This window comes from Anser brachyrhynchus (assembly GCF_964034855.1).
Source record: "Anser brachyrhynchus genome assembly, chromosome: 5".
NCBI classification, from domain to species: Eukaryota; Metazoa; Chordata; class Aves; order Anseriformes; family Anatidae; genus Anser; species Anser brachyrhynchus.
This window is the reverse complement of record NC_137699.1, coordinates 65,819,120-65,890,507: the sequence shown is the minus strand read 5'-3', so window position 1 is coordinate 65,890,507 and position 71,388 is coordinate 65,819,120. Positions and strand designations below refer to the sequence as shown.

The window sequence follows — 71,388 nt, the reverse complement described above, 5'->3', positions numbered from 1 at the left end:
CTTACTGAGGGGAAAAAATAAAAAAGAAAAAAAAAGAATAGATATGGACAGAAAGGATTGCAAAGAGACCTAAACAAAAGAGCTAACAAGGAAGCCAGTTGCTGAATTCATTAGCGAGAGGTGCAGTACAGCACACAGTGACCAGAAGCTCTTAAGCCTTTCTTACATACAGGCAAAGCTCTGTAAATAATACGTCCACTCAAGCAAGAGCTAAGGGCTTGCTCAGCTAGGATTATCCCATATTAGCCCATTGCCATGGTTACTTGCTCTTTCCTGAGGTGCCTGCTGCAGGCCACTGCATCCTCAGGTGCCTGCGGCATCGGTCGGAGGCTGCTGGGGCAGTTTCATACACCTGTACTTCTGTGTCACTTGGCTGCTCTTTAGGATCAGAACAGCTCCTGGCCTGGATCAGCATGCGAGCTCCATCGTGTGAGAGTGCCGTGCCTCCCGGGTGGCTCCAGCAGCCCGTGTGTGCGTTGAGACTTCTGTACACACCTGGAGGCGGGCGCGTGCTCCTGAGGGCTGCGAGCAGCATCCCCCTGGGCAATGAGCCACGAGGAGCATCCCACTGGGCGACATGCCACGAGGAGCACCCCGCTGGGCGCTGGTCATTATTCCAGTGTGAGGCACTGTCACTTCTGTTACTCTGGCTGGTGGAAAGAAACCTCAGGTCTAAATTACTTTATCACCACCGAATCCAGCTCTTTCACTCTGGTGCTCTTGATAAGCCTTTTGCCTTGGCTTAGCACTCATCAAAGTTTTTTTTCTTTCCTTCTTTTTTTTTCTTTCTTTCTTTCTTTCTTTTTTGGTTTTCTTTTTTAACAATCACATTCAAACCTGCCCTTCTGAGCTTTCTGCACAGAGTGTTGTAGGATAACATTTTAGTTGAAGAGGAAGAATACTACTAACTGTGGCATAGGTAGTCTGCTAAAGAAAAAGCTGACTCCGTATGTCATTGCTAAAAACTGCTGGGTTTACCTGTTGATTAAGAAGTAGGGAATATGTGAAGTATTTACAGAGCTCTGAGATTCCTTGCTGTTTCCCCTTAAATTCATCAGTACTAATTTTCCTGAGGTAGATCCTTCTAATGATACATGGCTACCTTAAAGCTCTCTGGTTTGCTAAGAAAATGGATTGATGCTCACCGGTAATATCAGTCTATGTGGCACAATGCTTGCTGGAGGCAGCTTCCAGCAGCAGCAGCTTCTCAGTGTGACCTGGCTGGGCTCAGACTGAACTGCAGCACAGAGGCAGCGCGGGCTCCAGTCCAACGCGTGGCTCTGGCTCACAGCAGGGCACAATTTCCAGCCCCAGGAACCCCCTCCAGCCCTATAGAGTTCCTCTCCCAGTGGTTTTGCTGATCTTGCACCTTCACTTGGTAGTTTCAGCCTCACTCAGAGTCACCAACATGCCCCAGTTACTCTCTGTCTGTAGACACTAAGGTTCCTTAAAAATGATCGGTGCTCAAAGTGAGGAAAGGTGTAAAATTCAGTCTCCAGACAGAATTGAATTGATGCAAGGATAGTCAAATAGATGCTAAACTTAACAAATATTAAACTGATGGTGCCTGTATCAAAATGTGCACATTGCTTGCAATCTCTAGATGTATGCTTGGCTAACGAGGGTTTTAGCACACCCAGCACTTTGCTGTGTTTTGTCACTATTTTAATCTGTGCATTATTTCTCACTGGCATGGATGTTTATGCATAACTTTCAGCCACTGTGGCTGTAGGTGATATCTCTTCCCCTTCTTTTTGATGTGTCAGCCCCACCACACCAACTGGCACTTACAAAAATATATCTGTGGGAGCGGCAGAACGTGGCTGAACCGGAGACACGAGCCTTGCCAGGCGCGGGCGCACGCCGCGTACCTGCTCCTGCAGGAGCCTTCTGTTCCCCAAGCTGCTGCTCCTCACAGGCAGAAATGTTGAGCAGCAATGAGAAAAATGGGTGTCCTCCCACCACATCTATATTTATCTCGTGGCGATGTTGTGGTTTAATGTGTCTTGACATCCACTATTCTTCTGTTGAAAGGAAATACCCCTGTGGAAAGAGGCAAGGTCTGTTCTGTTCAAGGAATGGACCAAGGTCACTGGAAGAGCTGTAGACCCCTCTGGTGTCCCTTGCCTCCAGGGTTTTTACCACCCACAGTATAAAACAAATCAGACCACGGTCACGTTCCTTTTCCCCCTGGAAGCTCTGCAGTTTGCTCACATTCGGAGCTATGAGTGAAGTTCAGCTTCTGAGGGAACACGACCAATGAGACCACTTTCACAAAGCACTTCTGAGAGCTTCAAAGCATCAGCAGGCGAGCATGGTTTTATCATTTAATTTTATTTTCTTCTCTTTTCTTCTTTCTGTTAAATCTCTGAATTCATCTCTGCATCGCGTATCAGAGCAGTACACAGTGCCAGCAGATTGCTTTTGTTGCTGCCTTGCGCTTCCCCTCAGAAGCATGGGCTCTTGAAAATCCACCTCCCCTAGAGTGCAGCAGCCAAGTGACATAAAGCTCAGCGTGAGATCTCACCGAAGGGGAAGTGACTTTTACTTACAAAATCTTCAAGCAAGGTGATTTTATACATTCCCTCCAACACAAAGTGCCCCACAGGCGCCAGATGTGCATGTCCCAGTGTCTGGGCCAGGATCTGCAGTGTGACTCTGGGGACACTGCCTGTTTTCACTGCTTCTTTGGGGTTCCTCGTGAGCAGCAGCAAGCTTGGTTTTGGACGAACCTTTATCCCCTTAGGAAGTCAGCAGCTTTGTCTGCTGGTCCTCCAAGGCTCACCTGCATTTCAGGCTGCAGTCAAACCAACCTCGGGATTTCTGATAGGGACCTCAGCAAGCGCTGCTGCAGCAGCTGGGAAGGGGAGGCGTGAGCCTGCCATGGCCATGGCACCGGTGTCCCCATGCCCATCTGCCCTGGCACTGCCTCCGTGCATTTCCACCATGTCTTGAAGCCCACCTGCAGCACTCCGGGTGAGGACAGCTTCATGGCTGTGAAGCTTAGAAAGGCAGCCTGGTCCCAGACGTGGCAGCGGTGGAGCGGGCGGTGCGAGCAGGGTCTGTGCTCTGCCACCAGCCCCAGCCCCCCCAGCGACCCGTCACCAACTTGGCCAGGCCAGGGTTAATTTCTGAACTGCTGTTGTAAAACCCTGCCAGCCCAAGCACCAGAAAAGATGTATAAATACTGCTGGGACTCGATGGTGCGGAGGGAGTGGAGCTGCCCGTGGAGAGGATCACGTCCGTGGCTGGAGCTGCGGCATGGCAGGAGCCAGGGGAAATGCTCCAGGGGGTGTTCTGGGAGGTGTCAGCAATAACAGAGAGCATAAAGTGGAGCAGGTGCAAGCTTCCTTTAGTTTTATTCTTCTAAAATTCAATTCTCATGGAAATATTGCTATTTTAAAGTGGCATATGGGCAGATAATCCTGTTTGTGGTTCCCCCTGTGTAATTCTGAAATGGAGAGAAAGTAACACTTGATTCGAGAGCCTGAAGTGTCCTGAATTTTCTGGAGTTACAAAAGGATGGTGCAGAAATGCAACGGCTGAGATGCTTTCCCTGGAAGTAATTCAGAGATTCTGTGATTTACCCATCTCTTTCTATTCACAAACAAAACATTATTTCACAGCAGTCTGATTTTGGTACTGTCTATACCAACTGTGAGTTTCGCTATGCCACCAAGGGAAAAAATACTAAAACTTCATTTGTCACTCACATCACTTTCTGTCTTTCCTTCATGTAGAAAATAGTCATTAATTCTCTTTTAAAAAAGATTTTCTGAAAGACAGTTACATTTTCTTGAAAGAACAGAAACCACTAAATTTTGGAAAATGAATGAAGAATGCAGGGATTAAAGTGAACAATCAACTCAAATAAGAACCGAGCCAACAACTCTTTTTTTAAAGGTGGGAGGCAGGAGGTTTAGTCCTGGATTATGGTCAAAACCACCCGGGGCTTGGTAAGGTCTCGTCCCCGCTGAGAGGCTTGCTCTCAGGCACTGGCTGTGTGTTTGGGCTTGGTCTGGGACTACTAATTGACACTTACATTAGCATTCCCTGCAGCAGGTGGAGGAAAGGAAGCAACCAGCAGCCAAGATTCGGTGATGACCTCGGGCTGGTGATGTTAACTCGGTATGAGCGATGGTACGGTGTTACACCAACGGGTTGGTAAATCTCCCGTGGTCCTCTTGTGGTCATGCTCGTCATTTCTGCGGTGTATGTGCGAACACTTCTGTTCGGATGTACAGCAAGAATTGGCATCCCACCTTGCTCAGCTCTTGGCGTCTCTCTGGAGAAAGCATCGGCAGGAAAGCGATCCCCCACAACAGCTTATTGACTTGATTAGAAAATATTAGCTCCACTTAATCTCTTCTAAAGTGTTTTCCAAACAGCTTGTGATACTTACGTACTTTTTGTTGAGAGTTAGGTTCAGAAGTTTGGGTTTTGTTCGGTTTACTGGCTTGGCTGAGTGCTGAAGGTTGGTGGCAGGGCAGGATGGGAAGGATGGTTCTTTGGGAGGGATGCTCAGCTGAGTGTCGGGCTCCTGCCCTCTGCGTACAAATGCGCGGCGGAGGAGACCCCTCTGCGTGCCGCGCAGGGTGGCAGGAACCAGCCAGCACACGTCCCTAGCACACATCACAGCCAAAGCAACATTTTGATCCTGCTGTATAAAAATAATTAAGGAAGTGGTGAAAGGCAGAGATGTAAAGGAGGTCAAGATACCAAGCGAGGTAAAAGAGTATTTTTCTGAGGGAAGAAACTAGCAAAAGATAAAGGGGCGGTGTTAAGGGTCAGCACGTAACGGTGTCTGAAGGGCTGGCAGGTCGTCCGGCTTGTCCTCTCCTCCGATGCAAGGCCAGGAGTGGCCTCCAGCCACTGCTCTGCACGCAGGGACTTCTGCCGTGACATTACAGACTGGGGCTGTCAGGAGAAGGGAAGGCTTCCTCTGATGAATCACCTGCACGGTGACAAAGCTTGCTTCAAGTCTTAACTGCCGGATGTTTCTTCTCATTATGCCTTCCCAGCGAGGTTAAGGATTGGGTCAGTAAATAGGATTTTTCTTCTTTGATGGCATGCCACTGTGATCAGGTCACACCATGGTCTTTTTGTGATACTTTTAGTATATTGAGCTCTTTAGATATATACTGTCAGGCGTTTCATTCAGCTCCAAATGATTTTTGTGGGTCTTTTCTGTAACTTTCCAATTTTTCAGTTTCACTTACAGAGGGAGATGTAAGATTGGTCATGGCCCTGCTCTCGCTAGTGCCACATGTCACTGCTGAGACACCACTTGCTGCTTGCTTATCCAACAGGCATCGCCCATTTAGCTGGGGTCTTGCCTGGGAGCCACAAGAGTTTTCTGGTGGAGGATCCTCATTAACTGAAAGTTGAAAATCCAGGCTCGCCGCATTGAGCGGATCATATTTATTTGTTGGTTTTCTCTTTGGGAAGCAAGGCTTCTCTCTCCAGAAGGCATTCTGACTCCTACCAAGCTGTAGTATTTACCTGTGTGTTTAATAATGCTTCCGTCAGTTACAGGAGACAGCACTGTGCTGCCTACCTGTGATCTGCCTGCCGTCATCAGATATTCCAGGCACATTGCGCAGTGCCCTGTGATGTAGAGCTCAAAGGAATTGCGAGGAATAGGGGAAGGGAATACTGCAAGAAAAGGTAACAAGGGCCTTTTAATGCAAGTTTGAAGGTGTGAGGTCTCACCAGGTTTGTTCTTTCAAGGATAATAAACCAGGAATGGGGCTCATTTGTGCAGCGAACATGTTTGTAGAGATGTGTCCTGTGTTACCTGGATAATCCTGGTTACAGATCCTCCTTTATTCGAATTTTTCCTCTAAGTATGATCATCTTCAAGGGAAGGTGAATGAGATATCTTCAACAATAAAACGTTTCATGTCCTACAAAGTGCTAACCTGACATATTTAGCATCTTCAGTCCCCTGGAGAGCTGATGAATAATAAATAATACAATAGAAAGAGCTGGTTATGCACAGTTTTACACCACCTCTATTGAGAATTCAAAGAGAATCGTGCATTCAATAAACAGCTAGCTTGAGCAGCTCCACACTTTCTCTTTTGCCTGGCTCCATGCCCTGGTCCAGTTTGCTGTCAGTCCCGGTTGGCCCTCAGGGTGCAGGAGGAAAAGGAGCAACTTCTCCTCTAACCACTTTCCTGGGCACATGCAAGCAAAGCGCTGTGCAGCCTCACAAACCAGGACGGGCTGGACAAGCAGGCAGGCTGCTCTGCAGGCTGCTCTATGAAATACCCAAGCAGGGAGGAGTGCATAGCTGCAGGAGGCAGAGCCAGCTGCCAGCGGTGCGTCCCTGCCCCTTTTCCATGCTGCTCCTCAGCAGCCAACAGCTCCCTGCCAGCCACACGCAGCTCACACCGCTCTCGGGGGACCAGCTCCATCCGCAGGTGAACCCTCAGCTGAGACCAAAACACAGTTGTTAACTTCCTGGGTTTAATGGGCTCCATTAGTTTTGTCACTTTTCACATTTTCATGTTTTTACTTCCAGCAGCAGTTGGTCCTCCAGACAGCTTCAGGAAGCAGAGCAGCAGGCGGCACAGCCGGGGGCCACCCAGGAGAGCGGAGTGGCACCAGGCACCGAGCCCACGGCGCTCAGCGACCCTCAGTGCCGGGGTGACACTCGGGGGGGGTTCAGGTGGGATGTGAGGGCTTTGTTTCTGCTTGTGATAAATGCTTCACTAACAAATTGGCAACAATAGGATAGGATAGCATAGCATAGGATATCCAGAGGGATAGGGTGGGACTGGGTAGGATAGTATGGGATGGGATGGGATGGGATGGGATGGGATGGGATGGGATGGGATGGGATGGGATGGGATGGGATGGGATGGGATAGCAGCGCTGTGCACAGAAGTACACAGAAGAGCTGATACACTAAAAAAGGGTGTCTAGACAAAGGCAGATCTTTATTAATGACACCTCAGCTCCTGAACTACTGACTTGCCCCACATGTGACTCTAAACAAGAACTAAATGTTCTAACACAGTTGAAGAGCAGCCCATTGCTATTTTCCAGATCTTTTGGAAAAATCCCAGAGGTAAAAGCCTGAGGAGAGTGAGAAGGATAATGCTAATGCCCATACCTCCTTGGAGCTGCTGCTTCTCTGGCTGCTCATTATTTCTCTTTCACCTGTCGTGTTCTCAGATGGTGGGTAATGGGAAGGCTGTAGAGAGGCTATTAACAAATGACAGGTGAGTCTTCACATAACCTTTAAACGAAAAAGCCTGAAAGAAAAGAACTTATAAGAAAAAGGTGGGGAGTGGTGTGCACATTCTTCAGGAATAGCTGCCGAATGAAGCAGTTCTGCTTTGCAGGATCAGTCTGCATCCCCTGGCATATTCCTTCCTACAGAGAGCTGGGAGAAACTTAAAATCCAAGGAAGGGGAGAGCTATCTTCATCTGGAGGGATGTCATCTGTGTCAATAGCCTGCACTCCTGCTGCCAGGATCACAGGGCATCCACACAACCGCCTGCTGCTTAGCTCCACGATGGGGTCCCAATGCGTGTGGCCGCTGCGCCTGCTCACGGTGCGTCGCAGCCCATGGTGGTAGCACGACCTTTGTGAGGATGGCCATTTCTCCGGTACCATTGTTTACCTTTCCATGGTAAACCTGGCTTTGCAAAGCACTTTAACAGGTTCCACCACAGAGAAGTGATTGCACAACTCCAGCAGGGCATTTGGGATATGGATTTAGGGAAAATTACAAGGGCAGGTTCATATGAAAGCAGATTTTCTGCACTTAAGAATGCCGTGGAAAAGATTCAATTAAGCAATCTCTGGGAAGTCCATGGAAAGTCTATTTATGAGTCAATTATCTCTCAAAGAGAAAATTATTTCTATCTTGTGGAAGTTGAAGGAGATAGATCACTGCTGTTAGCAGACCATTCATAGAAGAACACATTTTCATTATAGTGTGCATTACAGGACATTTTAGTTATGTGTGTTTGTATAAAGCTGCACATCCTTCTCATTATGACCATTAAAAAGCAGACATTTAAAGTAAAAATAACATAGAACATTCATATGACTTGAAAATATGCAAGTGAATACAAAAAAAAAATAATTATTGATTCAAAAATCAGTGTATAGCAATGAGAGTTTGAAAGATAAGAATATGTCTTGTTATCCTGAGAAGGGTGTGAGTTCTTATAAAATAATGACCCACCATTATAAAAGTGGACCTTTTAAACGGAACAGAACAGAACAGAACAAAATAAAATGTTTAAACTTTTAGGTGAAAATAAAGAAAAAAAAAAACAGACAACAAAAACTTATTACAGATCACTTAAAATTCATACCCAATTACTCATTTAGAGAATCTTTCCAGTTCAGTCAAAAGAAATCACAGGTAATAAATCTGAATTATTAAACAGTCCTTAATTTGGCAGTTGCAGCAACAGTACCACAGACCGATGACTACGGAAATACTGCACACAATGCAGTAAGAAACATTAATGATTGTTAAGAAGAGAAAATTCAGCCCAGCACTTTGATACTTGAAAATACAATGCTTTCCTCATAAAAAATAAGAATAATTCTACAATACAGTAACCTGGCAAAGTGACACTCTAATTGGGACTGGGGTCTTTGAAACATGACACTTCCCAGTGGAACTACAATTAACTTCTAAGTTGCCGAGATTCAAATATCTGTCTGAAGAGTGAAGGATTACTGACGTGGTTGCAGATGCTCTGTCCATTGCTGGTCAGGCAATTTTCAGAAATGCTTATGGTGTTTTGAGCCTGTGCCTTAAAGCACCTCTGACCTGCAAGGGAGGCTTGTCAGATGAGGGTGTGAGGATGGGCTTGCTCATTTCGTAATCTGAACATTGGGATTTTTAAAAATGAGATCATATGAATTTATAGTTGTGAAAGTGGACTTGCTTACCCCACACGGGAGGGGACGTGACACCGATGCACTAAGCCGTCTCACTCATCTGCCAGTTTCTTTCTTTCTTTTACACCTAGTCTGTTCTGACGTTTATGATGCCAAGCTTCACTGCGGGCACTGGGAGTCAGTGCTAGACACAGCGGGACGAGTCCCGCAGCGACCTGTGCTGACTGCCTCTGGCGGCGGCGCTGCAGGCGGGTTCCTGGAGCTGACAAAACGCCCTCCTGTGTTGTATGGCACGTGTCATGAGACCCTCATTCCTCTTGCTTCCTTCTTATGATATGATCCATTGACTGAAACACAGTGATGATGAAGTATTTTTATTGTTGTTTTTATGTGTATTGAGTATTTACGCTTAATAATTCCCAACAGGTGAAATCTCAATTGTCTCCTTAGAAAAGGAGATTGATGGTCTGTTTTGGGGAGGGGGGGGGTGGAATTTGAGGCAGAAATGTGTCAATGGCAGATCAGACAGAACCTATGAAACATTCTGTTTCTTGTTTGGCTCTAACTGTTTCATCTCTGCAAGGACCCAGAGCCTCCCCATGCTCTGCAAGCATGGGAGTGCAGGGTCCAGAGCGGGTGCGGAGGCAGTCTGCCAATATTTTGATCACTTCTTTTTCTTCACAACGTATACCAAAAGAGAATAGGTTAGCCAGAGCCCAGGGGCCAAGGGCCACTAGCACCCTGCAGACAGGGGCCAAAGATGGGCTTCATCAGCTCTGTAGCCTGTTTCCTGAAATACCTGAAGCGTATGAAGAAGCTTTGGCATTTATTTATGTTCATCTTGTGTTAGGTACTGTTCACGGTTCTGTGTGTGAAAGTTCACATGGACAGGGGTGCACATATGCTGCAAATATACCTTGGAATATTGTGTAGTTGGAAGGGACCCATGAGGGTCATCAAGTCCAATGCCTAGCTCCACACAGGACCACCCAAAACCCACACCCTATGTCTGAAAGTGTTGTCCAAACACTTGCTGAACTCCAGCAGGCTCAGTGCGGTGACCACTGCCCTGGGCAGCCTGTCCCAGTGCCCGACCACCTCTGGGTGCAGAACCTTTCCCTAGCACCCAGCCTGACCCTCCCCTCCCATCCCCTCCCCTCCTGCCCCCCCTCCAACGCAGCTTCTGGCTGTTCCCTCAGGTCTTATCACTGAAGAGTTACCAAAGAGATCAGTGAGTTCCTCTCCACTCCATTGTGATAAAATTTATGCAAAGACAAAATAATAGAGAAAATTATTAGTTGATAATGTGCTTGTAATGCCTCACCATACTTGTCTCATTTCCCTTTTCCGTTCTTTCTTTTAATTTTAATTTTAATTTTTAATTTTTATTTTTTTATTTGGCTAAGTGTTCAAATGAGGTACCTAAAGCAGCTGAGTGGCCCATTTTCCTGATTACCTACTGACTGCCCATTTCAGACGCTTCAGAAAATCAGGATGCAAGAGACTGCAACCGTGGACTGTTATGCTTGAAAGCACGGTGGCATGGCAGCTAGAGCTGCCCTGAGCTGGGTTGCTGCAGTGGTTGGAGGGGTCGGCGAGTGCCGAAGGTGACTGGAGCAGACGGTCCTACCCAAAAATGTGGTGAGCTTCTGGGCTTCTCACTGGGCCTCTGGGCTGAGTTCAGCCTCATCACCAAGCCTGCAGAGCCCAAGCACGGGGAGGGACAGGGCTGTAGGGGGGTGCAGGACCGTGGTGGTCTGGCCTTGAGTGAGTTCACATCGCTGTGGCGCTGAACCCAGCACAGTCCCCACTGCTTGTGCTCATTTGGCTGAGCTCATTAGAGCCCAGTATCCCCCGTCCTGCTCCACCCGGTGCAGCCAGCACATCCCTGCTGCCTGCCCGTTCAGCCACAGGGCGCCTGGGCACTGCCGCCGACACGGGGTGGAAATGCTCACTTGCTCCACGCTGCACCAGGCCTTGGGCTCGTCAGGATGCCATCCCCAAACTCCTGAAGTGCTCTAAAACCTTCCTGGCGTCTTTCCAGCCAGGTGCTGCTAAATGGCAGCTACAGAGCGCTTTGACATCTTGAGAAAGGAGCAGAACATCGACAACAAACCAGCAAAGCCCTGAAAAGGCATTGCATGGATTCGGTTCAGCAGCTGGGTGTGAGCTAAACATCTGAGGGCAGCTGCAGATTACTGGAGCTAAATCGGTCCTTGGAGCCAGGAGGGAGCAAGATTTCCCCATGCCCCCTGAATCCCCCGGCCCTGCGCCGACACAGCACAGGAGGGGCGGCCCCAACCCGGGGATTTTCCCGGAGTTTCAGGTCCAAATGGGAAAAATCACCTTCTTGTGATGAGAAGCCCTCATCCCGAGCCGGGGCCGGGGCTCTCGGTGCCGCGGGACGCTGCTGCGGGACGCCGCGCTGCTCCGTTCCCCGCTCCCTGCCTGTGGCCATTCCCAGCACTGGCTGCCGGCCAGGGCAGGAGGGCGAGCAGGAGACGGCCACCAGATGAAAGCAGTTCTCTGCCAAGCACAGGAGCTTCCAGCAGTTTGTGTTGGAAAGAAGAGCGTGTTTTCCCTGCCTGCCCTTACACGCCACTGATGAAGCATTCCCCACCACCCAAACCTTCTGAACTGTCTTTTTTTCGACAATTCTTTGCACCTCAGTGGACTTCGCCCAAGTTTTATTTCACCTCAGGGAACTGCACAGCAGACGCCAGCTGTGCTGTTTGTAGGGACTGTTTGGGGATTTTGCAGATTTGGTATATATACACGGCATTATCTGAAATTCAAGATCTGCCACTGCTGAGAGTGCGAGGTAGGCACAGCCAGGCACGGTGCTTTAATATCGATAGCTTCTCTGGCGCGTGTTTGCATCTGGAAGCACGCTCAGCTTAGGCAAAGAAGGTAGCAGAAGAGATGCATCCCAGGAGATAACAGCCCTTACCCGTTTCCATTTCTGCAGCTAGAGACACAAGTGTTCATAAAGCAAGCATTATAGAAATGGCTCTGAGGTATTTTCTGCAAACGCCATAGTAAAAAGACTGTTTTATGCTCATGGCCCATACGCAGAGGGAGCCACAGGCAGCAGCTGGCAGGCCGAGGCTTACCAGAGGGCAGCAGCAAGCACGGGGCGCATTGCTCTCTTGCAGGCTGCTGGGAGCGTGGGGCTGGAAGAACAGCGCTTGTACAAACTCGTCTGAAGACTGCTGTGACAGGTTTGTGGGGTTCCCTTCAGGGCCAATGGAGTTGCTCTTCTCAACTTCAGCTACAGAGAAAGATGAGGTCTTGGTTAACGATATGCATTTTGCTTTTGCATCTTAAAATCCAGAAAATGAAGGGGGGACATCAGCATTTCCTGATTGAGCTGCTCTACGTTCTCTAGAGAGGAAAAATGCACAGCAATTTCTACCTGCTTAGCACCACAGGTGACTTTAATTCTGACAATCAATCAACTGGTAGATAGACACAGAAAATAAATATGCACAGAGATCACACTGAACTTTAATAATTGCTCTTTATGTTGTTTTGACTTCCTTAACTCCTGCAGCCTCCACGGTGTGAAACTGCTTAGCCTGGGACTCCCTGGGGCCCGGCGCTGTGCCACCAGAGCAGGGGGATGCTCGGATGCTGGCCCTGCTGGGATGGTTTCCATCTCCCCCTGCAGGGCAGGAGGCAGCAGCTGGGTGAGGGCACAGAGCGATGCGCGGCGGGGGCAGAGTCCTGCCTGGGGACGCCTCGGCTCCCCTGCTGCTGCTGGAGAGGGGTGAGGGGACCTGCAGGGAGCGAGCAGGGACGGGCAAGCTGGGGGGAAGCCCCTGCAGATTCAAGGCTGAAGGCTCCTCCATCCCATCCCTGGAGGTGTGGGCTGGGGGCAGACCTCATCCTGTCTGCCTGGAGCCCACCTGTCCCGCAGCCACCCCACGTCCATCCCGCAGCCACCCCACGTCCATCCCGCAGCCGCCCTGCATGGGCACGGTGCCCGCCTGGGGATGCGCAGCTGCTGGCCGGCTCTCCTGGAGGCGATGCCAGGACGCTGCCGGGACCTCCCCAGCTTTCTCAGCTCCAGATGGCTGACAATTAAAGGAAGCCTTCCTCTCTTGAGCTAAGTCCCTTTCCCATATGTAATCTCTTCGACAACAATAAACCAAAACTACCAAATCAGTATGTAAGAACCATCCTATTTGCATAGAGGGATGCTGGACATGGCTGTGCTGCACTGTTCTGTAGATGAAGGAAATTACTGAGTGTTGATCACTCCCGAGAAAAACAATGGGTGTATTTCCTTCATATTTTTCAATATGGTTTGAGAAGCCTTTGCCAGACGGTTGCAGGCACTGCGTATATCAGAACAATTGGTGGATTACGATGCAGAGAGGACTGGTATCCCACACACTCCCATTTAAATCATTATCAGAAGAATGGTTTCTTATCATCCGTTCTTATTATTATAGTCCTTGTGAACGGGAGGGCATAAATTGTCTGAATAACAATGAGGCTGGATTTGGAACAAAATTACTCCCCAAACATTTGGCTAATGCTGGAGGCAGCAGTGAAAATGGAAGAAGAACCTAGGCATGCAGGAAAGACATTACTGCTTTTATGGTTACAGATCTTTGGAGAAGAATAAAATATGATGGCCCTGACCAGCACTAGCCAAGTTTCTCTTCACTTTCTCCACTTTTTACTGCACTTAGACTTCCTCCCATCGATAAGAGAGCAAAGCAAACTGGTCCTATCCTGCCATCCCAGCCTGAGCCTGATTTTACCATCGGTCAGGACAACCAGGGACAGTTTCCTTTCACCAGGGATGAAGTTCATGTCCCTGCTTCATATTTGCGTGTCAGCATATCGTGTGACAAATGAAGACCTCACGGGAAAACATTTTTATATCATGTGTGACATCTTTTTTTTCTTACTGGGCTTCCATTTCTTTGGCTGGGGCTGTGTTTGGGCGTGCAGGCAGGCAACCCGCTGCTGCTGCCGGGTGCCTCCCACAAGCTGCAGGAGCCTGGGGCTGACCTGTCTGCAGCAACCTGGGTTCTCCCTCTGATCTTACCTGAAGAAGGGCACGGGCTTTGCCTTTTCCACCACACCAGGATCTCCCCAGGTCTCCACGGCCTTTCAGAGAGGACTGAGGCCTCGCTGTGACATGGGACAGCCGGCTCAGCACTCGAGGGCAACAGCTGCTGGAGTTGCTGTGCCTAAAATTACTGTTGGGAGCTGCACGTGGAAGTAATATTGTGGCCAGAATGTTTTCCATGTCTGCCCCAACACCTCTGGAGCACTCTCCTTTAAATAGGGAATCACTGCACGGAGGGACCAAAGCATATTGGGCTGCCAGGTGCCTGTTCTCGCTCCGCTTCCTGCCTGCATCCCCAAACCGTGCGGCTGTGTGTCACCCTGGGGGGCTGTCCCTGCCCCTCCGCCTGCTCATTGTCTGCCAAGGGCTTTATGGTACGTGATAGTCTCGAAGACTGAGGAATCACGGCTGTGTTCCCCTGCTGCCTTTTTGCGTCACATATGCTCTCAAGACAATTTCTTTAACACCAAAGAAACAGAATCTCCTTGGGAAAGTGGATGTGGTCATCTCAACGGAAGGCAGATTTCCCCGTGTAAACGAGGCACTCCTCTTGTGACCCTCGCCCTCGGCTCTCCCCTAGAAACAAGGCCCGAGCACCTGCTGGCCCCAAGGGGCTCTGGACCTCCTGCAGCCATCCCCAGGCACACGCGTGTGGCACCCGGCACAAGGCAGAGGCGAGCGGCACCGGCTGCCCGGGCTGCTTGACACCTAACCGAGGTAACAGGACGCTTTGGAAGATGGCCCTTGTGTGAGGAGCAGTGAGAAGTGGGTAACAGCTCCTTCACAACTCTATGGCTTCCAGAGCAAGAATACAGATCTCATGTGGAATCAAATATTTATTCAGAACCATGCACAATAAAGCATTTATGAGCCTTTAAAAGAAGGTAAATTGTCTCAATACAAGATAAACCTCTGATGTTTAATAACCTGTATTATAATAAGTATCTGCTTTGAAAAATAAGAAACGAAAATTGAAGTCTTTCAAGCAGAGCAATCACTCACTGCTGCAAATTGGTTTACAAGACATTTTAATATATCACCAAAATACTGCAGTTACTGACCAGCACACTTAGCACCCTGGGAAGGCAGCACTGTACCTGCCAGACCTCTGCAGAAACCAGAAGAAGATTTTAAAACTGTCCCAGGGATAACATCAGGACACAACTTCAAGCCAAGAATGTATTTTAAAGCATGTAGCGATGGACATACTAACAGGCAGAGAACACAGATCAGCTGAGAGACTGGCCCATGCAAACTGAAGCAAAACATGTCGTTTCTTTCTCCTGTCCCCAACCTAAAAGTGCAGCTGGCTTTTCACAACACAGTTATTTGCTCTGTAAAACATGTATTTTGCAGATGCGCAGAAAGCAAACAAGGAAGCGGCTCCTGCTTTGGAGAAATCATTTAGGAAGAAGAAAAAACGCACTGTAAAAGAACAGGATTTTTGACACCACAAGGTCTGTGGTGTCAGCAATTGGTGTATTGGTGTTTTCAGCAGGAGGCAAGCAGACTCCTGGCAGACGTCATGGTGATGTGGGTGAGCCCCAGAATTGGCAGAGGCTCTTGCCAGTGCAGGAAGCTTTGGGTAGAAGTCTACAGGTGACAATGAAGTCCAAAGAGGCAGCGTGCATGCGAGCACACACTTGCTCATGTGATGAAACCCCAAGAAATTGTTTCATATCAAATTAGAAAGAGAAGAACTCACAGTAGGGGAAACAAACCTAATGAGGAAATTTAAGAAAACTGAGAGACTATTGCATGATAATGGGCAAAAATGAAGCTGTCAATGTATCCCAAAATACAATGCTTGCAAAAGCAGGAATATTAAAGCTATGGAGACCTGGTAATGAAAGCATAGAAAGAGAATCACTTATATGATTGGAAACAATTCCTTGGCAGTAATGATTTGTAATGAGTTGCTCTTATTATACATTATCATATGCTTCTGTATAGTGGTTGAACTCTGTGTAAAAGAGCCAGCGTTTTCATCTGCTGTTCTCTCTGCTTAGCACATTGCTGTCCAATTACTTACATAATCCAATTAAAATGGATGGATTGTATAGTAATGTATAAGTAAGGATAATTACCTCATTTATCCATGTAAATAAAATATCTAATTATATAGCTTCTGTGGCAACATTGAAGGGAAATACTTCAAAACAAAGTAAGAGGAGCAAGCAGAGACGCAGCACGCGGCTGGAGTGTGCTCGTGCAGAGGAGCACGTCCCTGGCAGGAGGTGGTGGCTGGCTCCTGGCCAGGGCACGGGGACGAAGGACAGCCTGGGCACTCTGCACGGCTCCTGCACCGCATGGGAGCTCCTCGCAAGCCTGCCCTTCTGCTCTCACCTCCCTAAACGTGGTCCTTCAGATCCCAAAGTGTGGCCTTTCCACCCCGTTCTTCTTTTGCTTGTTTGTCATGTTTATTTTAAGTGCAGAAATAAAAAGATTTAATCTGTTGAAGGAAAAAATGGAAGTTCATTGACATCCGTAGATCGAAGTCTTCACATTTTATAGAACGCTGTATAAATAACAAACAAAACAAAAGCACAAATTAGGAGAAAATGTGCATGATGTCAATCATGTTTTACTGTAATAAAATGAATTAACTTCTCCAAGTAAGTTTGTCATATTTGGAAGAAGCTTCTTTCTTTCACACTGTCATATCATTACTCATTGTTTCAGCCTGATTTTTCTGGCTACATATGTAAGTTTTCTGAGTGTTTATATGCAGGTTTGCCAGCTCGTTTTCTCATGGGCATGCAGCAGTTCTCTGACAGGTAACATTTTGTATACCCTGTGCTGTGAAAGAGTATTAACTCATCCAAAATGCATATTCTCAGATGAAGTTATCCACCATTTGATAGAAAAAAACTGAATGTTTTCAGTTGTACCAGTTGAAGTAAAAACTAAAGTACATACCACCAGGCAATAAGCATCTTTTTTTTTGTTTGTTTGTTTTTCTTCTTTTGAGCAAACTTAAATGTGAATGTTTAGAATCCTTGTAAATTGATCAAGTTGCCCCGTACCTGGGCAGCCACGGCACACGGCGGCACAAGGCCAGCCCCTGGAGGCAGCCGTGGGGGCACCGCTTCTGACCCCCCCCCCCCCCCCCCCGCCGAGCGCAGCTCCTCACCTGTGGCCTCGGGATAAGTGACAAAAATAACCCCGCTTTCATTACTTCTGGCGAAGGTGTGCGCAGACCTCCTGGCAGCTGACAGAGGTGATGACTGAGCTAACAGATTATCTTTACACGCTCCCATCCATTTCAAGGTCCCTTCAAACACCTCCTACTTAATAGCGATGACAGGCGGGCTGAACTGCAGGACTTTGCCTGCTATTCCTGTTAACTTTCTGAGTTGCACTCACATTTTCATCACCTTATTAGAGCTTCCTGAGGCTCCTCCAGTGGCATTTGCTGGGATGGTTATTGTCATTTGACTGCCAGTGTGGAGCAGTAGCACAAATGGTCCCTGGTATCAAAGTTACCTTTGCTGTTTGATTTTTAAACCGCCTTTTACAACTGGACACTGATCAATTATATTTTAATCACCAAAGTAAGGTATTTTTTAGGCTCAACGTGCAGGACTCGGGGATCCAGGGCAGCCTGCTGGCGGTGCTGTGCGTGGCACTGCGCTCTGCTCCTCGGTGGGGTTTTGGGCAAAAAGCATCCCCACGGCCAGTGCGTGGCCTCCGCGCTGCCCAAGGCAAGCCGCGTGGCACGCGTTGAGGGGTACTGCTGCTGGCCGCAGTGCCAGCGTGCCTGCTGTTTATTTGTGGTGATGCTCTTCAGTCTGGAAGCTAGTACATGCCTCTCAGCAAACACCAGAAAGCAAATATTTACATTCAGAAAGTGAAAAAAGAACATTTACAGCTTCCTTGTGAGTAAATAATCCTTTCCTTATCGGCTTGCTGTTTTCGTGTACCAGATACAACCTTATAAAAATAAATAAATAAATAAATAAATAAATAAAAGCATGAAAGCAAAACATAACTGATGTATTGAAAATGTTTTCATTTTCAAGAGAGTTTTTTGTGGCAACTTTAGCTTTAAAAATAACAGAATCAGTGTTACGGTGCAGCAAAACATTCATTTAGTGCAAATGTTACTTTAAATGTGAGCTCAGCTGTTTACTGAGCATTTCCAAGACAAACTGCACTGCTTGTGTGAGAAAACCCAAACCGCCTAAAATGTATGCTTGTGGTTTCTAACTTTCACATTTTCATTTGGATATTCCAGTTGTGAGTCCTGAAGGGAAATAAATACAAGAAATGAATGCAATAAAAGAATGAATAAAGCCCAGCAAGGGTAATTAACCCACAGCAGGAGTCACCCTGTGGGCAGCGCTCCCGGCACGGCAGCAGGCTGCGAGGCAGAGGACGTGGCTGCCGCTCCAAGCAGGGCTGGCTGCGCCAGCTCCCAGCTCCGCACCGCGGCTGCGCCCCGCCAGGATGAGGCCATCTCCTGCCCTGCCTCCGGGAGCAGTGGAGACACAAAGAAAAAGAGAAGAGCTTAGATCGGGACAGGAGAAGAGGTAATAAACAGTCCCAAAAGTGGATGGAAGAGGTGGCAGTAGTTGCACGAGGCTGGGCAGCTCTGCCAGAGGGGCACGTGATGGTGCAAAGCGGTTTTGCTGGGGGGGGGGAAGCCCCCCAGGCCCTTCGGCACACTCTGCAGGCCACCAGGCAGCCGGAGGTGCAGGCAGAAGACCAACAGAGCAGCGCAGCATTTGCTGGGGCAGTGCACACCTTGCCTGACACACCATGCTCTGAGCGTATCCAGGTGAACCGAGAAATTCAGGCAAAGCAGACCGATAGCAGCACCTTCCAGAGAAGTTCAAACACAACCGAGGAGCGTTTTCTGGAGGTCAGCACCGCTGCCTCCCGGCTCTCAAGGAGGCCGCTCTCCTTCAGCCCCTGCAAATTGAAGCTGCCGGCAGAGCTTCGCCTGGTGTGGGTGGCTCGGCTCGGCTCTGCCCATGGGCAAAGGGGCGAGGCGGGTGTCCTGGCACAGGCTTCATCTCCCCAGGGCAGCGGGCTCCTCCCCGCTCAGCACCGCTGAAACCACGCGCAGGGGCATGGGAAGCTGCGGGCTCCTGCCCTCTGCCTTGCACGCGTTGTGGGCTAAAGGCCTGCGAAGGGGCGATGCAGCGTAGCTCAGGCATTGCTTCATGGCAGTTCAATCACTGCCTCACATGATGTTGTTGTTTAAAAACATTAGGCAAAAGTTGTGCTAGCGTACTTCTATTAAACAGCGGCAGAAATGTATAGCCACAAATGGATGATGGCTGGGTTGGCAGGATACGGCCTGGCTGAGTGTCAGGGCCTGTGTCTGGTTCCAGCCCATGCTGTGCTGGCAGGCTGGAAGCCTGCTCTGGGAATAGAGGGTAAGTAGAAGCTAATGCACTCAGCGAGGCTGAGCTTGCTAATGCAGGACAAGGAACAGCTGCCAGCCCTTCGTCAGAGGATTCTGGGCTTACTGGGCATCCCAAGATAAATACATCTTAGTCATGTCCTGCTGTGATGGGAAAAGTAGTGACTTGTGGATGAGGGGGCACAAACATGAATGAGCCCTGCAAGAAACACGACATTGTGCTTTTGTGCTGCTAGAGCCCACAGCTGGCCCAGGACGCCTTGTCTGAGCGTGTGGTGCCAGCAGGAGGCAGCCCCAAGAAGAGCCGTGGCGATCATCAGATGGCCCTGGGGGAGAGCTGCTTCCACCTGCAGCCAGAGAGGCCGAAAAGGGCCGTGTCGAGGAGGGCTTTAAAACGAGCTGTGGGTAAAGGCTGGGCTGGGCTTTGTCGTGATCCAGTAAGAAGAGTTCATGCTGAGCTTGGAGGAGAGGTCTCTGGCAGTGAGGGTAGGAGGAACAAGCTGCTGAGTGAGGCTGCTCAGCCCCAGACAGGAGGGGTGGGAAGGGCGTGTGGGGTGCTGTGGGAGGAGGTGGATGGGGTGCGGGGAGGGGTGGCCCCGGGGTGTTCTCTGTCGCCGGGTGCTGGAGGTGACATCGCTGGGTGCGGGAGGATTAGCCCTCGGCAGCGCCTGGGCAGCTTATGCTGAATGTATCAGAAAACTGATTTAGTTAACAGGTCTGGAAAATAAGTGGTAGGTAAAGGAGGTGTGATTTCATATAAGTGGTTCTTAGCGGGGTCCCGCAGGGATATTTTCTTACTCTGCTGCAGGTGCGCTTTGTTACACGCCCTGGTGGCGTGTGTTGAGTTGGCGAATACAAATTGCAGGCTGTGAAATAATGGATGAGGGCAGGTTACATATAGTGGGTGAACTGAGCTCTGTGGTAAAATAATCGCATTTCCTCCAGCCCAGTGGCTTTGTGGGAATAAAAACAGAGCTCCCAAGGGGGTCGATGGGAGAGCTGTTCTTTGGAAAGCGGTAACTGCAAGGGACCCTGCAGATCGTGACCCGCAGGATTTGCACAGACCTGTGATATTGTGTTCAGCTTTCTCTATAGCACAATGGTGATATTTAGCCTGTAGCCTTGTCTGGGTGCTACAGCTTAAAAAGCTTTGCCTGTGTGTCAGTGGAAAAATCCAGGTTAGCACACCTCCCTGATAGGGCAGATGCTCGCTCTGGAAGTATGAGCTTTTTGCTTATGTGCACTTAACTTTTGCCTGTTAGCATGTAAAAGGTTTTACGTGTCAGGGTAGCAGAGCGATTAGATTCCCTGCCCTGAATAGGGGTTCACTGTGTCCCAAACTTGTGCTGTATGCAAGGTGACAACGCTGTGTAAGGGGTGAGGAGCGGCACGCACGCCTTGTCCTGGGCCTCGCCTGGGAGCTGCGGGCACGTCCTGGGCAGCGCTGGTGGCACAGACGGGGCGGGCTCGTCCTTGACGTGGCGGGTGGTGGCAAAGCCCTCAGCTAGGTCTGGAGTGCGCTCGCTTCTCAGCCCGGAGCTGAGGTTGCTGTAGGTGAAAAGGTGCACGGGGAGGAACACGGCTGGCAGCAGCTCTCCCTGCTCTGTGTGTTGGGCTGCTGCTGTTCCCGGCTGAGAGGGGTCACTGCAACAGGGTGACGGAGCTGGTACTTTGTCCATTGCTTCCATCGTAAGCATTATGCATGTGTCAAAAGTCAAATGTTCCTCTAATCAAAAGGCATCATTTATCTAACAATATTCAAGGCTGTTTTTAGTGCAAATGCATTAGGTAACAGGTGGATAAAGCTTATGCTTTATGTTCAGTTGACCAGTTTTCTTCACACCGAAAGGAAATAATCTCTCTTGTGGAGGAGAGGTTTCTAGTGCAGATTTGTACATCAACTAGCAGTATGGAAGGCAACATTCAACTGAATATTTGTTGATATAAATATTTAATTCATATTATTCTGTTGACTTTAAAATAGCTCTGTGTAGGCAGGCATCAGTATGGGATATAAAGGAGAAGTAAGTATAGCTTGAGAGAAGCTTTGGAGGAGCTTCAGAAAAGCTGGGCCAGTTCAGCATTAATTGCAGCTGTAGGATCTAAATAAACTATTTTCTTAATAAAAAGCCTGTTTGGACCTAGAGTCATGTAATTACTCAATTCATAGCAAATGAAATGCTTTGACTGGCTTTAGCTCTCTCAGCAACTTGTCACATACGTCACCATCTGAAGGCTTATTCTCATCACCCAGCTCTGCCTCCTCGTGAGTGAAAATCTCCTCTGTACAGATGGGCAATCCTTGGGCTGCACCGTGCACTGGATCCCTGGTGTGACCCCAAATTATATAACCTTGGAATGTGAATGATGAAAATGTATCTGAAGAGGAGACAGATGAGCTAACATATGCAACTGAGTCACTGTGCTTTTGGAACATATCAGAGTGGATTTAGATGCTTTTAGCTGCTATATAAAATGGTCCCACTGTACCAAAGCATGCATTATTTGGGAGACAATGCATCAACACAACTCTTCTGGATTTTTTTTTCCTGCTGTACTTCTTGTGCCTGTAAGGTTGCTACCTCTCCATCGTAAATATGCTCTTCACCACATTCCACAGGGTGTTCTGTGGGTGCTCCAGGTGCAGGTCATGCCCTGAGTTTCTTCTGTACCTGCTTCCACAGCTGAGGCGCTGAGAGGATGCAGCTGCTGCAGCTGTCCTGTGCCTCAGGGTGCTCTGGACAGGCTCAGCACTCTCAGGTGGGGTGCTTGCAAGTGAGAAGAGTGTCAAATGCCTGAGTTCTTACAAAGAGGAAGAGGTCCAAACTGGAAAGTCCATGGGTTCAGAGTCCCTGAAGGAACACGAATTGAGCTGATTTCTTCTCTAAGACAAGTCCTTGACTTCCACATTTGCAAAGAAACTCTGTCCTTTTTCAATTTTCTCTGCAACCGAGTAGTTCAGACAGGGTGAAGAAAACTAGGTCAAAGCCACAAAGTCAAACTGCAGAAGAAGGATTTCTGGTGAACGTCAACTGTTTTATTCTTCTCTAGCTTAATACCTAGCTGCTATTTGTAGGTCATGCCTGCAAACAAAAGGAAGAGTGTGAGAGGAAGAGAGCATAATTTCTTTATGAAAAATGTTCCTACAGCCTGCAGCAGTCAGAAAACCAGGAGATTTCCTAGCATTAAGCACAGACTGCATTGTGGCAGAAGAGCTGCAGAGACAGACATCCTGCAAGTCAGCTACCCACGAGTGGTCATGTCCACATATGCAGTAAATGATGGCATTTTACAGATGATGGAGACAAGGTGGGCAGCAAAGCATACTCCAAACAGGTTTTGCAGTGAAAGAAATGAGCTTGGCCACATACCTAGTTTCCATGTTCTTCTGGTTTAGGGGCAGCCTGTGTTAGTTTCCACGTGGTGGAGACAGTGGGTCGGAGGGGGTGTGTGTGTGTTCAGTGCAAAAACTGGGGAGTTCTGGCATGATGATCATAACAGTTAAATATAATCAGCAGCAGAAACAATTCATTTTCAGAGCAGTGATTAGTGAGGTTTCCTTCCTAGATCTAATGAGGTATCACTACCAGAACAGCCAAGTGTGTTGCATGAGCAGCAGTTTGCAGCCCTATCTAGGGCACTGGTCTGGAAGTAACCAGCAAAGAAAAGGTGGTGTTTGCTGCTTCCTTTGCAGAGTAGGGACAAAGAGCAGGGTAAGGCTGAGATCTGATTTGCTTTCTTAATGTCATAAAGCTGTTTCTGCTGAGGTTGCTTTTTCAGATGCAGAATTTCCTTGGGATCTTTAGCCTCAGAACCAGGTGTTGGAGAGGAGTGCTTACTGTTGTCAGTGTCAATGAGAAAATGAGTAAATTCGGCAGTGAGATTTCTCCTGGGGTTGTAAATGCACTGAACTGATCTACAAATAGTAGCATATCCATAATTTTGGCAGAGATCAACAGCATTGATCTTTTTCAAAACAACAAATTAGGCGGTAGAGGGGGACCCATGAATCAGGACTCTGTCACTGCTTCTTCTGTGATATTTTGTCACTGTTTTTGTTTCAACCTGTTTTAGCATGCAGAATCAATGCAGAGTCAAGCATCTCCTGAGTGCTGAGTCTTGGTGTGACAGGGATGCAGCTGGCCCTGTCTCCCACCTCCCATCCTGTCACCCTGCTGCTCGCAGTGTTTTGCCTTTGCTGCTCAGCTGTGTGCAGCGCCGTGGTGCGGTGCTGCTCCTGGGAGCCCCCTTCTGCAGTCGGTGCCAGAGCCCACTCGGTGCAGCCGTGTGCCTGCACAGCACTGCAGGACTGGTGCCCTGCTGCCCAGCTGAGCTATCTGCCCTGCCCCATGGGGCTGGTAACAGCTTTACTTCTTTTTATTCTTCCACCACAGCTGGACAGCTGAGTGTGCGAATGGCGTGAGTGGCAGCATAACCCTGGTGGCACCAGGGGCAATGAAAGTATGGGCCAAATCGTGTGTGTGTGAGAAACTCAGGAAAGATTAAATGAAAGTGGCGTTCCTATTTACATTTCTTAGGCTGGGAGTTTTATGGGTAAGATCACTGGCAGAAGCTGTTCAGATATTATTCATAGTTTCTCGATGCCAGTACAGCACCTGGTCGCTGGATCTGGAAAGCACTGGCTTGGGAAGGTCCCGCTGATGAGCGCAGTAGCAGGTCCAGTGCTGCATGGTGTGGTGGAAGTGCCAGGGTCCCACCCCAGATCTCGTGGGTATTTGCAGCAATTCAGGAAAAATACAAAAGGCAACTGCTGATAAAGCAGCAAAGATCATAACTGCTCTCAAACAGTGATGGCCAGCATGGATGGAAGACAGGGACTGCCAACTGCTGCAGTGCACGGTTCTGACCCCACACTGCCATGGTCCACGGTGACTCCATCTGCCTGAGCCTCGCTGGGGAGCGTGACAAAGCACCGTGCTCCGGGCTGGGCTACGCACTGCCCTGCTGCTGGGGAGGGCTGCCTCCCCCAGTGCAGCTGGGTCACTGGGTAGGACCTGCGTGCACAGCATTACTCTTGGGACAGATGTGGGACGCATCAGGCCAAGCAGCTCGGTCACATAAGCACACAAAGTGCTTTGATGCTGACCCAGGTACTGGCACATGTGAAGGAGCAGGGATCAGCCTGCAGAGCGGCCTTCTCTTCATTTGGTCACGTATGTGGAGAGGATGTGGGGCTTGTTATCTGTGGACGGTGATGGAGTTGTTATTCTAGGTATAAAGGTACTAGAACACTCCTTTTAACGGGCTGTTCCTGTGACGTATTCCCTGCTCGCTGTTCCCTCACATGATTTTCAGCTGTACTTAAAACTCAGACCTCTCCCCTGCCCTCTCAAAACCAACCAATCAATGCCACAATAACAGGGCTGGTCCCCAGCTGATGTGCAACAATAGGAGCATTGTGTTCATATTGAAGACAAATGACTTCCCTGCTGCTGAACAATACCAGCTGATCAGTATCTTCTTGATCTACGCTAGACCAATCCACAGACATAGAGTTTAATAGCCTGTCTGCTCATCTGGGATATTCCTATGGAGCTATTTGTACAGCTGTCTCAGATGTTTTGATAGTAGACCATCTTAATCTTTGCCTTTTTTGTAGTATGTGTAAGGGGGAAAGAAAGGAAAAAAAGCTATAATTAAGTATCTCTCAAAGAGAAGCTGGGAAAATTGAATTGTGCCCCCTCCACTCAAAACAAAACAACAAAAGAAGATTAGAAAAAATGAAGCTGGAGCATGGGAATGTGTGAGGAGAGGCTGAGAAGTGGGTTTGTGCAGCCCGGAGGAGGGCTGGAGGATCCCTCTACCTCCTCCAGCTCCCCATGGAGAAGACAGAGCCGGGTGCTTCCTGAGGAACGCTGGAAGGATGAGAGGCAGCGGCAGGAACAGCAGCAAGGAACGTGCCAGGTAGATGTAGGGAAAAGCCTTTCATCCTGAGGTGGTCAAAAACAGGAAGAGAGGCTCAGAGAGGCTGGGGGCTGCATTCTTGGAGGTGTTCAGAGCTCAACCAGGCAAGACCCCTGTCAGCCTCGTGTAGCTTTGATGTTATTCCTCTGTAAGTTAGGTGCTCAACTGGAGACGTTTTGAATCTCTTGAAAACTGAATTTGTCCACAAGCTAAAGGTGAAAGAGTGTGACGTTGTGACTAAAAGTGCATGTGTGATCTAGGATCGTGCAGACAGAGATGCCTCATAAAAGCTACCTGTACAGAGACTGGAAGTCTGTCACTAGAGCCATGCCCATGCTTGATACCTGCAGGCGCTTCCATGTGAAGGTCAAACAATAAGGGGAGATTTTGTAACATTCGATAAAGAAAGGCTTAAGGAGTTCAGCTACTTTTTTTTTTTTAATCAAAGCACCTTAAAGCTTCTTGTCTATAGGTATCTACATGGTGATGTGGAATAGATGGATCTTCAGAGAAAAAGATAAAGGTATGAGTGTGCAATGACTTCATCTGAAGATGAACAAATTCAGGAAAGAAATGCATCCCTTCCGGCAGTGAGGATACTCAGCTGTTGGAACATCCTCCTCCAAGTCACTGCGCCTGCTTGGGTGGGCTCAACTGTGCTTTTCGTGAAGGAGCTCGTCCCATTCAGGAAGGAAATGCCACCAGGAGGCCCAGTGCCAGGGCTGTGCAGGACAGATCGTGTAATCATAAAGATACCTTCTGACTGTAAAAGTCTCCAGGTGAGTGGTGAGGAATCCTTTTGTATTTGCTCCTTTATAACTGTGTTATTTACCAGTGACTAAATCTAGTGTTTTTCTATGATCATAGATGTTCTACTGTGACTCATTCATTTCTCTGAGAAAAATATATTTTTTTTGGCTCCCTACTTTGGAAGCAGTTACATCAGTTGCCTTTTTTTCTTGAACAATTTGTTGTTATTACAGCTCTTTTATAGTTTTAAAATATCTGTAGTTAATGGTGCAGGCTATTAAAAAGCCATTTTATCGCAACTAACTGTGAACATCTGATTTTTTTAAATTATTTTTTTTAGTAGTGATGCAACTATAACTCTGCAACTCTTAAGTTAAGGAAAGAGTTTTATGTACCATGTTAGAAACTAGAACTGAAGAACGCATTAAACCCAAAATATGAAAGGAGTGCACTTTTTTCCTCTGTAAAAAGCACTTCTGTTAGAAAGGAGTGGCATTGTAGAAATCTTTCCTGCAGGTCTTACCATACTGAAAGCAATGAAAGCAAACTCATTGTTTGTTTTTTAATGTTTTTTCAGAAAACACTTCCAATTGCAAAACTGTCAGCAGAATTTCTCTTCACCTATACTGAGTCAATGAAAGTTCCCTAAGAGTAAAGCTGGTGTAGAGAGGCTGAAAAATTTACTGCCTTCAGTGCAGAGTCAATTATTCTTTTGCATTTGTATAGCAAATGTGGGAGATGGCTTGAATCAGTGCTGAGACTGAAAGAGCTTTAGACAGTTTGTCCCTGAGGTTCTGCAAGATTTCAGTGCCAGGGAAGTCAGGCCTCTGGGCTGAAGTAACTCTCCTGCGACACGTCCAGGATGCATAAAACAAGCATGAGACAGATGTCAATGACATGCAGGTGGGCAGTCAGAATTCTTCAATCCCAGCTCGATGATCAGTCATTAAATATTAGTTAGGTAACTTTATTTGTGACAAGTAATAGCAGAGACAACAGTTTTAAAATAACATTCTTGGAGCTTCACTTCCTTTAAGTTGAGCAACAGTGCATAAACAAAGGTACTTGAGCTTGTGGTGGGAGGACAGAGCTCTGAAAGGTGACTTTGAGTTCTGCCAGACGATGGAGAAGGCTATTCTTTGCTTCTCCTAATAGAAGGCATGTTGTGATCTGGCAGTGCATCTAAGGACTATCTCATAGTCCTTTATTACCCTCTAATCCTTTATTATTTGGAGGGCAAAACACTTAAAGAAATCAAATTAGATTAGGCAACATTGTGAAGTATAAAACCTGATATATGTGAAGTCTAGGCAGAACTTCCAAATGGAAGTTGGAACATCCGTCTGTCTGTACATCTTAGATGTCCTGCGCAGCGGTAGTGGCTGCACGAAAGTCTTTGGATAGGGTCTGAGTGTGCAACTTTTACCCCAGGAATTGTGGATAACTAATTAGTGGGTGCATCAGAGTGTTTCTTTGCTCTAGTATTTCAATTTTCTGACTGTGTCAATCAGATTGTGCTTCCACTGTGTTACAGTGGTTATTAGAAATTTCTACTGTGATCTTTAAATATCAGCTGTGTCATAAATATTTTATGACACTTTCAGTGACAAATGATGAGTTTAATCAGACTCCAGAGAAATCTGTTGGAGCTAGGAGAGCACTCCAGGGCAGAGGCTCTTCAGAGAACCTAAGTGTGAGGTTCCTGGGAGCTTTCATACTCTTCTGAGCTAATGACAAATGCTTTCTACTTACGCCCTGGAAAAGAGGAGATGTGCACTCCTGCTGCGTGAGTATCCCTCTCCCACAGTCACAGCATGCGCCCATCTCTGCTTCAGCTGCCATCGCAGACCATGCCTGCTGCTGTGGCAGAGTCTGGAGAAATCATCTCCTTTGCTTTGTCTAGCCCAAGCTCGGGCAAGCTAAGCGAGGTGGCACCGCTGTGCAGTGAAAGCTCCCAGTGAACCAAAGCACCGGGGCTGGGACCTGCTCGGCCTTGCGAGCCCGCAGTGCCGCTGTCCGGGGGCAGCAGGACCACCGGTGTCCCGGGCGGTGCATGGTGTCCCGGGCGGTGCATGGTGTCCCTGGCGGCACCCACGGGGCCCAGCAGCCCCTAATCCCCTGCTTCTTGCTGAGCTGGAGGGGGTCTGTTGGCAGCCCTGTAACTTGATCTTTTTTTTCATTTCTTCACCTGGAGAGCTTTGCCTGAGAGTTGCAAAACACTTCAGACACTATTTCTAGTAGTGAAAGGTACTAAAAATGCAATTGTCAACAAGTCATATTGCAGAGACTGTTCCCATGTATTTCTCAGGTGATCCACCCTCCAGGCCTGATGTTAAATATACCCCTGTAATACTGAACACCAGGGTGGCAGGTGTCTGTCTTGCAACTTGCTGTAATGAGTGAGGAAAATGCTTCAAAAGGTGTGTTCACAATTTTGTAGCCAATAATTCTTCGTACTATGTAATCTGCACCATTTTTCTTCTAAACTTTAGCTTACCAGCTAAGGGCAGAGCAGCAAACGTCACCCAGTCAGGCCGCAGACACCCGCTGCGGTCTCCAGCAGCATCCCCGCAGGGAGCTGCAGGCGGGTGGGGGGCTGGTGGAGGGTGAGGGCTGGGAGGGTCTTGGGGCTTGGAAGGCTGTGCTCAGCATTAGGAAACCCAGAGAGTTACGGGTAGCATCCCTTGGGGGCAGTTCTTCTTAATGTCTTCACCCAAGACTAGGGGAAGGCTGACAGTCGGATGGGGACCACCAGCGCCCGGCACAGAGAACGGGGGTCGCCCCTCACCGCGTTGTTCTGTGAGCTGCAGCACCTTCCCTTCTGACTCAGCACATATTTGAGACTTTCCTTCAGAGTAAAAAGTCTGAAAGGTCTACGTAAAAACTGAGAGGGGAGGAAGAACCTGACTGAATTGGGATCTTTCTGCATAATGAAGTACTTTGCACAGAACTATAAATGTTAAAACAGAAAAATGACTACCTGCACTTTGGAACAAATGCCTAAAGATAATTAATGTACAGAGCCAATTTTACTTGTGATTATTCCTTCAAGGTGTATGGCTGTTACTCTCAGGAAGAGAAGTTCTGCATTATAAAATCCCTGAGTGGTGGTAGAGCTTGAAGATGTGCTGGTGGCAGTGGAGAGATGCTGACGCTTACTCTGAAAATCCCATGGATAAGCAGAGGTCGCACGGCTGGGACGTTACTTCTTGTGAGCAGAGGCCAGACGCGGCCGGTCCCCTCGGACCCGGGGGCTGCTGGCCGGGCAGGGCTGGCACAGCACGCCGCCATCGCCAGCAGCAACTGCGGCTGGTGCTCCGTGCCAGGCAGTGGGACTCCAGTGCCAGCACTGACATGAGAAGTAATCTAACCTACCTCAGGCCGGAGAGAAGCCCAGGAGATAAGCCGTATACCGCAATGATTTCACATGATGGAAGTGCCCAGATCTGAAAAGAAGACTTGAAATCAGTCAATTCTTTTTTCCCAGTGAAAGAGAGTCCACTGCCTTTTGATAGTGTTCCCAGGTGTTGGCTTTTTCTTTCTTATTTATTTATTTTTCCTTATAGCCACTTTATTTTGAAGACTGCTTGGGGGGAAACAAGTTTGCCTTGGCAAGCCCAGCTTGTTTGCTTGGGCGACTCTGGCAATGCAGTCTCGTAACTCACGGTGAGATGCGTGGCTGGAAGCCTGCTGCCTCCTGGAGCCCCGGGTCCCAGCACTGAGGCAGTGTACCCTGGGGTGTCCGGCTGAGCCCCCTGCCCCTGTGCTGGAGGGGGGCTCGGGGTCACGCAGGCGGCTGTGGGCTGGCTGCGGGGAACTGCTCGCAGCCAGGGCTGGGGGGCACAGGGCAGCAGACCCTGCGCTGCGGCACCCAGTGCCCTGCGGGAGGGGTGGGAGGGGGCGGTATTTCCTAATGATGCTTATTGCAAGGGCAAAACCTATAGAAAAGGAATACGTTCCCCTGTGTAAATAGAGGAGATGTTTACTGTGACAGAGCTAATTAGGCTCCTGGGAGAATTTATGCAGAGCTAATAAGAAGCAGAACTAAACGTTGTCTTAATTTACCCTCAAGCTCACAAAAATGTTGTTCATTCATGTTGCACTAATTAAGCCAGCAGCCATTAACCCTTTCTTCCAGAGGTGGAGACCCTTGGCACTGAAGAGGAGCTAAACCACATCCTTTCCAGTGGGTGCTTTGGTGTTTCTGTGGGTCTTCAAGCACGTACCTGGACCCTGCGGCGAGCATTGGAGGTGCTCTCGGTACCGAGCAGCAATCCTGCCCTCCCCAGCTCAGCGCAGACCGATGCCTGGTGCCTGCTGAGCTGCTGCTCGACGCCCCGGGCTGCAGCTGGGACGGGCTTGGAGCTTCAGCCCCATGTCACAGGGCCTTTTTGTGCTGAGGAGCTAATAGCACTAGGAGCCCTTGTGCAAGCCTGGTGGTTGCATTCAGCTCCTCTGAAATTGCATTTTTCACACCTAGGTTGCTGCAAGAGACAGCAGAGTTGATGAGAACTTGGGCAAGTTCAGAGAACTTGGAGTTCCCTTGAAGCTCATCCAACAGCCAGCTGCCCTGACTTGGCTGTGTGAAGAGCACAGCAGCTCCTGCGCTGCACCTGAGGTACGCTACAAGAGCTCAGTCGTCAGGGGGGTGAAAAGGGCACAAAATGGTATTTACGGATCATGTGCTTTATAAAGCAGCGATGAGCCTGGTGACTGAAGCACCACACGGAGAGCCTTCCATGTCTTATCTTACAGAACAAGAGCATTGTGCATCCATACCGTGTAAGCAGGATGAGAATGAAATACAAAACGTGGTGCGTTCCTCATTATCTTGCTTGCATGTGACCATTTGGAACCGTGAATGGCAGTGAACAGTTCCTCAGTGAGAGGGGCACCACTGGCTCCCTCACCACAAATCCCACTCTGTTAACAGAGGTCTTTTAACTTGCATGTAATGTCTTGCATGAGCTTCGTGTTTTGTCATGCAGGTCTCCCTCCTCTGTTGTTATGAGGAAGGAATATTCCTTGTTCCCTTGTCAGGCACTGCAGTGCTCTCAAGCTTTTTTTTTTGTGTGTGTGCTGGTTGGTTTTGGTCGATTTGTTTATTTTGTTTGTTCCTAGTGACAGCACTATCTAAACGTTTTCCAGGGTGTTTAGTTACTTCGTGAAAATGTTATGAATCATGCTAGTAAGTTGTGCTGCCTTGCCCAGCTTTCCTGTTGGGAAGTGGCTGGAAGTGTAATGGAAATGTAGGCAGCACAAGGGAAGCAGGCAGCATCTGTCCCAGCGGAGAGCAGAGCCCCTGCTTCCGTCCTCTGCTTTGGCCAAAGCCTGGTGGGGCCAGGCTGCCAAACGGCCGGCAGCAGTAATGACAAGGGAGTGTAAGCAGAGTTTTATTATAATGTCTTTTACTTTGTAATTTTAACTGCAACAACTACCAAAATGATCGATAGTTCAGTTCTTTAGTGTTAATGCTTTTTTTATAAACCACTGGAAGACTCCAAGCAAATGACAAAAAATAAAGCTTTTATGAATGTTTAAGCTACTTTTCCATCGTTAACAATTCAAAATGCTTTTTATTACTTTGATCATCTTAATGTAAGAACTTGCACTCATAAAATGCCAACTAACCCTGTGACAGAATGCAAAGCTGACTTCGTGTTTGTGTGTACGTGTGCTGAGCCCTTGGTGTCTGCGGACATGACACTGCCAGGAGTACTTTGTGATGTATGTTTAAATCATATTTGTAACTATCGCTGCTGCTTTAAGGTAAGAACAGAAATAAGTCCTTTTTTTTTGTTTGCTTTGTTTTTTCTTTTTGGTATATAACAATGTGTTCGCTACTTGATGTGAGTAAGATGACTGAATGGGAATGTAGGAGACAGTACGGGCGATGTTCATTGTGTCATTCTGCAGACTTCTTAGAGTAGTGATCAAAACTCTGCAGATATATATATATGTGAATTAGTTCCAAAATTACTTATTCTGAATATGAGCCCTGGTGAGGCCACACCTGAAGTAAATCAGCTGGGGAACACAAACTCTAGCAATTTAGATGAAAGTTTTATTCATTTTAAGTGTTTCTAATACAGTTTTGATATCATATTGTGGTGTTATCCATATTTGCATTCAGAATTTATCAGATCACTGGTAGCTGATAATTTTTTATGATATTTTTCAGATGTAGATCTTCTCTCTTTTTTGAAATTGGAATATATTTGTAATAATAGTAAGATGGCTGGGTAAGATCATCTTAACGGGGCTTTCCCTCTCGCTAGGTTTCCTACCATACCTCTTGACATGAAACCGTCCTTGCAGGAGTGCTGTGCTAGACGGGGGGTGTGGGAGAGGAGATGCTGAGTTCGGAGTTAATGGAGGCACCTCTCCAGTGATTTTTTCATGTGTTCACGTATGTCAGGGCCCTTTGCTGTTCAGATACTGTGATTACAATGAAGTCAAGGGAGTCATCAGACCATTATAATATTGTAACAAGCTGTATTATCTCTATTGACAGAATCGTTGTTCACTGTAGCAGGTGCCAATTTACTTAAGTGTTCCAGCACTTCTCAATGCCTGCTAATTCTTCCTACAAGGAAACAGCTGGTGTGCAGAAGTCCTCTTTTAGGAGAATGTTGTGGTTTAATGTGGCAGGACAGAAAAGGAAGAGAAACAATAAAGATAATAATAATAGGAATTACAAAGCAGGTGATGCACAGAGCAATTTGTCACTACCTGCTGACCCACTCCCAGCCTGTCCCTGAGCAGCAGTCTCCCCGCCACCCCAGCCAGCTACCCCCTAGGAATTGCTCAGTGTGACGCCATATGGGATGGAGAGGAATATCCCTTCGGCCAGTTTGGGTCAGCTGTCCTGGCTCTGTCCCCTCCCAGTTCCTTGCACACCCCCAGCCCCCTTGCTGGCAGGGCAGAATAAGAAACTGAAAAGTCCTCGACTTAGAGCAAGCAGTGCTCAGCAACAACTGAGCCGTCAGTGTGTTATCAGTACTATTCTCACCCTAAATCCGAAGCGCAGCACCATACAGAATCGCAGAAGGGTTGAGGTTGGAAAGGACCTCTGAAGGTCACCCAGTCCAAGCCCCTGCCAAAGCAGGTTCCCTAGAGCAGGCTGCCCAGGTAGGCGTCCAGGCGGGGTTTACCCTCCCAGTAAAGAAAAAGAGATCCAATCTGTAATTAGATCACGTTGTAGAAATAGGAAAAAGTCGGGCAAATTTTAGATGCGCATTTTCTTCCTAAGATCTGAAGGGGGGGGGGGGAGGACAGGCAAGCCCTAAGCTTGTTAAAAAGCTAAGTTAAGTTGACAACAGTGTTTTGAGTCTGAGATATGTATCTGATTAATGTATAAGCCTTGTAAATGACTGATGACTTGTGTTTGCTTAAATCTGTTTTCCAAATTTCCACCTGCAAATTTAAAATAAATAAATAAAGGGAGCGCTTAGGTCAGGAAAAAATGCAAAAATGGTAACTCAAAATGAGAGAGATATTTACCTAATAATTGAACGTGGAGCCAATAGGAAAAAAAAATATATACTCTTTGTTGGTGAGGGCTCATATTTAGGCAATGACATGGGAGGTGGCAAATTCTTTGTTGAAGACCGTATTGATTTTTGTGTATCATTACAGTGTAGGATTGCCTACCTGCTCAGGCCTAACTGCCTTGTTTTCATCCTTTTTGTGCATAGATTTTATTTTCAGCTCAAGTGTTATTGAAGTCAATGAGTTCCTGTAAGCATGGCTGGACAGATAGTTTGGATTTTCTGGTCATATGAAAGCTGGATGAAAATATCATTTGGTCAAGGGCATCTTGTGATTATTTAGCAGCCTTAGAGATGGTCAGTAATTTCAGTGGAGACACAGAAGCCGTCAGCTCTTTGCAGACCTAATCTGATGGCACTACATTTCCTTAAGTGCAGTGACAGGCCGGGTGTTGAGCATTTATCACAGTACCGCCCTGTACAATCTGCGTCACTTCATTTCTGTACCCACCTGTTAAAATAAATAAACATCTTCATCTTCGAACATTAGGAATAGATACAAGGCATAATTTTAAACTGTGCGGTCTGTGACAAGGCCACGTGGAGCTCCTCTGCCCACGTGTGGTGTGAGCTGGCCCTGGGGACAAACCAAGACCCCCGGGGTGCTGCTCTGGGGTGCTTGTGCCTGCCCCCCCCCCCCCCCCCCCCCCCCCCGCTGCTGCTGATCCCCCGGCACCCAGCCTGTGGCCACCACCATCATCAGGCTCCCCAGAGGTGGAGGAGATGGAGGATATCTGCATGAGGTGCTGCTGTTTGCTCGGCTGCTGACGGTGGCTCCTTGGGCTGGTGCAGCTCATTTCCTCGTGGATCACGTCGAGGTAAATGGGGATGTTGAGGGTGCCTAGCAAAGGAAAGCCAAAGCAAAGGGAAGATGTATTTCCTCTCTATAAACACAGCATTGGAAAAAACATTAAAAAGGGAGAAGAATTAATTAAACTAAGGGATGATGTTGTCCTAAAAGCAGATCTGTGTAATGTGCCTGTGAATATATTTAGTAAGCGAGAATTAAAAGGCGTTAGCGTCAGAGCAATGAGGGTTTATGAGAGCTCTGCAAGTGAAGAGTAGGAGAAAAATTTACTTCTCTTATGACAAAGCTGGGTCATTTGTAGTTGTGTTGTAGGTGGGAGAACTACAGCTGGAATGTGAATCTCCAGTCCACATTTTCATGGACAAAAGTAACTGTTCAGGAGATTATTTTTCTGTTTACATGTCGTGAGGTCAGGCTGAAAGAACTGGGCCTGTTTAGCCTGGAAAAGAGGAGACTGAGGGGAGACCTCATTAATGTGTATAAATACCTGAGGGGAGGGTGTCGAGAGGATGGAGCCGGTCTCTTTTCAGTTGTGCCCAGCAACAGGATGAGAGGTAATGGGCACAGACTGAAGTACAGGAGGTTCCTGCTCAGTATGAGGGGGCACTTCTGTACTGGGAGGTGACAGAGCACTGGGGCAGGCTGCCCAGGGAGGCTGTGCAGTCTCCTTCTCTGGAGATATCCAAACCCCGCCTGAATGCCATCCTGTGCAAGGTGCTCTAAGTGATCCTGCTCGGCAGGGGGATTGGACTGGGTGATTTCAGAGGTCCCTTCCAATCTCAGCCATTCTGTGAGTTGTTTTTTTTTTCTTTTTCACCTTGTAATCAAGTTAATCCTTTAAAAATGCAAAGACAGGTCTGCAGCTTATTCCTTTAAAAATGAAAGCTAAATTTTAGAACAACCTATTCATAGCATATCCCCTTAATGAGACGCTTGTAATCAAGCACCTGGTGTGTGCTGATGCTCAGCTGGTGGTCGAAATGACAGGTGCCCAGTGTCACATCTGTAACCGTCCATTTGCTTTGCATCCTGCCCTGGTAGCATCCGTTCCCTGAACAACACTGCTGCTGAACGCAGAGCAGGATTAAAAATGCAGCATTTTGTTAGCGTTTGGCTGCACCGGGATTCACAGGGGGTGAAATGTGCAGCACGTTCTTTTGTTCCAGCGCTGGGGATCAGGAGAGCCTAGGTATGGATGAGGGAGAATTTCTTGCTGCTTCCTCCAGATCATCAGTGGTAAACATAATAAAACCTTGCCAAACCAACACAACGTGCCAGAACATCGCTGAGGTGGCTGCCTGTGCATCGCTGCCGCTCTCCCCCTGCCTGCAGCTGGGTGCTCGGAGCCCTTCTCAGGGCAGCGCCAGCAGCCTGCCTGTGCTGCAGGAGTGGGGTGGGTGGGCTGCAGGACAGCCTTCTGCTCTGGAAAGAGGAAGAAGAGGAGCCTGGAGCCAGGCTTACATGCTCGACTGTTATTACTCTGATGGGAAAGAAGAAAATGTTTTCCCTCTTTTGAGCTCTGACTAGCCACAGATTTCCATTTTATTTTAGCAAGGAAATGAAAGCCAGCAGCTTAATAGCTTAAATGTGAAGCTTGCTGTCAAATCCAATCCTTTGGAAGAATAGAAAGGAAGTCTGCTGAGATACATCGCAAATTTTACATGTGGGCAATTTCTTGCTCAGTGTCTATTATCCTTCAATGAGTTGCTTTAGTTGACTTTATATCTGCCTACTACTCTTTCTACTTCCTGAAGCAGGAATTAATTTACAAGGCAGAAGAGCCAGCAATATGCTGAGGCTGCTCTGTGACTGCCGGAATGCTTTCCCCTGGGGCAACCGGAGCGGGCAGAGGGACCTGTCAGTATGGGAACGTGGAAGATGTTGCTTTCTTGCTGAGAAGGCAAGATATCCAATAGACATGGTTAAATAATGCATGTAAGTCAATCATGTTCTTGCAATTACCACTCAGGAGATGTGGAAGATCATCTACGCAGGCAATAGTCTAAGCCTCACAAGTCCTAGGAGGAGTGGTTGAGGGAGCTGGGGTTGTTTAGCTTGGAGAAAAGGAGGTTCAGGGGAGACCTTATTGTACAATTACCTAAAGGAGGTTGTAATGAGACGGAGATCAGCCTCTTCTCCCAAGCACCAAGTGGTAAGACGAGGGGAAATGGCCTCAAGGTGCACCAGGGGAGGTTTAGGTTGGGTATTAGGAGAAATTTCTTTACTGACAAGGTTGCGTGGCACTGGGACAGGCTGTTTGGGGAAGAGGTTGAGTCACCATCCCTGGAAGTCTTCAAGAAACACGTAGATGGACACTTAGTTGCAGGGGTTAGTGGTAGACTAAAGTCCACCACCGTGGCTTGTTCTCCCTCAGCCACAAGGTGCTAAGGCCGAACGCAGCCGCGCTGCTCAGCGGCAGTGAGGCAGCAGCCCCCGAGACATGGGCACCTCGGCGGGGCTGGGGGTGTGGGGGGCAAGTGCACCTTCCCAGCAAGGTGAAACAGTGCCCATCAGCATGTTCGATCTGCTGTAGCTCACCCTGCTCTCAGGCAGAAATCCAGACAACGACCTCAATAATCTCTGTGAAACCTGCAGCTATTTGTGTGATTTGTGTGTGTGTGATGGAGCTACCTGGCCGGGCATTTAGTTATAGTATTTGACTCCTTGCTTCACCAAACCAAACATGAGGTGATGTCTGCTTCATAGCCAGAACAGCAAATATTTTCTGTAAAGAAAGTCTATTAGCTACAGAGGTTACATTTCAAATATAGACAACAGAATCCCCGCATGGCCCAGGATCTGGACAAAATAACTGATTTCTCTATGCAAAATTGTCCTTTTTTTTTTAATCTGTCACAGGTATCTAGAGCATTTTTGTCTCTTATCAATTAACTTCAAGCTAAAAAAGATGAAAGAAATAAAATGAATATTACAGATTTGAAAAGAATAAAAGGACCATCTCCAGAGTGTTGTGAGCTTTATCTGATTTTTTTCTAAATAATTCCAGCTCTCTATATATCATGTTATTTTCCTTTGTAGCCCACTTTTCTAATGCTAAGAAAAATGTAACACCACCACCCCCAACTACTCATCATTAGGTTTGTTATCTAAACCAGCATAAATAATTCAAATACATTTTTCATAAACTTTTTTTGTTTGTTTAGGGGAAAAAAAAAACATTGTTTTTCTCCTGATATCGACCCAAAACCTCAGCCACTCAGCTGTTTTCTTCAAAAAGCAAGTGCAGGAGTTATCACCTGTGGTGCGCTCGCTGCCCACCCCCCCCACTTCAGGGTCCTGCCTGGCTCCTGCGAGCCCCAGCGGCTGCTGCTGTTGGTGTGGCTGCAGGGAGCTGCCACGCGTTCCCTTTGCTTGTGTGCTTTCAGGGGGCAGGCTGCTCTGCGGGAAGCTCGTTCTCTTCTTTTGCTGCGGGTGTGATTGAGCTCAGTCTGATACTGGACAACCAGCTGGTGATCTGCAGAGGCAGCTGGGCTGATGGTCCCGCACCACTGCAAGAAGCAGCATTGCATTGCTCTAATACAGCTATTTTTAGATATATATATATATTTTTTCAGAGATGTGGTTTTGGCCTTTCTTTTCCCAAGGAAAGGCTTTGCTTCCCAGGCAGAGACCCCATTTCTCACCGCAGGCCCAGGTCTCAGACCCGGCTGTGGGGCAGTTGGGTCCCCAAGCAGCACGGTGACGCAGCCAGGCCAGGCTCTGCTAACAGCTAACCGGCTTCCTCCCGGTCTGTAATCACTTTCCATCTCTCTTACCTCTAACCTTTTCTTAAATGACAATGTTTCTTTAGCCAAGGTATTAATTTCCAGCTCCCGAAAAGCCTCGTCTGTGTGACTTGTATGTGTCCCACCGCTCCTGACAATCTTCTGCCATTCTGTTGGAGAAAAATGCTGCTTTTTAATCTGACAGTCCATAAACGAAGCAGTTATGTGTCAAATAGCATCTTTTGACAAACTCGCTGGATGAAAGACTTCTTCCTTTTGTGTGACATTTCACTATGTTTTTTTCTTCAATATTTCTGACATTTTTTCCATTACTATGATGAAGTTCTACAGCAAAAGTAAAGAAAAAAAACATCTTAAGAGTGTGCTCTTCTGATGAAAAGAAGGGAAAGGGAATGCAATGAAAATTACAGTAAAAATAGCTAACTTTGTAATAGGCAGGTGGAAGATGTGGGGCTGAGAATTAGTGCATATGCAAATGCGATAAATATGAATGCTGGAAGTTTAAGGTTAGCTATACAATGGGATAGTCTGAAAAACTAGCATACTAAAATCACAATACTTACAATATTTTCTGAAAGGGGATCTGTGTGGTATTATGCGGCTCACTGCCTGACGTTTTTCAACAGAAGGCCAACTCTGGGCTATAGCATGGCATTTAGAAATGCAGATATTTAAACAGTCTATGTATAACATATATGTGTACAGACACGTTATGCAAGTATAACAGGACTGCGTAACAGGTAGGTTTAGATCAGACATTAGGAAGAAATCCTTCCCTCTGCGGGCGGTGAGGCCCTGGCGCAGGCTGCCCCGAGGAGCTGTGGCTGCCCCGTCCCTGGGGGTGCCCAAGGCCAGGCTGGATGGGGCTGGGGGCAGGGGCCCTGCCTATGGCAGGGGGCTGGAACTAGGGGGATCTCTAGTTCCAACCCAAACCATTCTATAAAAAAGTATCTACAAAAGACTGGTGGAAAACTCCTGTTTGCTTTCGTTGCTCACAATCTTGCCGTTGCCCAGCACACTCTGTGAGTTTGCATTCTACCTGCGGGTCGCTTTGCTTCTGTGCTATGGCCAGTGCAGGGCAAACCTTGCTCCTGTCGGCTCTGACCAGGCTGCTAGAGCTCTCAGCTCCTCTGCCTTTACACGTGTTCTCCTTGGAGGTAGGAGAACTTCTTTTTGGTTTACCTTTATTTTTTTTAACAATGTGCCTGGTGAATGTGAATTAAAAAATGTCTGCTGGGACTTTGCTCTGTGGTGCCAGTTGTTTGCCTGGGGACTCACCCGCAGCAGGGTACCTGGAGTGGGCAGCAGCCGCACCGTGGCCCTGTCCGGCACGCAGGATTACCTACCTTATATCTGGAGCAGGGCAGGCAAAAACGCCAGAGGAAAAACTGGGTCAGTCCTACCAAGTTAGTATACAAAAATGAAAGGAGTCCCACACCACTGCAGAGGCAAGTGACTATCTATTGATTGTGGTTTCTCACTCGGCAGGGCACCGAGACAAGCGCAGAGAACTCTCCGGACAGCAGCAATTATTTAAAATAAATGCTCCGGGCTCCGGGCTCCGGGTTCGGCCAGCACTGCCCGGCGCTGCGCTGGGCGTGTGGTGCCTGAGGAGTGCAGGCCGTACAGGCTCAGCTTCCTCCCAGCCAAGATCAGGGCTGGGGAAGTAAAATCCATGACAGACAACAAAAACCTCAGTAGTCCAGGAACACTGGAGTGAATAAAACCGGCTTTGCTCTGCGAGGCATTTCCAGCTGCAGCCCATGGCTGCGCGGGGGTACTGCGGCTGCACAGGCCCGGCCCCGGCTGCCGGCAGCCTCCCTCTGCGCAAATGCTGCACTGCTGACTTTTCAAAACGCCTTTTACTTTCTCCATACATTTCTTTTTCTTTCTCTTCAGTCTTACTCAGACTCGAGAGGAAATAAATTTCTAGGTTGTTTGGCCATTTCCACTTCTGAAAGTAGGACTTTGTAGTTTCCTCCAGTGATCGGTAAAGATTTCCCAAAGCGTCTAGGATTTGTCTCCAGAGAAGAGACCACTGAGCACTCAGTTCCTTATAGAGTATATAGTTCTATAAAAAGCTATATAAAATTGTTTTGTTTGAATTATACCTGCTGAATATCTACTGCTAGTATCCAGATGATGGAGGAGCAGGCTTCTTTCATCTCGAATAACTCAGATGAGGACTGGCAAATAAATCTCACAATTTTTTGGTTAAACTGATATTTAAGATGATCAGTTATGCAAATTAATCTATGGAGTTTTCAGATGTACTCAGTTGCAGAAAAAGAGAAGGATGTTCCTGTGGTTAAGCATCTTCCTAAGCGTATATTCAGTTAAATCCCACCCATTGTATTTGAATTTCTACAAAATAATTGAGATACAATTTGTTATCTGGATTAGTACCAAACCTCCAGTGTTACACATTTTGCAAATACAAAAAGAGCACTGTCACTCCCAGAGGATCACAGTGTAAGAAAGGATTGGTATCTCTAACTCCACTCAAAATATTTTTAAAAGGCTTCTACATAGGTAAGAACTTAAGAAGAAATAGTACATATGCTTCATATAAACGTACTGGTTTTAAAGTGATTAGTCAGACACAACCTCTACCACATATATCGCTCGGTTTGATCATATCTCTGTCTTTAGGCACCTGAACTTATCACTTCTCAGTCATCACGGGCTTCCCAGTAAGAAGGCATTTAGGCAGAGTCGCAGACGGGTTGAGGCTGGAAGGCGCCTCTGGAGATGATGTAGTCCAACCCCCCAGTTCAGCAGGCTTGGTCTCTTATATTTTGGACTCAGCTCCCTGAGATTTTTACTTCCACGACTGTTTTTTCTTTTGCATTTGGGGAAAACAAAACAAGCTATAAACCAGGAGAAAATATAATGCTAAATTGTAAAGCCAACCTAGCGTGTGTTTTGAGATATCCTGCATTCTCTCCAGTCATATTCTGTTATGATTATTTTTAATATCCAATTAGGGAATATATCCCGAAAATATATTCTGATAGAAAAAAAAAAATCTTTTAATTCTGTAGATAAATTCTTTTTTATTTTATTCCTACTTTTATTGAAATACTCTCTAGACATATTTTCTTTTGTAATGCAATGCAGTATGACCCGGGGTTACATTTTTTTATCACTGTTAGTTTTAAATATATGTCTTAAAGTTTCTAACAGGAATGTAAGAGTGAATTATGTTATGTAACCAGACCTCTTTTGGTAGTGAAATATTAAACGCATGTATTAGCAGAAAATTGACCATTTAATTATTATTTATTTATTAAAAACCTTCTTGTTCATGTATGCATGCGGACACATACATGCACAAATATACAAATACATATATATGCACTTCTATTTGATTTCTCTTTTTTTCCCTTGAAACTAAAACCCATCTCACGTGATGCCCGGTGACTCAAGCCAGCTGACTTTTGACAGCGTGCTGATTTTCTTGCTTATAACATTATTTCCTTCCAATTTCCTCAAAACAGGTCAGGATCTGTGTCAGACACTGAATTCCCCATGTAAGCCGTGAGTGGCTGGGGTCCAGGCTCCTCGGCAGCTCTTCAAGGGAGTGACTGCTGCAGAGCTTCCCTCTGCCCCCTCCGAGGCGAGCCGTGTGTTAATGCTGGCCACAGGACTCCACGTGCTGCCCTTTCCTCTGTTCTCATCGCTAACATTTACGCTCTATGCATACCACTTCCCAGGAACCCCAGCAGAGCTAATCTCAATGATCACTTCAGATGTATTGATTACAAAGGCTTTTTGTGTTCCCAAAATTTTGATTAACAAGAAAGTAAAAATAAGAAGTTATTTTCTCTATAAATTTATCTCGTTTTTATTGACCCTGATTATTTATTGATCCTTCCACGTGTACAGCTGTGTCCATAGCCATGGAAGCACCCTCTTGTTCTTGGCTCTCATGGCTCATAATTCTTCTCATGTGTTCATCAGCATTTATTTAAATGATTGTCTTTCCTGGACTGGTTGCTTTCTGCTGCATTGTGTCATGGAAGATATCACTAGAAAGACACTTAAAGAATTATACCCAACCAAGCCAGGGACAATATTATCTCTTCAGTTTGATAATGATCAAAAAGTAATGAGCAATTACTGTTGCAGGAGTCTTTTTTTTTTTTTTCCCCTGACTTGCCTGTATTTCCTTGCGCCCCATGCCCCCAGCTTCCCTCTGCCACCGCCCCTTCTGTGGGCATGCAGGTGGCCCCACCAGCTCAGCCTTTGAAAGGCAGCATCTGACAAAAGCAAGCTTCAGATCTTCATAAAATGCAGTTTTGTTGAAACTCAGCCATCAAAATATTGTAAATTCCATGGGGAGTTTATTGTGCAGAGAGAGAATTACAACAGCCCGGCAATGGCAGAACAACCAGTGCTGGTACTTTGGGAACAGATTCTTCCCGTTCTTGCCTTCACTTTAATATCTGGTTTGCAATTTTATTTTTTATAATGCCATAAATTTGAATACAGAACTTAAAACTGAAATCAAAACACACCTTTCCTTTTTTTACACAGAATTTTTACTCACAGATTTTTCTTTTAAATTTGGGGGCTTGATTCACAGAAGGAAAAAAATAAGCATTTTTGGCATTTTACTGTCCTCCGTTAAAAAGAATAGCTGTTGTCCATGCCGCTGTGCCGAATTGCACAAGCATTATGGCAAAACTCAAACACAAAAGCCAGCAACCAGCCCTGGCGGGTCCCTGTGGGGAGGGGGCTCTCCGTGGGCAGGGGGGTCCCCGTGGGCAGGGGGTCCCCGTGGCTGTGGGCCCCTCTGCCTGTGGTGGGACAGGCCGCCCGACGCCGTGGCAGGGCCCAGCTCACCTTGCCGTGCCCGAGGAGAGGCAGCGAGGCTCCCGTCCGCTGGTGGGGAGGGGGGCGCGCCACAGGGGCTGCCACCAGCTCTGCACCACTCAGGGGGATGGGGGATTCTGAGCAAGGGCAGCTTATTTTTTCCACGTTGCTTGAAACGTTCAAGATTCGAGCCATGTATATTCATGCCAGAACATACCAGTTGATTCCTGAGCGAGCATAAACCCACAGAACTACCTCCTAAAGTGGATGTGAAGCAATTTGCCAGTTGTCCGTGTGGCAACTGACAGCACTGTAAATCCATCTGCGTTCCCAGAATCACCCTTTTAACCTAGCAAACATGTTCATCTGTATCCTTCTGTATAAACATCTCACTTTTTTTTTCCCATGTTTATTATTATTATTTATTTTTCAAGTACTTCAGCAATTAGGGTCTGTTAAGTTTTGCCTGAAGAAAGAAGAAGACAACTTCTTTGTCTAAAGAAGTTTTAAAGAAATTGTGTGTGTCAGGTAAGGAAAACTGTATCTGAAACATCCGAATTTTGGAAAGGGGAAACAGAAAAAGTGCAAAGCAGAATTACAAAGTGATTTGGGCCTTTCATACCATCTTGTGACAAACACGGGGATGTCTGGTTCATTTGTACCAACAGCAAGTTAAAGTGACCACCATTGCAAGGTAAATAATTACCCGCGGTGCTATGTGCAGGTGTGAGAGACCAGGCCTTTATTTCCAGCAAGCAAGGCCGTGTCTCTCCAGGTCAGTAAGGTTTGCCAGGATCCCGGGCACCACAGGGTCTGCGTGGCAGCCAGCTGCGTGCAGCAGTGCTCTTGTTAACTCGTGCCTTGGCCGCACTATTACTGAAATCTTATGGTGCTGCAAAAGCTGTGCAGTAGCAAGTGGTGGGACGTTTAAAAGCCTGGATCACATGCAGCTGCTTCTGAAAGAGCACAGACTGCAGTGTTTGCAGAAATTAATCCCTGCTTCAAAGTGCTTTCACCTTACTGTGCCGCACAAGTTTAATGTTGCTCTCCTGCAAGGTGGCATTTCAAACGATACACATAAAATTAAACAGCTAAAATCTGAGATCTGAGATTTGCTGTAATGCGCATCCAGAATAATTTAACACTAGAGACTGGAGAATATTAAAGTTTTTTTTTTTTTTTGGTCAACATTGGATTGATTTAAATATTTTGAATATGTTTAATGGTATTTAAATTATTTTTTGCACAGACTTAACTGCTCTAATAAGATAAGAAAATTTTGAAGAACTTATATACAAGAATAATTTATAGGGCTGCCTTATTCTGCGATGCACAGTAAATCACTGTGATTGGATGGAAATGATGTTTAAAACTGTTCTACTTGGGGACTGTTATAACAATGCAAACTACTTTTGAAGGACAGTAGGTGAATTTAATTCAGTTTATATCACCACATTCATGATTTAAAGTTCCTAAATGGCAAAAAACAAATTTATTTTTTCTACCAGGAGAATATTTTAAATCACCTTAAATACCAGAAGAGATTTATTCCAGTTTATGGGATCCCATAATTAGCACCATAGAATACAGAAAATGTTCCTGGATAACATCACCAGTTCCCAGGGATAGGTCAAATGAATGCAATTTCTGTCTTTTTTTTTTTGTCCCGCTGTCACCACGAGCACTGGGGCTACTGACCCCCCTTTTCCAGAAGCTGGAAGCTGATAAGAGAGACAAAACTACCAGTGCAGTGCATCTGAGATATGTCAAGGAATATAATAAGATAGGTAGATAGGTCAAATTTCCTTTTTTTTTTTTTTTCTTTCTTTCTCTTTTTTAATTAATTTTCATTTGTGTTTTCTCCCCCTTACGGAAAATCAAGGCTGCGCTTGGTGGGAATGGGATAGCCCATTGCTCCCGGTGTCTCCTGGGCTGTCTCTTCTTTTCCTGACTTCAGCACCATGGTTTCACACCCCCGACAAGGGCTCTTCTCATCCCCCCTGACAGCGGTCCTGCTGCGCCCTGCAGGAACCGCCACGCGTCCGGCCCCACTGCCTCTGCCTTGGCCCCATCAGCTCTGCTCTGCAGGGCTCTGGGGGGCTCTGTGGGGCTCTGAAGGGCTCTGGGGGGCTCTGGGGGGCTCTGCGGGGCTCTGGGGGGCTCTGGGGGGCTCTGAAGGGCTCTGTGGGGCTCTGCGGGGCTCTGCGGGGCTCTGCGGGGCTCTGGGGGGCTCTGCAGGGCTCTGTGGGGCTCTGCAGGGCTCTGGGGGGCTCTGTGGGGCTCTGCGGGGCTCTGGGGGGCTCTGCGGGGCTCTGGGGGGCTCTGCAGGGCTCTGTGGGGCTCTGCGGGGCTCTGTGGGGCTCTGGGGGCTCCCTCCCCAGGACCCTGCACCCCTGCTGCGGGAGGTGGGGCTGCAGTACTGGGCTGTGGGCACGCAGCCCACCCATGAGCAGCAGTGTGAGGGGACTCCTGGAAAATGGCAATTACAGGAGTGCATTCACATCTCCTCCTGCTGTGTGACCTGCTGCCATTAAAAATAACTTAAAAAAATTTAGTTACCTCTCTGTTCAAACAAGCAGTATGTGCCTGTTATACAGGGGGGACAACAGACTGAGTCACTGTAAAAGTATGTCTCTCAAAAAGAGCACTAAATTTTGATTACAGCCATCAGAAGATCAAGAACAGTCCACTGTTACTCTCTCTCAAAAACTGTGCTTTACACCTGCTTTGACTATCACTTGAATGCAATGCCCCAGTGCTTTCAGAGAGAAACCTTTACAGAGATTTAGGGGACTTCTTTCCAGCAGGAGACTGCACAAGAACAAATTCAAAATTCATATTCAAAATTAGAAACACATTTTTAACAGCGTGGTTGATCAAACACAGAACAAACTGCTTTGGAAGTGGTGGAGAATCTGCCCATTGGCATCACTAAATCAGGACAGATTGTTTTTAAGATGATATGCTTGATCTAAACACAACCTGTCAAGTGTGATACAGGGCAAGTGCTGAAATCAAATACCCTGTCACACAGCGAAGGTCGTATAAGCTGAGATAACAGCTCCTTCCTACAGGACATGAAGGCAGAAGACAGCGCAGCTGCTCCTGCATGACAGAGTTCCCTGTATTATGAGTCACGTTGCTTCCACCCCATCTCAAGACTTGGGGTCTTTTTTTGTGTGTGTGTGTGTGTGTGTGTGTGTGTGTGTGTGTGTGTTTGTGTTTTATTTTCCACTAACATTTTGGAGGGGTTGGCAGGAGAAATGGCTCCACTGACCAGCTGCTAGCAAAAGGATGCAGAAATCACGCTGTAAAATCAGGAGACAGCGGCAGTATAAAGCCGACACAACGGCTGCTGCAAGACTTGCTGGCAAACTCTTGTGATGCTCAGGTGTCACACAAAGTGTCCCAGGCTCCGGCCAGCACCCAGAAGAGCCCCTGGGCTCCACTGCCTGCGTGGTGCAAAGCCTGCCAAGAGAAACCACAGCACCGCAGGGAGCAGCAGTCTCACGGCTTCTGCTACAGAGAGGGAACTGTCGGCTTAAGCAAGGGCGGGGTAAAATCCTGTCCCGGCTGTACCTCCTCCCAGCCCGACGAAGTAGCAGACTGCAGTTAGCCAGTTAGCTCTTTTGAAGACATCTTCTTGGGTGCAGCAGTGCAGTGGAGGAAAAGGGAAGCAAAGCAGACAGGCTCCAGCTGTATGGGGCAGGGGGTGGGGGGGGCAAACGAGACAGGTTCTTGGGTCCCAGGCGCTGCTTGTGGCTGGGACCTGCAACCGGGTTTCTGCAGCATGCAGGATCCATCCCAGCCCACTGCCCCATGCAGCAGCTGCGTAACTACCTTGATATTTTGGCATTGTAAGATTTTTTTTTTTTCTGAAGCAAATCTCCCACTTCTGTTGTTACCTGCTTCTTATATGTTATGCTATTAGGATTTGCTTTTACAGGTTCGTGCTCTTCTTAATTGCGTATGCAGCCTTCCAAGTGTCTTAACAGAGGGGCGCCTTCTAGATAAAATAATTATAATCAAATAAAAATAAATACTCATTACCTAAATAGCATATACAACAAATAGAACCTTTCCATTTAAAGGCTAAGTGACAAGCTTAATGATGAATGATATAGACTAATTACAGGTTTCATAACTCATTAGCATCAAAATGCAAAAATGCTTTAAGGCAAGATAAATTGGTCAGTATAGCCCTGCAGTTGCTTGTCCCAGCTAGCCTGCCGATCAATGGCAGATGCAAAGGCAATAGCAGATTTGTTCTTTTTCTGTCCTATAAACAGTATTTCTGAAGGCACGACTGCTGGCATCACTGCACCGGTGATGCTGGGGGCTGCTCCCGGTGCCCTGCGAGCAGCGTGCTCTGGCTGGGGGGAGCAGCCCATCCTGCCTGCAGATGTGCTCCCTCCTGCTAGTGCCCATCCATTGCTGCAGCTTCTTTCATGCAGGCAGTGCACACAGCATCCACCCTGAATTATTGATGGGACTGCTTTATCATTTGGACATCTTCTCAACAGGGTGCAAGGTCAAGCCGATAAAATCACTGCACAGCAGCACCACAGCCTGCCTCACAACTCGTCTTGTGGATGGTGAGCTGTAGATACTCAGTGCTGTCAAATCTGCTCAATACTGAGAAAAGAGAGCAGAAATACGCTGCTAACTTTATTCCATCACTTTTGGGCCATGTAGGAAAGCCTCAGGGTAGTTTGGATATGTTATTGGGTTTGTTTGTTTGCTTTTAATTGCTATTTTATTTTATTATTTTATTTTACTTTATTTTACTTATGTGCAGGAGACCTACAAACAGACATATCAGCATGGAAGATTCAAGGGAGCGTTGAAGCAGTAGAGAAATTCCCTGTCGGTGTAGCTGCAGCCCTGCAGAGCACACAGGGCAGCACAGCCGGAGCAGCCAGGGCTCGTGCTGAGCAGCACCATGAGTGGAAATTCCAGAATGGGCTCACAGCAGGCAAGGTTACTGCCCCAAGTTATTGCTGGCTGTGGGCTGCAGGATCATCCCACAGAACTTTATGGGTAAAACCACTGTGAAGGTCTGCAGGAGACACAGAAAATCATCCATCTGTAGCAGACTGGGGTAACCTCCCGTCAACCCCACCTGGAAGGATGCTCCTTCAACTGCCGCTTGGCCAACTGTGACATCGCCAAACTGCTCCACACAGATGAGTCAGGACAAATGACAAGAGCAAACTTTTGAATTCTATAGTGCTTTCATTCAGCTGATGAAAATCTCTTGCATAATGTGAAGATAAACTTGGAACTTCATGGAGAGATTTGTCTGGCTAAGAAACATCCTACCAATTGGGAGATGTTGTATTTGGGAGAGAAAATGTTGCATGAAACCTATCACGCCTGTGGCAAGTGTCAAATGTGATGTGCACGGGGACAGTCCTTTCTGTCCTGCTTTATGTGGTATTGTTAGACAAGTATGTAGATATGTTTAGCTGAGAGGGATTCTGAAGTGTCCAATGAAAGCTGCTTATGGTCCTGAAGCCTCTACACCCGCTGAGCCCCTGACCGTGGGCATTAACTCCTCCTCTGCCCACTCCAGCACTGTCTTTCTCAGCTGTGAGGACTGATAAAACAGTGACACAGTACTTGGATGTAGATTTACTACCTACTTCACTTCCTACAGTGACTCTGTCCTTAGGACATACTGCCATTTAAAACAAAAACAAAATACAGCACAGATTAAAAAAATAATAATAATTAAACTCAAAATAAAGAAGAAACATAATACAGAGCCACTGCCTACTATGTCCCAATTTTAGTTTTATTTATAGGAGATGCTGTTGTTAAATTAAACCTTCAGATAATACACATTGAAAGGCAAGTCTTATGGAAACATTAATTGCTTACTGTTATAGCTTATTTTTATCATGTCTTGTTACTCTAATTTGTTAGGCAATATCCGTAAAGCTTTGATAGCAATGAGGCACAAATCCTAAATTTCTACAGCATATGTGGAAGTGCTGTCTCAGAAAGCCTGTAGCATGTTGCAGGTACAATCAGGCAGAGGGGAGCTGCACTGGAGAGCTCTGCAGTTCTGCTTTGATTTAAAACGAGTGGAGAGGACATTTCTGAGCCACAGCACCTGGAAACATTTCAGATCTTCTCTTCATTTAGAGTTTAACCTTTTGAAATACCATTTTGGGCTGGGGGGGGCGGGACAGACAGACAGGGAGGGCAGGGAATAGCACTCGTGGCTTTTTTTGAACTTTCCAGGGCCAAGCTGTGAGACGGGCGGGCGGTGTGTCCAGCTGTGGTGGCAGTCGATGACTTGTTGTACACGGCCCATGGGCCCCAAGCTGTCCTCCCCCTGCAGCCCTGCCCCGAGCGGGCCCCAGGCCGCGGGCATGGACGGGCCCTCAGTGCCCGGCTCCCTGCGCCGAGCTGCCAGGCCGCAGGTGACGGGGCTGGCAGCGGCACAACTAGCGGGGCCAAAACATGACGAGGGTGATGGGAGGACGCCACAGAGAGTGTTTGGAGCATGGCACAGGAAGCGTGTTGTCAGGGAGGAGGGACACGGGGCAGGCTCCTCCTGCCCTGAGGCTGCTGGCGTCGTGTGCTCTGCGGGGCCTGGGGAGCGCCTGGAGGCCTGCGAGGTGCGGCTCCTGCTGCTGCGAGGGCAGCGCTCGCTGCTCTGCTCAGGAGGGAGAAAGCTTCCGAAAGCAAAAGCTCCCTTAAATGATTTAACCTTCGAGTGCTTCTGGGGTGTGCTGCTGCTGCACTGTGTACTTCTCTAGGGAGCAGCAGGCAGAGAAGCTGCAGCCGGGAGTGGTGCCAGACTGGCCAAAATGGAAAGAGAAAATCTTTCCCTTGTTTGCCAAATGAAATAAAACAAAATAAAATAACCTAGCCCCCTCAGACTGTGAAAGCTTTGAGCCTGTGGGCCTTGTGAACAGAGACATCTTGCATCAGTTTAATGGGTTGCCGAATAACCACTGTGAGATGAGTGATTGAAATTCTCTGTAACATATATAGAGATATCTAGAGATAAAACAGCCTTAAAAACGTGGGGGAAAAAACAACAAAAGCAAAGTAGTTGAATGGAATTTGCTCATGACAGCTGCTCAGTGCTACACTAACTGCTCACTACTGATGATGTATGCTTCAGCACATGATTGTGTTTCTTCAACCCTATTTCTAAGATGCAGCAAAAATAACATAAGAGAATACTCATTAGCCACAAAAACCCTTGTTTGCATGCAGATATGGATAAGCATTTGCATATAAATAATCCATTCCTCAGACTTTTCTGGGAAGAGAGACCTAGTTTTATTGGTGTTAGTGACTACTGCATAGGAAGAGACATGGTCAGGCTGAAATGCAGCAGCTGTCTGGGCTGAACAGATGTTCAGGAAAACCGCTCTGCAGTGTGACCAACTCTAGCAATTAAACAGAGTATTTGGACCTTGGGAAGATGCAGACAACTTAAAGTATTCCATGCTGCATCTCCGTATTTGATGTCTGCCTCCTTTCAAAGCTGTATCAGTCAGAAAATATGCTTGCAGCCTAAACCTAAGTCCTTGTGCATGACTGATAAAGCACTTCTTATTTAAGAATTTTCTTTTCCAAAAGAAAACAGGAAGGTTGACTCCTTATTGTTTTTTAATACCTAAAAAGCACTATCTGATTTTTTTTTGTTTTTGTTTTTGCTAAAGATTCAGAGAATGTTGATTTCTTTTCATACTGACGCAATAATGACATACCTGATACAATGATTAATCAGTCTTCTAGCTACCATTCACTTCCCTTGATATGTAAGCTGGGTAGCAAATAGCTGCAACAAATTTAGAAAGGATGAATCTATTTAGCCCTAGTGGAGTCATTTCACTGTTCAGCGCCACTTTTTTTTGTGTGGTAAGCTTCATTTTCTATTGACTCCTAGCCAATGGAGAGCTGATACATATGACCATCTTTTAAACACCATTAACATGATGATGTAACAAACTTAGAGAAGCCCATTAATTCAAATATACCTAATCAAAAAGTCATGCAAACTAAATTAGATATACAGTTAGAGCAAGGGATACCATCTGTTCAAACTTTCTAAGGGCTAAAGTAACTGAGATGAAGCCAATTTCAGTAGGCAATAATAAAATTATGCTGCAGAATTACAGGCTCTATGTCTCACAGTTTATTCCCCTTTCCTTAAATTATTATCCTAAATCATATGAATACAGTTACCTTCATCTATACATTACCTGATCTGCCTTCTTTTTGACTATTAAATGTAACAACCTTTGTCAGTGAAATGTAGAACAGAAGTCTTATAGCTGCTGAAATGGAGTAAGAAAATGTCTCATTAATTTCCTGACAGCAGTAATTTCAAATATTTTATATGCTTTCTCTAAATGGTCACCACTTGTTCGATACAAGCAAAATAGACATAAATTGTACATCGGACCCTTGCATATAATGTATCCAGTGCTGCTGTGTTTATGGATGTGACACTTTGGCACAAATGTTATGAGCCTTATATTGATAAGCACCACATTTGCCCCAACAAAGGAAATGCTTGGGAAATTCCTAAGTCAAAAAACTGTTTCCTGTTAAAACAGTTCACTGTTTCAGACTTAGAAAAAGTCACTGGAATAGCCCACACCTGGAGAGCAGCACCGCACCCCTGGAACCATGCTGAGCTGCAAAACACTGCCCGTGGAAGGGCGGCTCCTGCAGCAAGGGGAGGCATCTCGGCTGCACCTGCGTTTTGCACTAGTGGGGGCACTGAACATCCCTGCCTCAGCCAGTGTTCAAGCACTCCCCTCTTGAAGACAGAAGAGCATCTCTGAGCCAATTTTGGCTGAGCAAGTTCTCTTTCATGGCACTGGGACAATGAGGTGGCTGCAGCTGGAGGGTTTGGGATGTGGGCTTTCATGGGCACTGACATACATGGGGTGGTGGTGCACTGCTCATCCTCATCTCCTTGCCTGCTGAATTAATGCACCAATTAATGATAAGGGTGTTTTCTCAAAAATCCATTTTCTTCTTGGAAATTAAATAACAGGGTAGAAGCCCAGTCCTGCTCTATGTAATACTGGGATAAAGGCCGGTTCCCTGATACAGCTCCCTGGTCTGGGCTTGGTGTCTCGCTCTAGCACTGCTGCAAACACCTCAGGCATGTTTTGGGATTCAAATCAAACCAAAGGAAAAGACCAGCAGACAGCATGAATGCAGCTGTTTGGTTTTGAAGGGTGAGAGGTTTTAAAGGTATGGACATCAGCCATGGCATGCCAGCTCATGCCAGAGGACAGTCCAGGGACATTGGATTTGAGAGGGCAAGCACAGGCGTTGTGTCCAGAATCGGCTGTGCACTTCCTTGAAAACACTGTGATTACTCAGGCTGGTGCAGGTCGTGCATTTCTGGATAAGGAGATCTGTAGTAAGGAGCTATTTAGGCTCAGGAGCAGGCAGCAGCCTTACATGTGTAGAACTCTAAACACTATAGCAAGCCGGTACATGTGGAGTGAGTAGGCCAGAGAGCCCTAGAGTCCAGTAAAATAAATTCATTGATATAATAATATAGTCATAATATAATGTTCATTATATAATATTCATTAATAGCCATTAATATCCATCAATAGCATAATATATTCATTATATGGTAATAATTTGCTAATGTGATAATAATAATATAATCAACAAATAATAATAGTATAACCACAACAAAATATACAAGCATTTATAGCATTGAGTCAATATGCACGTTCTGTTTAAACTGGGTTTAGCAATGTTGGCCTCATTTAAAATAATTTGATTAAAATAATACCTTTCTGGAAAAATGACAACAAAGTCATAAAACATGCCACAGAGCAGGGACAGACTGCCGTTAGGAACCTGAGCTCAGTCGCTGGCCGGGGCAGGCTGCCCAGGTGACATTCACCCAGACAGGGCTGTGCTCCCAGGGGGATGCTCCCAGGAGTGCCCGCGGGCTTTGTCCCAGCAGCCGCCCCAATACAGGCAGTTTGCCCAGGTGCCCACTGCTGCACCCTGGAAACGAGGACACGTGGGGACCCACACGGCTGTTCTGATGCATTTACATCACATGGCAAAGGTCAGGGAAATAAATGGTGTTTCTAAAAGATGCTATATACCAGTGAAATGGCCCTGCTGCTGGCCAAAGAGACTGTGGATGTGCTGCGAACAGAGGAATTGCATGGACATAAGGGGCGAGGGCAAACAGCCAGCAGCTGCAGCGCGTTGGGCATCACCCGTGCCTTGCAGCACCCAGCGTGCAGCTCCTGGGCTCGCCACCGGCCCCAGGGCGGGGGCTTTCCCTGCGCTGAAGCCTCCAGCCAAGGCTGCGGCTCTGATAAAAGCGTGCAGAGGGAAACTTCTTTCAGACGTGAAAAGGAAACAAAGAGAAATGGTGAGCTCATATTCTTTTCGATTTCTTTCCATTCTACTGTATTCCCGTTGGTATTTACATTTCTGCCCAATAATGAGATTCTTTCTTATTTTTTTCTTTCATCTACTCACGGATTTTTTTCCTGGTATTGGCTCAATTGTACTTTCTTTAAAGTTAGAAAAAAAAATAAGAAATAAATAGGAAAAAAAAAAAAACTATGACAAAAATCCCTTGAGTTATTTCTTTCACTGAACTTTGAAAAAGAAAGGAAGGGAGAAATCACACTTCAAAAGCTGGAGGGATAGCATTCATTTCTGAGTCTAGGAATATTTGAGTAAAGAAGAAACTTTTCAGAGAGACTGATTTTACTACTGAGCTCGTGATTTTCGGAACCAGCTGTTTAATAAAAAAAAAAAAAAAACACGACGTGTATCACAGATGTGTTAGTATTAATTCTGTGCAGAACCAGTTTACAAAAATAGATGAAGTTTCACAGGACTCAGCTGAGGTTAAACACCTAACAATTCATCCCTTTCCCTCTGTCAATATGCCAGGGAAAACTCCGGAAAAGGCCCGGTCCCGATCCCTGAGCGCAGCCGGTGCAGGCTGCCCCTTTCCACAGGGTGCGCGTCCTGCACTGACCGAACCCAGCCCTTCTCTGCCGGGGAGCTTGTCCGCCTTGCTTTTTCCCAGCCCTTTTATTCACTGTGCCTACAGTAAACCGTAGTGACGCTACGTCGACACGTGTTGAATTCCGCACCGGGCCCTCTGCGTTTGACTGTCTCTTTCGTTCTCAGTGGGTGTGCTGATGGCCTGGGCAGGCCAGGAGGCGCACGGAGCTCCCCGCAAACCCTGGGGCCCGGGCAGGCGGCCTGGCACCAGCCGGCCCCCACACAGCCCTACCCCAGGGGCAGGGCCACTGCATCCAGCCCTGGGGTGCTGCAGGGTCTTGTTTCTCAACATCCTCAGTGCTGGCACCTCAGCCCCACTGACCAGCGTGTCCCGGCTCGTGGTTTGAGACTGTAATGGACGAAATCATTGCTTAATTCTGGTATCCACGTGTCTTGTTCTTCACAGGCCTCTCCTCTAAGACCTCGATTTCAGTTTTTGGATTGGACGGGGAAATTTGCATTGTAGAATGGCATCTGAGAGAACTGATTATTGCTACATAAATTAAACTAATTGCAGGCGGAACGGGTGAGTTGGAAAGCAAAAGCATGCTACAAAGGAAAGAACTGGAAAGAAGATATAAGGAGAAAAAATATGAGGTTTTTGTGTGTGTGTATTATTTTTGGTTTTGCGTGTTATTTCATGTTATGGATTTTACCTCTAATGTCTAATTAATCCTTATAGCTCATCCTAAACGAACACAAAAAAGGATAGCCATTTATGGCTCCAGTCATGGTAACTACTTCAAAATGCTACATCAAACTTAATTAATTCTATGTATTTCTGCATGCTTCAGAGTCATCTTTTGCTGTTATTAACTTATTTTGAAGCATATATAATCAAAACCGTTTAATCTTGCTTCCTCTGCTTCACCTGTAGGCTCAGCAGTCACATTTCTCAACAGCTAACTCAGAAGTCGGATGGACTGGGATGGCAGTGAGCCTGGGCAACAATTCCTTCCCCACTTAAATGTGTCAAGCTTAAAAAGCTTAAATAGTATTAAGAAGAAGAGGACAACAAACATTTAGAATGAACATTGAAACAGATATCACCATAAAAATAAAGCATTTCAATTATTATTTATTTGCTTTTCATTTTTTTTCTCAGTCTAAAGGCTCTAACACGTTCATTACAATTCCACAAATGCTGTGATTAATCTAAATGTGTTTTCACTCTTTAAATATTTGGCCAGCTCTGCTTTCGGTCAGCTGTACTCCGCAGCAGCACTACAACTGCTGCTGGAAGTCAGGCTCCTGGCTCGTGAATGCTCACCCCACCCAGCAGCATGGTGCACACTGCTGTGCCCCCGGTAATTAATGACATTAATGAATGCCCTCTACATGGGGTTATGTCCAGTGCTAGTAGCAATGCAGTTGGAGGGAGGCGGGTGGGTTTTGGACACTCTTTAGCACGTTTTTCCCCCCAGAAGGTGCTCGACTTGTGGGAGCACTGTGCGAGCAGCGATGCATGCACCTGGCTGCCCCAAGCATCCCCTGCGCCCTGCGGGTGGGACTCTGCCTCGCACACCCTTCTCCTGCCTCGGTGGCTTTATGGTTGCTTCATGTGGTTCAGGGAAGGCAGCCGAGTCACCATCCCGAGAGATCTTCAAAAAGCATGTAGATGTAGTGCTTCGTGACATGTTTAATGGTGGACTTAGCGGTGCTAGGTTAAATGGGACCGCAAATGAACGATGGGTTATATATCCTTTCCCAATCCAGTCCTGGAGGACTGAGCACAGACACGGGACCCTCCACTGCTGTGGGCAACCCCTGGGTTTGCTGTGCCAGGCTCAGCCAACGACCCCCAGCTGGGACTGGTGCGGCGAGCAATGTGTTGGGAGCTGGTGTTTGGTTTCAATGCTCATCGCTTTCATTCAGAGACATTAGCTTCAGGTTTAGTTCAGAACCTTTATTAGCCATCACCTTCTGATCATTTCTCTCTATACAAGTAAAATGATGATGCAATTCTCCCCAAATGTATTCTCTGGATGAGTTTGTCAGTTTGGGCTTCCCAGAAATAAAGCAAGCTAATATTCCTTCTAATTTGTGTGAATGTGGTTATCTTCCAAACCAATAACTCAGCATGTTCTTCATTATTTTAGTGTTTTAATATTTTTTTGTCTTTCTTACCCCTTAGCTACAATACTAAAAATAGGCAGGCATGTTTTCCTTACTATAAATATGTTTCTGTTAAAAGCATCTCATCTAAATATTCCTTGGGGAAATTACATATCTATCTATATATAAAGTAATTTCATCTTGGAACACTTGATCTTTGACACAAATGCATTTCCAGGACGCAAAGGAATATCAGGTGATATGTCATCTTCCCTCTGAATTTCAATCGCAAGTGGCATTTCCTGAGAAGAGAGGGAAGGTGAGCAGGGCGAGCGCTGTGCTGCCGCGAGGGTCGGGTGCGCGACCTCCGCTCCGAGCTGCGAGGATCTGCCTTGAATGTCAATCGCTGCAGTCACCGCGCGGCAGCAGCTCTCCTCTGTGCCACGAACGTACATCTGTACTCCCAGCCTTGCATTGCCTTCCAAAGTGCGATCTCTAACATTGCAAAACAGTTTATTTTTTTCTATTTTTATTAATTGTGAACTGTGAATTGTGAAGTTTTCAGGAACTGTTCTACCTGACTTATTTGTGTATTTATTGGCATAAAGGCAGTGGCTGACCGACCGTGATGTCAGCCATAAATAATGACCGAAGAGAGCCATTTTAGCCTCTTTGAGAGCCACAGTAGACAAACATACATTGGCCAATGCTAATGCATTCAAAAATCAACCCAGCAAGGATATTCAGCATTTTTCGTAGATATTTATGATTCTGCAAAATTAGCAAATCATGCTTAAGTAGATGAGTCTTTTTAGCCTGAAAACAAAAATAAAGCAGGAACAGCATTGTGTAAATCTAGAACGCTGAAAATGAGTCAAGGGAAATAACAGACCTTGTTTAAAGATGAATTTCTAATGAGATATGATGAGAAACTGATCCAGCATGATTCGGGTAATAAACACAGCAGCTCCAATTTATGTGGAAGAGGGAGTGTAACTCTACTGCAGTCTTGTCCAGGAAGCTGTAGGAAAACCTGTTAATAATAAGGTGCAGGGCAGATGTGCTGATGATTGCGTGGTATTTTTCAGTGGGCTGGGGCCCTGGTGAAGCAGTGTTTAATGCCCGCAGTGCGTGGGTCCGAGCCGCAGCCTGCCAGTTCCTCCCAGGCCTCAGAGGGTCCCCGCTCTCCTCTCCTGAAGACCCACAGCCCGGGCTTGTCACTTTTCTTCTTCTTCTGTGTTATAATCCTGCTTTCTCCCTACAGCTTCACTCTATTCTCCTTTCCAGTTGGCATTTCTCTCCCTTTGAGTTACCCTCTCTGTCATCCAACGGTGTCCTTGCTATTTTTGAGCCTAGTTGAAGCATATTTGATCTCGTCCTTTTTTGCTGGTGACAGTACGTGGCATAAGGGTGATGCAGGGACCACTGGCCTGCAAACGTGTTCACTGAGAACTTCTGATTAAAAATAGCTGTTAAAAGTCCTCAAACAAAGTGTGATTGTGAATGGTTCCCTGCTCCCCAAAGAACATAGCGAACATTATAATTAGCTTACAAATAAATGTAAATAAAAAAGACTGCTGTAATAAGAAGCCTGGATACTCGTGACCATTGCAATAGTAAAAGTTGCCACTGTGATGAAAATTAATTACGTTTATGTACTGTTTGTGAGCAGGCCATTCGGTATAGAATAATAGCTAGAGAGAAAAAGCTTTTACAATTCTATTAGTTGTAATGGATTTGTAGGTTCAAACGCACGATTTATCATCTGAGTTCCACCCAAGATGAAAAGCAATACATAGAGCTAATTAATTAGCAGTGCCAGTAATTAACTGCTCCCCAGGTGCTCATGTTTTCCCAGGATGACAGGATGGATGGCATCCAGCACACGACTCACAGCACCCCGCACCAGGCAGGAGGGCGGCCGTCCCCGCACCGAGCTGCTGCAGCCGCCCCGCGCCCCCGGGCAGCAGCCGTGTGCCCTGCGCCTGGACACGGGGACACGGGGAGGGACCCCGCGGAGCCCTGCTGGGGCCGAGGGGTGGCCATCCGCACCCCACTGACCAGCCACGGCCTGCCCCAGACCCGCTTCGGGGCTGCACGACGGGCCTCCTGGCCAGACGGATGGACGGACAAACCTCGCTGGGGCCCCTGCCACCGTCAGCCAAGAGCCAAGCGCCACGCCAACGCGTGCAGGGCCTTGGGTTTGCGGCGAAGGGTCATCCCAGCAGATGGCACGGCTTCTTCTGCCCTGGGTGCGTGGCACTCATTAACCATTTTTTCTCTCGCTCATTCTGCAAATGCTTTTCCAGTATCAAGGCTGCTGTCCCTGGGCTGCGACAGAAGTGCTGGTGCTTTATAGGCTCAGGCGAGCATCAGCATAGAATTACAGCTGAAGCCTTGATTCTCTTGAGACTGCACTGGATGGATTAAATACACTTCCCAAACACTCTTCTAAAGCTTCAAGCCAGGAGAAAAAAATAACAACTTGAATCTCTAAGAACTATGCCTTTATTTATCAGTTGAAATAAAACTGATGCATTATGCATTTCAGGGATGCATTAATGTTCATGTTACTTGAGAGAAGGGAGGGCTGAATTTACAGCTCTGCCTGGTGCACCTGAGGGCCAGCCTGGAGGCAGGGCACCACCGCTGAGAGGCCAAGTGATGGAGGAAAAGAAAAGATGGGGCTCAAAAAGCTCCTGCAGCGCAGCCGCATGCAAGTCTCGATGGAGGGCAGCGCGGGGGATCGGGCAGTGCCATGACACAGCTGGGGCAGCACAATTACGTGGGCTGGAGCTGGGTGTGCTGCTGCTGCTGTAGCGCCGGCACCAGGCGGCCAGAAATGCTGCCTCCAGAATCATCCAGCATTAAGAGCTGTCACAGGTCCCCTCCCTGCCTTCTGTCACCACTGCCAAGGTGCAGACCCTTTCCATGTTCATAGTGGCACTTCTGTATGAGGAAATGATCATCTCTGCTGTAATTTGTCCCCCAGCAGCTCCCAAATCTGAGCATGAGGAAGCTCATTTCTGCGACCTCAGAGCTGATGCCACTCCGGTGCTGGCCATCACAGCCCGGTGCCCCTGCGGACTGTAACCATCACTACCCCTACCCACGGGTCCGCCGGCAGCGATAAGACCGCTGCACACAGGCGGGGGGTGACGGCCGCTGGTCAGGGGGAGAAGCTTGTGGTACCAGCCCTTGTGTTTGTGAAGGAAGGCTGTGCTTTCTCTACGGCCTGCTGGGGCTGAGCAGAGCCGGCTGCAGGCAGCAGCTCCCAGGGGCACGGCTCACCGCCCTCCGCCCGCTGCCGTCCCCACATCTCTGCGGCTGCCTGCCGCGGGGGCGGGAGGCGCTGGAGATGCTGAATAAAGATGGATAAGATTGTTCCCGCTGAACTGAGGAGGTGTCTGGCTTCAGATGCATCTTTACGGCTTACAGTGGGAGGTATCGTGCCCCTGGCATGGAGCCGTCCCACCCCGGCTGGCCTGGGAACAGAAGCAGCACGCTGCTCCCCGTGCCGAGGAGCAGGAGTCCTGGCATGGCCCAGCGCGGCCCAGCCGGCACTCGGCTGAAACACCCTGTGCAGGTACGCGACCTGCTCTTGCTTTGAAGCTAGAGTCGTTTGCCCTTTTAAAACATGGTTTCTAGCAACAATTGTTCCAATTCCTGGAACAATCTGTCAAATTTTAATATTTCTTAAACAAAAGAACAGTTGAAATCAACATTTTTTCTGGATTCGCCTTTATTTCCAGAAAAACACATGTGAGACACAGGGAAGAGGTTTCTCTCAGTGCCCACTCCCCAGCCCCTGTGCTTTTTCTTACAAACCCAGGCTAAAAACATTTCCCCACAACTTTGGCCCTTGTGAAAAGTGCCTTAATGTACTTTGTGTAGGGTGCTAAACTTTAAAACTACACGGAAACTCCTCGCTACTGATGAAGGCAAATAATCAGCTTTTAAATGCGTGATTCTAATCTTGGCTCCTTCAGTTGTGTTGGCTTTTATTTTATTTACATGCACTCTAAAAATGTTGGCTGTGAACTGTAAGTGGTTGACTGGTCTTAACAGTACGGTTCAAAAGGAGATGCAACAAATATCCTTAAATATGCTCTTTAAAATGGAAATTACAATTATCAATGTCTGAAGGAAAATAAAATAGAAAAGTGATGCAGTTATTCCAATATTTATTATATGAAACAATCATAAAGGCTAAAAATAAAGCGTTTTCATTTAGCTAGTTAGCTCATTAAAAACATTTCTATGGTAAGATCCTACAGAGGGACAAACAATCTGCTAAAAGTAATTTTTTTACTGTTAAAAAGCCCCCAGGAGATGGGACCGAGGTGCCCAACCATAGGTGTCAGCAGCATGGTGAAACCCTGTGGCACCTGCAGGGCCGCCGGCCCCCGCCGCACCAGGTCTGCGATCTGCCAGCCCCATGCCCTGGGATCTCCAAAACGGAGCGGGGTGCGTGCACAGACACCTGGATCTGTCCCTCTGCACTTCAAGGAGACCATTTAAAACTGCAGGAGAAGCTAGCAACACCCCCCTTGTGGTTCTGGTCAGGCTGCGGGAAACACTCTCAGAGAGCTTTGCAGGTTTGGGTGCACCGAGGTTCCCCTGAGACCCCTGCAAGTGCCCCTAGCAAGCAAACGTCCGCGTGAGCTTTCCTGGGGCCCCTGCTCCGAGTGAGCCAGGAACAGAGCTCCTGGGGCTGGGTTTGCACCAAGGATCTCCGCATTGCCTGGCCCACGGGAGGGCGAAGGGCTGCCCACGAGCTGGTACCAAGAGAGAAGCAGCACTCAGAGGTCTCTGAAGCGCAACCTGTGTCTTCCAGTAAGAGTATGGATCAATTAGTAAATTAATAACTGATTATTATTGACTGACTGGTGCTGATTCACACTGGTTACGTCAAGTCCTCTGACAGACTCCCTGATGAGCAAAGTCTGCACCATTCACGCATTCTCTTGCTGACTTTTCTGATGCTCACAGCAATGGCGAGACAATTCGGAGCTGCCCTGCCAAGCGCAGAACATTTCAGATTTATAAATGTGGAGGGCTGCACATGCCAGGCAAGCATTTTCAGGGAGAAGGTGATTCATCGTTATAAATCACAGTTAGAAGGCACATAATCATTTGTTATTAAACGAACAGAGGATAAATCAAGCACTGAGTGTAACTCTAAGAAACACTACAAAAATGACGGGGCAGGTAATGGGAAAAACAGACAATCTGGCAGGAAGCGAGCCTCCATGGGACCAACACTCCACCGTCTTGCTGGGCTGCGATGTGTCAGTAATAACGGTGATGACTAGCTCTGTGTTGGCGTGGTGAGGGAAGTTTCCTGTGCTTACATGCCGTGACCTGTGTTATTGATTCAAAAGACACAGCTGATTGGGATCAGAGTGCAAGTACCTGGGAGCAGTAGCTCATGGGAAGAAGAGGAAGTTCTGTATCGTCCGTTACTAAATTACTCACAATTTATGGAAAGTGAAATTACTGGTAGCCGCCACTTAGTGCTGGAATGGCTGAACGACAGCAAGCACCGGATCCCCATCAACACCACGCCACAGCTGGCTGCCTCTGGCATGCTGTGGGTGGTTTCTTTCCTCCAGGCAATGCCCCACCTGATGGGATGCTGGATTACAGGGACAGCGGTCTGTTCTCATGAAGAAGGTGCACGGAGATCTGCAATTTACTTCCATTTTTCTTCCCCTCCTCATTACCGTGTGTTCCTGGCTTCCTGTCTTTGCTCTCGCTGGCAGCCTGAGCACTGGGAGGGTTCTTCTGGTGCAAGGGAGCCCCTGCAGCTGGCAGGGGGTGGGAGGCCGGGGTGGCGTCCCCATGCCTCGGCTGGCCCCCGCGCACCTGCACCTTTGCCCTGCTCCTGGGGGAGACACAGCCACCCCGTGCAGCTGGACCCCCATCACAGCTCATATTGCCCAGCACCGTGGTGCACAGCACTGCCGGCAAATCCTCTCCCAGTGCTGCATCTGCACAGCCTTGCAGATGTGGGGCAACTTGGTCCTCTACCCAGTGGAGCATGTCCCTCTGCTGTTGTACATAGGGGCTAGGCAGTGCCTCTCAGTTTTAGTGGGCAAAGAAGGGGTCATAAATGGTAAATGTGTACTAGAATTTACACTGAATTATTGCATAAGAACAAAAAAAATTAGGACTGCCGAAAAAAATGTAGTGTGATGCTGAGGTATCACCCAGTTTGCACAGACCTTCTCCTTTCCTGGCTTGACAGAGATCTCATCGGTTTACTTTTTAACTTCATCTGGCTGTTGAAAGCAGTGCCTTAAAATGTTTTCACAGAAAATGATCCTTAATATGAAGTTCAGACTGATGGAAGACATCCATTCTGCTTGCAGCAATGGCCATGCTGACAGAGCATTTTTCCCTGGCCGGTGTACGTCCTGTGCTGTGCCTGTGCCTCCCCAGGCTTTGTACCCAATTAGGCAGTGTCACAGCTACTGCCAGCAGCCTGATGAGCTCCTGCTTTCCTGGTCCACATCTGCGTTCAGCTGCGAGACATAAACTGGACTTGGACAGGTTCCTATCCCATGACAAGGTAGACTGCAGGATGTTTAATTTATCTGCATAAAGCGTTCATATATTATGTTACATCAAATCTAAAATCTCATTAATCAGTTACAAATCATTGTGATTGAAGCTCATCAGCGGTCTAAAGATCATTCTGAGCTCCTCACTGGGTACCAGTGAGGTGAAATAGAGTTGTGGGTGCCAAAATCTACATTTGCATCATTCTGGTACTGGTTACAGGAGCAGAAGGAGTCAGCAAGCCACCCAGGAACCAGACGCCAAGTCAACGAGCGGAGGGAGCTGGAAAAGCAGTGGGAAGGCACAAAGGAGCACATCCAGCGTGGCTGCGGGCACCCAGTGCTGAATTCGTCCCCGCACCCGGACTTTGTCAGGAGAACAGCTTGTGTCTGGGGGTGGGGGGTAGGAGAAAAGTCGCTTTGAGATTAGCCACTGCTTCTGGGTTGCTGCTGTGGTTTGTTTCCATCTGTGGGCCTTCTGAGCCCATCTGAAAGCAGGCAGCAGAATACAGATGTAACGAATGATACACCGTCATGAGGACAAGATTGCTGCCACCTTAATACACCCTCAAAGCAAAGGAATAAAGAGAAGAAGATAAATCCAGAAGGATATACAATGCCTTTAGAAATATTTATTTTTTATAATATTTTCTCACAATGCAATGCCAGAGAGCTATTAAATACAAATATGAAGTTCATAGCTTGCACAAGCTTCCAAATGCCTGATAATAAATGTCCACGTACACGTGAAACGCATTTAAATTTAAATAACATTTTCGATCCAAAATGTAATGCCAGAAATGACATTTTAAAAATTTGCAGCGTGATCCTCTAAGCAAAAATCAAAAGAGAAAACTGATAATTCTGCGAGGCGGCCCCTGCCCAGAACAGACAGCCTACGTGGCCGCCCCAGCACCGATGCTGGGCAAACAGCAACGCTTCGGGCAGGCGGCGAGCCCAGGCCGTGCTGCCCCTCGCGCTGCCGGCGGGGTTCCCGTGCCGGGCCTGGCCGGCCACGTGCCCAGCGGCCTTCTGCCGCCCCGTTCCTGCAGCAGGTTTCCTGCGCTTCGGTCTGAAACCTCGGCCTCGTCACAATGGGATCACGAAGGCTTTTTAGGCTTGCACGTATGATTATAATGCTGTGGCTCACCTCCTGATGCATTATTTAAAGTATTGGCTTAGTTTCTGGGTTAAAAGCTCAGTCACAGTTGTACAACTCCATTCTAATTCTCTTCTCTTTTTTTCATTTGTCTTTCTACAGAGTTGTTCAATTTTCAGTTGCAAAGGTTATGAGTGCAACCACAGTAGGGGTGTCATACAAAATAAAGCAATAATAGCTCTTCCTAGTCTGCACTGTGTAGTTTCTCATAGCACATTTATCACTGCAGGGCCATCGGGCTTTCCAGACATGCACCAGGAGATGCAACCGGTACCTCTCATCTGCTGCTGGAACCTCCACTCCTCCTCCAGACAAACAAGCACAGAAGAGGGGAAGGAAAGCAGCAGTAAGCTCCGGTATTGCTTTACATTAATTTTGACAGCGTTAAGATTAATGCTATCTCCTCTCATTTATCAGATGGTGGGAGAATGTCCAGTAGCTGGGACCGAAACCATACTTTGCCGCGTGCTGTAAAAGGCATTATTATTTGTGGTCATGCTAGAAAAACTGTTCTTCTGCTTATTTTACCAGAACTGCACTCATAAGTCATGAGTGTACATGTCATTATCTACCCACCAGCTGCTGTCCCCACTCATCCCTCAGGCAAAATTCAATCACAGCTTCTCATAAATAAAGGATTTGGGGTCTGCTCTGTGCCAGTACAGTTGCAGGGTCTGATTAAGCAGGATGGTGCTGCTGATGTGCTCCACTGCAGCAGGTTGGAGAGTTAAATGGCATTCGTGTCCTCTCAGTGTCAGGACAGCAGCATAAAGCATCTGGACATTAGCAAAAAGAGACTGTCAATGATCTGCCACTTTGGTCACCAACCCACAAGTGACTTTAATAAATTATATTCGAGTTTTGTTTTGACTCTACGTTTGAGGACTCAGAATATTTGGCAATATTGTTAGCATTCAGACTAAAAGTTTTGTTTTACCTGTAAGAAATTAATTTAATTTCACAGTTGATAAAAGCATAGCATCAGATTTAGAAGGGCAAAGACAGCTCTGAAAAATTAGTATAGCTCCAGAATCTTCATATACACTGTAGTGGGTTTACATGGCAAGGTTTTGGTAATGGGGGAGCTGCAGGGGTGACTTCTGTGAGCAGAGCCCAGCAGCTGCCCCATGTTAGATAAAGGCTGGCTCCATCCGGCTCCAAAAGGGACCCACTGCTGGCCAGAGCTGAGCAAATAAGTGATCTTGTTTGTGCCTCTGTGAGAGCATATTTAAGAAAGGGGAAAAAAACAAAACAAAACAAAAAAACCAAACCAAAACAGAACAAAAAATGCTGGGGAACAGCAGCTGGGAGAGGGGGGTGAGTGGCAGCCCTGCAGCCCCCAAGGTGAGTGCAGCAGGAGGCAGGAGGTGCTCCAGGCTCACAGCAGCAGTTCCCCTGCGGCCTGGGGAGAGGCCCCTGGTGGAGCAGGCTGTCCCCCTGCAGCCCACGGGTCCCACACGGAGCAGATCTCCACGCTGCAGCCCGTGGAGGAGCCCCCGGTGGAGCAGGTGGATGTGGCCTGGAGGAGGCTGCGGCCCATGGAGAGCCCCCGCAGGAGCAGGCCCCGGGCCGGAGCTGCAGCCATGGAGAGGAGCCCACGCAGGAGCAGGGGTCTGGGGGGAGCTGCCGCCCGTGGGGGACCCGTGCTGGAGCAGTTTGCTCCTGGGGGATGGACCCCGTGGGACGGAGCCGTGTGGGAGCAGTTCTTGAGGAGCTGCAGCCTGTGGGCAGCCCCCGCAGGCTCAGTTTGGGAAGGACGGCATCCTGTGGGAGGGACCCCACGGGGAGCAGGGGCACAGAGGGACTGTGAAGGAGCGGCGGAGATGAAGCGTCAGGGACTGACCGCAGCCCCCATTCCCCATTCCCCTGCCCCGCTTGGGGGGAGGAGGTGGAAGAGGGTGGATGGTTTTAATTTGTTTTCTTTCTCACTGCTCTAGCTAGTTAGTAGTATGTAATAAATTTCTTTAATCTCCTTATGCTGAGTGTGTTTTGCCCTTGATGATAATTGTTGAGCGATCTCCCTGTCCTTATCTCAACCCTTGAGCCCTTTGCATCATATTTTCTCCCCCTTTCCCTCTGAGGACGGAGAGTGAGAGAGCGGTCGTGGTGGAGCTCAAATGCCCATCTGAGTAAAACCACCACATCCACGCATCATGGCTTCTTCACTGTCCGACTCTGAAAAAAAAATTAACAAAATTTTAAAAAAATCCACCTCCAGACAAATGCCCTGATCTGGAGGTCAGGAGATATTGCTTCATGGACCTGTCTTGAGTCTTGCTGCTAAATTTCCTCCATCTCACAAGGAATCCAGATGCATTCACTGAGTCGAGCCTCCCCTGTCCCAGACAGTTTCTGCGGCCTCAGCGATGGCACCTGGGTTACATGTGCAGCTGGGCACCGAGAGCTGTGAGGTAAAGGAACTGAAGATCACAAGACACTCTGATACTTCCATTCTGGAGGTCAGAGAAAAATGTTATTGTGAAAATGCACGGGGGATGCAAAACATTAGAGCTGTTACGCTGGTCAGACAGAAGGTCCGTCTGGCCAAGATGTTATTCCCAGGAGTCCATACTTACTGTGAACTTTCACTTGCAGCTCACTGGCTGTGACCAATGTCTCCGTTGGCTAGGTATTTCTCCCAGAGCTTCCAAATCCTTGAAGGTCCCCTTCTCCCTTCCTCGGCTCAGGGATGCAGGAGGTACAGGGACATGGATGTTATCTTGGAGAGAATGAGGAGAAACAGGACAACAACAGCAGGTCTGCAGTGAGGGCAGTAGCTGTCCTGTGGTAAACCAGTGGATTTTCATTCCTGTCATCAATTATAAGATAGAAGTAAAATTTGTGCCTTGCTTTTTTTTTTTTTTTTCTTTTGCTACATCTTTACTCTGTTTTAATGAGTATCTGAACTGAAGGACACACAAACATAAGAGCTTCCACCTATAATAACATTTAGGTTGTATGCTGAACAAGCTCTTACAGTTTCTTTGTGAACCAAGCATGTATGTACCAGGTACGCATCAGCTGAGGGAGCTGTCAGTCTGGCCTTCACTTGCCATTGGCTCAGTTCTGTAAGGGCTCAGCCTGGAACTGAAATTCCTACCTGAAACTGCACTATGGGGGGAATATGTTTACATCTGCACACAGTTTATCTTCAGACACATATATAGCTTGGCAATCACAACAGATGTTCTTCGGCAGTAGCAAGCCACGTGTTTGCTGAGATTGATCCCCAGAGATTTTTTTTCCAGAAGCAGACTGACTCGTCTTTCCTCTGGGTTGCATGCATGTGTCCATGAGCAAAGCAGTGACAGAGAAGGCAGCAGCCTCTTGTGAGCAGAAGGTGCTGCTAGGAGCCTTGCTTCCACTATGCAGATTTTTGAGTGTCCCATTCATTTTCTCTCTGCAAAGATAAAGTGCTCTATGTAAATAGCATATTTAAATGTGTGGCTTTAACCAAAAAGTAAAGAGAACCACCTTAACTCTCTGGTCTAGCAGTTACGTGGGACTTCTCTGCTCATGTAATGAAAGTTTGTTTGCCAAAAGTCTCAAAGTACTCATGATTTTATTGTAATGCTTTTATCCTCTAAACACTTTGAGCTGTTGCATTTTGTTTATTGCCAGCTACTTGTCAATTAATCATCATCAACCAGTCCTCTTAGCAAATGTATGCCAATGATGGTTCCTCTCTTTTGCCCATGGATCAGCATTTTCTCTATATACATCCTCAAGATATCTGTTAGTTTATAAGCCACATCAGATCCCAATTCTGTTTTTAATGACTGCATCACTTCAACCAGTTACTTCATATAAAAGAATCAGGCCAATTAGAAGTAGAAAGTTGTATGAGGTCACGAGTAATCTCCTTGCCAATGCATGGCTGTTCCCCAGAGTCCGTTTGCTAGAAACCTTTAAAATAGACTCAGATTAAATGATTTTTTAGACATATGCTCACTGAATAGTTGCTCAGAGCTTGACATGTAAATCACAGACATATAACAGTGAAATAGGAATAATCTTAATGTGAAAGTCCATATTTCTTCCTCGTTATTTGGAAAATCTTTTCTGGATTTAAGCAATTTTCAAGCAGCTTTGAGAGCAAAATGCAATGTAATTCCTAATTCTGCACTCAGTGAGCCAGGAGCCATTAAAGATGTGGTATAGTCTTATTTCACTATGCATCAATGTTAAATTGTATCTCATGTTCTCATTTTTCTTCTGAAATACAATTTCCATATGGATTACTTGTAAAATATAATGCATATGTAATTTTAAACATGGCTGGGAGACGTTACATTCACACTGGAATGGAGCAGAGTGTTCAAAATTCAGAGGGAACACAAAGCTGGGGTAAACAGTCAATTTAACTTCCATTCAAGTTTACCATATTCTTACACAATACCACTTTCCCTGAAATTGTAAGGAAGTGATAGTTCAATTTTCCTCCTGGAACGCTCATCATGCAAGAAGAATAGAAAATGTAATAATGCTTTAAACTTCATTTACTTTTACCCACCTGTTTTGACTAGCAAGACTTTCATCATAAAAATCGGGTAACCTGTGGCATCTAAAACAATACGTGCCTGGGTAAAACATGATGCTCTTTGTTAACATGCCTGCATTACTTTGTGAATCATAAGATTTTTACATCTGCTAAGTGTCTAGATATTAAGATTATTAGTCTCTTGATAGACAAGTTGGATAGATAGAAAAGCAGTCAACAAGGGCTTTTTCTCTCCTCTTTCTCTTTCTTTAAAAAGAAACACATGACAGAATGACTAGTCTATAATATAATTTAGTAGTGATTGCAAAATTTTCAACTCTAATTGTCTAGAAATTGGATTCATGTATTAAAAAAAACATGATCAGCAACCACTACAGAAAGTCCCAGGGAACCTGTGACGTATTTCATGTCCGTGGAGGATAAGCAAAACAGACAGCAAGCTACTCTGCTTGCCAGCATGCTCAGAAAACGGCATTTCGTGAGTCTCACCCGACCATTTGGCATTAAAGTAGTAAGCTGTGTCTCTAGGCTAGGGTTAGGGGTTTTATATGCAAGTCTTCATTTTGGCCTTATTTGACAGTTCCTTTGGAGGTTCCAAATGCAGCAAAGCCAAGGATGGAGTGTGGCAGGGCCTGGAGAGCCCCAGTGGGGGTGAACAGGAGAGGCCAGCAACAAACGTGTCTCAGTAATGTGCCTGCCTGAATTGCAGCATCTTGCAGAGACTGTACATAAAAGCACTAACACAGCAAACCACTTAGCCCTTCATTGGAGTCTGAGAAACATTTATGTCCATTTTTGCTTATTTAACACTTTAGGAATATTATGTCACTAAACCGTAATACTCCTAACACGTCTTCTTCCCTTCTTTTGTTTGGGTCAGCTACAGTTAAAGCATCAAGCAGGGCTGGACATAATTCCCTGGAGATTTAAATGGGGATTCCTATTAAATGGTTTTACTTTGGTAAATGCATGTCTTCGTAATAATAGCCCACCAGCATCTACTACCATGTTACTGATAGCAAATCACCGAGTATTGTATAAAGTGATCTGAAGTTGGGCTCATCCTTGGCTGTTTCTTCTCTGGTGCAGAAGCATGTGCTTTCAAACGTGCTTTCTGTTCCACACCGTTCCTGCCTCTATACAAGCTACAGGCAGTGCCGGTGGTACTGCATCTTTCTACATACACCTTAGCAAACAGGTGTTTTTAACACCTATAGGGTCTCCAGCTGCCTCTCTGCAGTTTCCAAGTATTACTCTACTTATCGATGACATTACTACTTCCAATGTCTTTGTAATTTTCTCTCTTATTCTCACGGATTTTTCTCTGGTTCAGAAACCTGGTTTGTTGTTGTTGTTTTTTAGATAGTTACCTTTTCATCATTATCCCTGGAGGTAAGCATCTGCTGTTCTTTGAAATGCATCCTTTGCCTTAGGATTCTATTGCACCTTGTTGACACTGTACTTCCCTATGTCCTTCAAGCTTTCTTTCCCTGTAACATCCGTTTGGGTTCTCTAAAGCTCAAAACACTGAACTTCTCCTTTTCAGGGATGTCTTTTTTTGTTCTTATCACTTTTCTCCAGCATAATCTCTTCTTTGAATGATTTGTAGAAAAGTTCCATCTGCCATTATCATTATTGATTCTTTCAGCTTCTACATGAAGTATTGTATGCTCTTTTTTTTTTTTCCCCAAATATTAAGTCAACGCTATTTTGCTAGCACTGGAGCTCTCCCACCTACTCTAAATTAAAACATCCAAACTCCTTTTCTTGCTCCATACTTGGAGGCCAGATGACATGGCTCCTGGGGGTGCAGGGGCAGTGGCTGGTGCACGGAGGGGTTGCTTTAGCACCTGGGCAGGGTGTGTAAGGTTTGTGGTGACAGGGACAGCACAGAGACACTGCTTGATGCTGCTGGGCAAGGAGAGCATTCCTTCACCTCTAGCAGGGGCAGCATGAGCAGCGAGAGCAGAGGCTGTCCCATGGGGGCACTAAGGGTGTACCCCAGTCACAAGCTGAAAATAAAATTATTGCAAGTCTTCCCTTTCTCCCATTCTTGTTTGCCATCACAGCTGTTAATTTAATGTATTAATTCTTGCAGATAATCCACCTGCCCTGAGGCTACAGCCCATCACCACGTATGTGCACTCTCCTGCAGCGCTCTGCGGCTCGCTGAGAGTCTGACGAACAACCTGCGAGCTGCAGCACAGCGTGGACAAACCCTGTTACGTGGGGAAGGGAACGGACCGTGGTTCAGCAGTGACGTGCAGATGTGCAATCTGCTTCCACCACGGGGCTCTACAGCAGCAGCACATCCGGGAGCAGCCTCGCAGGACACGAACAAACGGGCGAGGTACAGGTGTGTTTCTGGGGACAGCTGCAGCCCCGTCCCCGTGCCAGGAGGACACTGCTGCCTGGCACTCTGCACGGGGGGCTGTCTGCGGCTTCCCCTGCCAGGGCACCAAGCGGGGTCGTCAGTGACACAGGCCAAGGTCTGCTGCCCGTGGGGGTGGCCATGGGGACGCTGGGGACCAGAGGATGCAGTTGGGGAGCTGCAGCCTTATGCCTGCAAATACTCTGCAGGAATGTGAGGCAGAGACAGAAAAATTACCCCTTGGGGAACCAGTTTTAACACTTGCATAGTTATTTATTTGCAGCTCTGGGGAAGAACAATGTTGTCAAACACAGGCACAGGGTGCATAATTATTTGGACCCATTTATGAAAGGGAACCAAGCGAAGCACTGCTGCCCCGGTAAGGAGTGCTTCCAAATTTTCTATCCTTTTCCAGTTTCTTTTTTTCACCTGGGGACTAGTAAAGAAAGGAATGTATATGCTACTTCATCACTTGCAACATTAATGCAAAAATTATTTGAAGCACATTTTTAGGAAGTTTTGAAGTAACTTAGTTCACTGTCAGAGTATCTTCCAAGAAGTGATTTCTTTTGAATGAAAAAGAATTTCATTCACAAATAAGTCTCCTGTAGGAAACTTTCTCAGAAACCTTAGGTAAAAACCTAAAAATTGTCAAGTGACTTTTAGTACTCTAAAAAAAAAATCATTATAATTCCAGCAGATGCAAATGCATTTTCTAGGAACCCCCTGAATACATTTATTGGGCTTTCCTGGGCTTCCTAAAC

The 71,388-nt window shown here is 47.0% G+C and overlaps 3 long non-coding RNA genes across 6 annotated transcripts; all 3 read left to right on the top strand.

Annotated features, from left to right (window-relative positions):
- The first annotated feature begins 15,703 nt into the window (after positions 1-15,703).
- On the top strand, positions 15,704-31,642 carry LOC308195915. Of its 4 annotated transcripts, none has more exons than XR_013951925.1 (6): positions 15,704-19,818; positions 25,730-26,036; positions 28,316-28,427; positions 29,060-29,531; positions 30,146-30,625; positions 30,763-31,642. It is a non-coding gene; the product is annotated as an uncharacterized lncRNA (long non-coding RNA). The 4 variants fall into 4 exon arrangements; XR_013951926.1 differs by having other exon boundaries at positions 15,711-19,818; positions 30,488-30,625; XR_013951927.1 differs by lacking the exon at positions 15,704-19,818 and adding an exon at positions 23,946-25,257.
- A 14,545-nt stretch (positions 31,643-46,187) lies between these two features.
- LOC308195922 lies at positions 46,188-48,690 on the top strand. The gene is made up of 2 exons (XR_013951940.1): positions 46,188-46,786; positions 47,728-48,690. It is a non-coding gene; the product is annotated as an uncharacterized lncRNA (long non-coding RNA).
- Positions 48,691-52,915: 4,225 nt separating this feature from the next.
- LOC308196358 lies at positions 52,916-55,232 on the top strand. Its single transcript, XR_013952169.1, has 3 exons — positions 52,916-53,325; positions 54,382-54,501; positions 54,853-55,232. It is a non-coding gene; the product is annotated as an uncharacterized lncRNA (long non-coding RNA).
- The last annotated feature ends 16,156 nt before the right edge of the window (positions 55,233-71,388 follow it).